The 57,805-nt window shown below is 39.1% G+C and overlaps 2 long non-coding RNA genes across 2 annotated transcripts; one reads left to right on the top strand and one right to left on the bottom strand.

The window, feature by feature from the left end:
* The first annotated feature begins 4,026 nt into the window (after positions 1-4,026).
* LOC115416378 (uncharacterized) lies at positions 4,027-11,334 on the top strand. Its single transcript, XR_003934965.1, has 3 exons — positions 4,027-4,108; positions 8,636-8,703; positions 11,260-11,334. It is a non-coding gene; the product is annotated as an uncharacterized LOC115416378 (long non-coding RNA).
* Positions 11,335-30,801: 19,467 nt separating this feature from the next.
* Positions 30,802-49,889, bottom strand: LOC115416379 (uncharacterized). Its single transcript, XR_003934966.1, has 3 exons — positions 49,786-49,889; positions 32,429-32,454; positions 30,802-30,901 (listed from the first exon to the last, which is right to left on the bottom strand). It is a non-coding gene; the product is annotated as an uncharacterized LOC115416379 (long non-coding RNA).
* Between the last annotated feature and the right edge of the window lie 7,916 nt (positions 49,890-57,805).

Raw genomic sequence — 57,805 nt, forward strand, 5'->3', positions numbered from 1 at the left:
TCCATTTCTATCACTTCATCCTTTATATTTGGACAGTACAGTCATATTTGATCAATATCACCCACTTGATAAATGTACTTTCCACAGTACTCAGGAAACTGACTGTGATTCTGACAAATTATTCGTCTTTTAACTGCAAATTGCTGAGGGTATTGGAATAGCTTCATCCTACTAGTCTTTCCATTCCTGTCTTTGTGTGAAGCCGTTTTTCCCCTCCAAGAACCCTGGTTAACCTCTGTACTGGCATTTCCTGCCACAGGCGCCGACGTCTGATGAACAAAACGGGACAAAAGTCAAAGCCAAAATGTAAAATGTAAATAATCTTATCAGCAGACCTTCCTGTCGTCCTTTTCATAGTAGAAATACTTGAAAAGTGAATGAATGAATGTTGATTTTCTGTAAACAGTCTATGTTCATTAATGAAGTGGAATCAGCTGATTATTACCAACTACGATGAAACAATCATTCATGTGAAATTGAACAAGGAATGTAACATGTGACACATGTATGAGTGCAGTCATTGTATTATTTACTCTGTGGTGTAGTCCAGGGTACACAGCAGTATACATCGTATACCTACTTCTTTTTCAGTCAGTACTGCGTATACCCTCTTCTAAATCCCCTTAATACGTACCATTCAGTCGTATATCTGAGACAAATTACACATTTTTTCCCTCGGATGGTGAAGCCATGACCCGCCCTACTCTGCCTCTGATTGGCTAGTACTCACTGCCTTCACTGATTGGTTAACTTTAGGCATGAGGACTGATGAGCCAATCAGAGGCAGAGTAGAGCAGTTATACCGAGGAAAATATTGCTAACTAGCGCTGTCCACCTCTGGAACCTGATTGGACACCTCAGCTGCCAGTGCCACCCCAGTTGATTGACAGGTCACTGCACGTCTCATTGAAAGATGCACGAGTATTGGAAATGTGAACAAGAAAGGCAGAATAAACGTATTTCAAATGAGTGATACATACTAAGAGAACCTACTTTGATGGAATCCATAATTCTGAGGTCAGTTTAAGGTGTTTCAGAATGAGTCACTGTTCAGAATGAGTCACTCTTAAAGTGGAAATATGAGTGGACGTTTAGAGGAGGAGAGATTCTGTCACCAATAGTTCAACTGTGTGAGTAGGCTAACGTTATGAAAGGCTAACATTATGAAAGGCTAACGTTATGAAAGGCTAACATTATGAAAGGCTAACGTTATGAAAGGCTAACATTATGAAAGGCTAACGTTATGAAAGGCTAACGTTATCCTCTGTTTGCCTCCTGTTGAGTCCATTTCCATTCCTGCAGCTGCTTGTGTTTCCAGTCAAACCTACAAACTGCTGCTGTTCAAGTCATGATCATTTTATAATAGTGAAAAATACTACAGATGGATTTTGGGTAAACTAAATACAGTAGTCTGACATGTCACTGTTTCTAAAACAGCATTTTTCTGGACTACTTGAAAAAAAAAAAAGGACAATAATTTCAAGTGTACCCACTTCTCCAGGACCACTACACCACTGTGTATACTGTCTGAATGTGGATTTCCTCTGGTGCTGATTTGATTTGGAGCTGCCAACTTCATCAACAAGATCCTCAACTTGTACTGAAGGAAATGAGCATAAGAGTAAACATAAGCATGAGGCCTCATCGACTGTCCCTGACCCATCTGGTGTCTTTTTCACCTTAACCCATGAAGACCCAAACATCCCTCAGGGACCACAGTCATTTACAGATATAAAATATTTATTCCCTGTTGATTCTTACTCTATTAATCCATGTCAATAATTGGTGTAAAATTCAGTTCTTCATCTGTTCATGGTCATCAGATATGACCCATTTGGATGTTCGAGGATCCGTAGTTACCGTGGAACACCGTCATCTTCTACAACATTGATTCACCAGTCAAACCCATGGAGTTGGATCAATGACAGTGGATGGACACACTGGGTTTATGTTCAGTTAATGAGAGATTTTGCAAAATGAAAATATTTTTCTTTAGTTTTCTCTGTTTTTGATATAATTAGTCTGAAACTTAATTTGAGCTTTAATGAATATCTACAAAATGCCTGATCTTCACATAGCAATGCAAAAGAGCATAATATGGAATAAATTGTGATAAATCACTTAAGAAACTTAAAAATAGATGAAAATTCATTTGGGAAATGCCACAGAACTCACCCTGGGTCTTTATGGTAAATATTCATCTACATAATGTTAACAGACTGTTTAATTCCTCATTATAACCACATCATTTTTCACAACTCTATTTTTGCACACTATGTATATTTCTTTGATTATCACATTGATAATATGTTGTCTGGTACATACTGTGGAATTTTTATTATACTTGCACGGAGCAACTGTGACACACAATAATTTCCCCTGAGATTAATAAAATATTCTGATATTCATTTTTTTTTTTTTAACTACCATATTTTTCATTTTATATTCATCTTCCTATACATTATTTTGGTTATGCTACATCTTCTACCTCTTTTTCCTCCTGTTGTGTTGTTAATATCATGTTCATCTTGCTGGACCAGTTTGTCTCATGTATTTTATGTCCTTTTCAACTTGTTTTCGTCCTATTACATCTTTCAAAGTTTTCTTCTTACTACATATTTTATGTCTTTTGTTGTTTTATTTACCTTTTAAATCTTTTCCAGCTGACTGCATCTTTTGACATGGTTTTCATCTTTCATTCCTGTCGTTACTTTTATATTTTTCTTTATTTTATTCAACATCTTTGCCTTGTTTCCTTGTTTTTCTTATGTTAATTTTCCGTCTTTGCCACTCTTGTCTTTTACATTATTTCCATATTGCTACTTCATTTATGTTTTTTGTCTCGGTTTGTTGTTTTTTGTCTTGTTACAGATTTTAGCATCATTTTTATCTTGTTATGCCAATTTTGTCATATTTTATTTCCGTCTCGTTGCATTTCCTCTTTCCTATTTTTTTACTTCTTGAATTTTATGTTGTTATGTCTTTTATGTCTATTTCATTTTGTTACATCTTTCACACCAAAAAAACACAGGAATTGAACATCTTTTCTATATGTTATTGTCTCATTCAATAGGTTGAAATTGATTTTGAAGTCAGGATGGTACACAATGATCTAAAAAAAAAAAAAAAGATCAATAAGGCATCAAAACTCAACCTCCTAAGCCCAGCTCTGGGTTTTCTGTCCACATTTGTGGACAAGAGTTTCACAACTTTAAACAAAAAGAAAGAAAACTGTCCACTATAAAGGACATTAAATAAAAAAATTTAAAAACTGCATCTGAAAAAACTGTTGCATCATGATGTTTCCAATATAGGCACTTATTTAATAAAAAACAAAACAGCTGGTATTTCACTGACATTTCCTGGGTTTGAGGAGATTAAAGAATGAACCTTTTTTTTGAAAAAGTAAAAACTGCTAAGTACAGATATGTATTAAATATAGAACGTCTCCAGGAGAACACGCCTGGATAATGGACGTAATGTCCTTCTTAAAACTGGAAAAGATCAATTGATCAGAGGATCAACCAATAAATTTTACATTCCATGGAAGCCTTTCCTCTCTTACTTTGATAAAATATCTGTAGAAACAGTGAAAATAGAATAGCTCATAATTAAGTGAATGTGGACCAGTGTGGGGTTAGAGGGTACTACTTCTCTCCTTTTTTTTTTTTTTACTTGAATTTTTTGTTTGTATTTATTCATTTTTTTATTTTTTTACTGGAAAATTGGACATATGCTTATACTTGTGCTGAGAGGATATTATACTGAAAATGTGTCCTAATAAAAAAAATTATTGAAAAGTATATATACTATATATATATATATGTAAAAGTAAAACATAGTCAAATGAGGTCCACATAGCTGTAAAGTTTATTGAGCTTTTCCTGGTACTTGGTTTCTTCTCCTCTGCATGTGTTGGCTGCAGGTAAAGGTGCTGGCTGAATGTGGGAGGGGCTGAATGTGGGAGGGCTGAAGTGAAGGGGAGCCGAACCTTTGCACCACTTCCCGGTGCCTCAGTTGATTGACCTGAAGGAAACACGTACAGGTGTGGTTGGACGGGAGAACAGGAACGCTGAATGCCATGCAGGAAAGACAAGACACGCCTCTGGTGAGTACGCACACAACAACAGCTTTGGCCATCAACACTGTCGGGACATCCCAGGGTTTATGAAATAATAGTGTCTGCTGTGTCCCAAATATACGGTGAACATGTGGGACTCTGTGACTCACTGCTGAAAGTCCAGGCTGTGATGGAGGGAAAAGGAAATTCAGGTTATGGATGGAAGTACGAAAAATAAGTAAATAAAATAAAAAGAATCTTATGCCTCATGTTCTATGGAATAAAAGTGTATGCATCTTCTGGAACGTCATGACTTGAATTGGAGTAATATTTCCTTCTTCGTAGATCCCTCATCATCTAACACCATCACTTACTTCTGTTTCATACTCTTACTCTTCAGGTCACAGTCAGCTTCAGTGTCATTTTTGCCGTATGTACATCGCATACGGAAATCTAAAATCACAAACTCTAAGGCCCCGCAGTGCAAAATCACAGTAGAAAAAAAATGCAACAAAACAAAAAAAAAAAAAAGAAGAAGAAAATAGACTAGAATAGAACTATAAACAGCAGGGGGTTGAGGAGACAAGAATAAACAGTAAAGGTGTTTTGTTTTTTTTTTGTTTTTTTACAGTTGTGTGTTTACTACTGTTTGTTTTTTTAAGTTGTGGATACTGAATTCAATTCAATTCAATTCAACTTTATTTGTATAGCCCAATATCACAACAAGGTTATCTCAAAGGGCTTTACAGAGTCAGTTAGAGTAAACAACAGTCGAATGAACAGCAAGAAAATGAGTAGTGTCCAGGGCATCCCCCGTCCTTAGACCCTCCTTCTCGGCAAGGAAAAACTCAAAACCCAGTGGGAAAAGGGAGAAACCTCGGGGAGAACCACAGTGAAGGGAGATCCACTCCCATGGACGGACAGGCTATAGATGCACCAGGACTGATGGACGTCCATTTGCAGATGTAGTTCTAGAATGAATGAATCTATCTATCTATCTATCTATCTATCTATCTATCTATCTATCTATCTATCTATGACAGTGAAGTTAAACAGATGAGTGATCAAGTTAAAAAAAAAAAAAATGCTCTTGTTTCTTATATATATATATATATATATATTTTTTTTTTTTTTTCTTTTTCTTCAACACGAACTAGTGTAGGAGCCATGTAAATAGATGAGTTGAATATTTAAAGCCCATTTCCTTGTTTAGTCCAGTTTTTTTTCCGGACCACAAGGTGTTTGTGTTCTCTAATCTTACTTTTCATGAACCCAGTCACTGGACTAAAATGTTGCAGCGGTTCTCACCATCGACCCACTCATACATATAAAACATTAGTCATTGAAGGATTTGAAGGATTACTTTTTTTTTCTCCAGTAGGCTGGAGGTGGTACATAAAAAAGTAGGACTCTGCTACAATAGACTGGAGTTAGCATTGAAACTTTTTCGGTTTAGGCAGTGAGAATGTGTTGTGGAGGATTATGGGCAGACTGTGGTTTTGCACACGTATCAGTAAATACAGGAGTGACTCATTCTTCTATCACATCACAGACTTGTTCTGTATTTATGAGCCCTGCCTCTGCTCTTAACCTGCTGCCAGCGCCCAAACAGAACCATTACAATCATTCAAACATATACGTTAACCCTTTAGAACAGGGCTGTCAAACATGCGGCCCGGGGCCCAAATGCGTCCCCCCAAAGGTTCCGGTCCGACCCCTGGGACAAATTTACAAAGTGCAAAAATTCCACAGTCCAGGCTGTGGAACTCATTTTAGTTGTGGTTCCACATCCAGACCAATAATAGCATAATAATCTACAAAAAATAAGAACTCCATATTTTCTTTTCAGTTTGATATGAAAATAAAATAATGTTACTTAATATTTTTATGCCTATAAATGACAACTTCAAAGTTTTGATTTTGTTTTAGTGCAAAAAAATTACATAAAATTGTGAAAATCTTTCCATTTCCAAACTCTCCTAACCCTAACCCAACCTGAAATGTCTGTATTAAATTCAGTCCAGTTTGAACTCTTTTCTTCCTGTTCCTCAGTGTTTAGTGTCTTTGGAGATCTGATCCAGATGCACATGGACTAATGAGAAGTGGAGGAAGACTGAGAACATTACACTGATTTTACTGAAGAAATGTCAGTTTTCAGGTTATTCAAATCTTTTTTGTTTGGATAGTTTATAAAAGTTAGTATTTTCATAACTTAATAACACAGACATAAATGTGCAGTTGTCATTCTTTCTGGGTTCTTCTGTTCTTATTCCACTGGTTGGGTTCACTGCAGATCAGATCAGACTGAATGTGGAACCTGAAAGAACAGGAGTTGGAGAACCCTGCTTTACAGGGCAGCCATAGAAGTACCTTAGTGTGTTATTGGAGGACCTACCAAGAATGGATTACTTTTGTGAAATTTTTCAAAATTTTTTAATTGTTTTGTATTGTTATGAAGTTACCATATTTGGTTCCTAACCCATAAGTGACAGAAAAAATCCCCCATTACTTACATTAGTACCAGTATGTCACACAGCAGTTCCACTCCCTGTTCATGCAGAGGTGGACCCTACAGACCCTGGTGTCTCATAATTAGGGCTGTAAGAAAATATCAGTTCTACATATATCGCGATATTTTTCACAAAACTGTATCGATATCAAAAGTACTGTATTGATATTTTTAGGCATTTATTCAAATGCAGATATTGTGGAGGTTCATTTTTGTTTTTTGTTTATATTTGATTTGTTATTATTTAACTCTCATTAATAATGTTGGTTCTTTCATTTGGATTGAACTCCAATCCTGTTCTGATGTTAGTTGTGAACTAATAGAATGTGAACATTTGAACAGGATCTGAAACTGGAATGTCTGGAAAACTGAATTTCAGTTTTGAACACAGTTGGAACATTTGCTGATAGAACATTAGATCCTGTTGGGATCAAATACAAATGTGTTTAGGATTTGGGCAGATTTCTGCTGGAATTCATTCTTCAAGGAAATAATCATTTAAAAATAGAAACAAACAAAAATACTTTTTAACAGTATCATGATATATCGTGATATATCGTATCGTCATCCTAGTATTGTGATTTGTATCGTATCGCTAGATTCTTGCCAATACACAGCCCTGCTTGTAATGTGTGCAGAAATGACCAAATATAGTCACTTACCCAGTAAAGTGTAAAGGTAATTTTGGAAGAAAATTGTTGATAAGTGAAAATGTTGATATGAAAGTATTCCTTCAGTGATGTTGAGATACAATCAAGTGTATAATGACATTTTATTCTGGCAACTGCTCAGCTTGTACAGATGTTTCTGGGCTTTGGAGTCGATGAGATAAGATGCAGATGCTTGACTGATGCAGTCTTTATTACAAACTCTATGTACTTATATTTTTATGTTTGTGTCTAATTAATTAAATGAGTAAATAAATGAATAAACTGTGCAGATATGGTTCACTTTAGGTGTACGCAGGTAGTCAGACATCTTAGTTTATCATATGTTTGGAGAAAAAAAAACAAAAGCATTGTAGCAGATATTAAATAAGAATGAAATATGTGTGTATCAAAAGGTGTGACTGGAACATCTGCCCACACATTCATACAAACACAGTCACATCACTGTTACAACTAAAGGGCTCTCTTCAAAGTGTAATTATTTCTGATATATTGGTATTATGTAAACTCACATTACATTTACCCGAATCCTAAACTGTCATGACATTATGGGAATCATGTTGGATGTATTTTTGTCCTGATGAAAGTGTTTGACCCCCCCCCCCCCCCCCCCACACACACACACACACACACACATCCTTTCCTCTGCTTTTGCATGTAAATGCTCCAGTTTACATACACAATGGTCCTTCCCCCCCTGATGCAGAGCTGTATTCAAATACTGAGGCTTCTACAATCGCCTGCTTTTAAACAGATGGTTAAACACAATGGACTGGATGTCTGTACGTTCACCATTATTCCATTCCATTCCATCTTCATTTAAACACTGTCATTTATGTAAGATACTGTGTGTTAAATGAAAAAAATGCTCATGACTTGCTTTTTTTCTTTTTTTTTTTTTTCTTGTTTCCTTTTCCTCCACTTGCAGAAGAAGCTCAAGTGTCTATGCAAATGAGCCTGGCTGATAAAAGTCTGTGTTTACTTGGTAAATGGATAATCTTATCAATAATAAATGAGGTTCCTGTCTGAAATCGGCATCATTTATTTTGATGAAACAAATCATTCTCAGATGAACAGACTGGTGTTTTCAGTGCACAGTAATAACTACATGCAAACTAAGTCAAATGAACATTTTTCTAAACAATCCACACTGAATAAACCTGCAAAACTGTCATTGTACATGGTATCAAAGGGTTCTGGTTCTGGAAACAGACTGTGGCCCAGTTTTGTTTTTTTTTGTTCTTGTTCAAACAGTGGGAACACTTTGCATGTGAGGCAAGGATGAAATGATGCCAACTTTGCATTGACCATAAGTGCTTGAAGAAGCTTCCTGTGTGTGAAAAGAGTGAGTCATTAGAGGAAACCAATGCATTCTCTGTTGTTTTCATTTGTTTACAGCGATCGCTTCAGCCGCAGACACGATGCCTGCGATGTGGGGACGTCCTGGAGTGGTCAGAGGAGCACAGGTGTGTGTTTATGTGGGAATCTACACACACTTTTATCCCCACACACTGCACACACATCAGGCCATGACAGCACACAGAGGCGCTGAACTGAAAGAACAGCTCTGTACAACCTACAGGAAAAAGGTGTTTACCACCACCACAAAACCACCTGTCAGAGAAGTGGGTAGAAAAACAGATGAATGGTTTTGTTCAGTTTTCCATCGTCAATCATGTCAAGTATGACTTTAAATTATCACTAAGAGCTGGTGATTATTTTTTCTTTTAGTGGAAAATACTGAAAAGCACAGGAACAAGACAGGAAGTGGTCTCCAAGAGTCCGAGACCTCACACTTTATCTTTTTTTTTTTTTTGCTTTTAGATTAGATTACATTAACACTGAAACTGTCAGCAAAAAGGAAAGAAAATAGTAATAACTAATAACTATAAAAAAAGAAGTAAAAAAATGGCAATCGCACATTAAAAAGTACTACAACAATAATGATTAAAATAGTAAAAATAATAAGAATAAGACTAAATTAACAACAACTACAAACAAACACTGAACACTAGGCACAGTTTTATCTATTATTATTATTATTATTATTATTATATTATATTATTATTATTATTATTATCATCATCAATTAATATTCAACAATCACCACACATTATTCATGCTTGGATTGTACTTATTTTATTTAAGTAATTTCACAATTGCTATTTGTATCATTACTATCTCTTGTTTTTTTAGTTATATTACCAAATGAGGCCAGTGTCATAAAGTTGTAATACCACTGATGGCCACTAGGGTTGGCTCCAAAAACCTCTTGGTCTCATACTTGGAATTAACTTCTCTATTAATTTGTATTTTTTTTTTTTTTTTTTTTTTCTTTCTCAGAACTCCTTCCACTATCACCCATTTGATTTAGATTCTATTATGAAATATCTGGTGAATCCACCTCTAATGTTTTCCTCTGTTAATAAAGGTCAAAGAGACGCTCCATCAGGCACCTAGGGATGGGAATCCAGAACCAGTTCTTTTTGAGACCGGATCCCAGTAGCTCGATTCCTTGGAATCGTTTGCCTGCTTAATGACTCTGCTTATCAATTCCACCTTCACTGCACATGTGCGATGACGTCACATGGACACTGCATTGTTTTGGTCAGAACGAAGACAACATGGAGTTGAGGCAGAAACGGACTAAACAGACCACACCAGTCCAAACAGACCACACCAGGTCTACACAGACCACACCAGGTCCAAACAGACCACACCAGTCTACACAGACCACACCAGGTCCAAACAGACCACACCAGGTCTACACAGACCACACCAGTCCAAACAGACCACACCAGGTCTACACAGACCACACCAGGTCACAGACCACACCAGGTCTAAACGACCACACCAGGTCTACACAGACCACACCAGGTCCAACACCACACCAGTCCAAACAGACCACACCAGTCTAACAGACCACACCAGGTCTAAACAGACCACACCAGTCCAAACAGACCACACCAGGTCCAAACAGACCACACCAGTCCATTGAACTCTGTCAGATCTTCCATTTCTTCTAAAGGTGGAATCCCTCCAGTCTGCTCAAACATTCGTCCACATGTGATTCATCTGATTCCTCTCAGCGGTGCTTGTGAATCTAACAGCAGAGTGAACACCAGACCGTCATCTTGGCCCAGTTCTGGTTCCGGTGCGGCACAACCGTCGTACCCCCTCAAATACAGGTTTCTGAAGGTAGGGGAAAGGAAATAGGAGCACAACACAGGAGCCGAGCAGAGTGGAACCGGTTCCACGTAGTGGAAATGCAGCAACAGTGGAATTAGTAAAGAGTCTGGAGTTTCACTGGCACTGTACGACCCCCACCCCCCACCCCCCCTGAACCAGCAGGCCTGGTGTCATCTGTTCTTATTATTAGTTCATACTGTATATGTTCTATTTTCTGTGCAGATGGAAATATAAAAGACAGTTAATGCAAACACCTGTTTGTACTCTATTATTCCCTCAGCCAAGAAACCAATAAAGAATCAATAAGGAATCGGATCGATAAGCAAAATCAATAATGAATCAGAGTTGTTAATTCTTATCGATTCCCATCCCTACACACACCTGTCAGGTCAACTTTTCGAGTTTTGGTTCATTTAATGAACACTTTTTGAAAGCTGGAACAGCTGACCTCTGACCCCTTGGGTTCTCTTAGGTCTGCCCCTTTTTGTCCAATATGATCACTTCACGCCAACAGCCAAATTGCAAACCACTGACTTTGACATTGTAGTTCAGAAACTGACGTCACAGTTCCATCCTATAATTCCGTACAGTTTATGATTTCCCCTCATTCTGTAAAATTAAAACTAAGTCCTGATAATAAGTGATCTGACTTTGAACAGCCCGCTCTGTAATCGACAAACTGACCCATATGAGAGTGTGAAAGTTCTGATCCATATTCATGAGGTGCACGCTGAAATAGAAGTTCCAGGTGATTCCAGTTATTAGGGTTCTTGATTTAGAGTTTGAATTATAGCATGAACTCTGTGTGAATTCTTCCCATCCACTGTCGTCAGCGTCCTGCTGGGCTGTTCCTGCTGCTCCACCGTGGATGAGACCCTGCAGAAGGTCAGCAGAGGCCTGGTCAGCAGAGGGACCAAGGACAAGCACTGGGCAGCCGGAGAGTGGGAGACATAGACTTCACCCGGCTCCACCAAAATGAGAGGAAAGGTATGAACATGTGACAGATCCAGTCTGAGCCAGCAGCAGGTTTCCATTCCCACACTGAAGTCCAAGGCAGCGCTCCTGAAAGGAGAGAGTTTAATGCATTTGGGATCAGAATTTCACATCGTGTTGAGCTGATCAAACGAGTTAACAGTCAAAGGCAGAAAAGAAATTCAATAACTGACAAGTTTTAAATATATGTGAAAATTTAAAGACAAAACAGAGTTTAATGCATTCGGCAAAATGATTCTAATGACAAACACACGCATTAATAATGAGCAGCTGGAATTTACACTCTGCTCCTCCACCTCCTCATTCTTCCTCCTCTACCTCCTCCTTCTTCTCTTCCTCCTCTTCCTCTTCCTCTCCTCCTCCTCTCTCCTCTACCTCCTCCTTCTTCTCTTCTGTCCTCTCTCTCTACCTCCTCCTCTCTCCTCTACCTCCTCCTCCTCCTCTCTCCTCCTCCTCCTCCTTCTCTCCTCCTTCTCCTCCTCTCTCCTCTACCTCCTCTTCCTCCTCTCTCCTCTACCTCCTCCTCTCCCTCTTCCTCTTCCTCTCTCTTCTACCTCCTCCTTCTTCTCCTTCTCCTCCTCTACCTCCTCCTCTCTCCTCCTCCTCCTTCTTCTCCTCCTTCTCCTTCTCCTCTCTCTCCTCCTCCTCCTCCTTCTTCTCCTCCTTCTTCTCCTCTCTCCTCTACCTCCTCCTCCTCCTCTCTCCTCCTTCTCCTCCTTCTCCTCCTCTCTCCTCTACCTCCTCTTCCTCCTCTCTCCTCTACCTCCTCCTCTCCCTCTTCCTCTTCCTCTCTCTTCTACCTCCTCCTTCTTCTCCTTCTCCTCCTCTACCTCCTCCTCTCCTCCTCCTCCTCCTTCTTCTCCTCCTTTCCTTCTCCTCCTCTCCCCTCTAACCTCCTCCTTCTTCTCCTCTCTCCTCTACCTCCTCCTCTCTCTCCTCCTCCTCCTCCTTCTTCTCCTCTCTCCTCTACCTCCTCCTCCTCTCTCCTCCTCCTCCTTCTCCTCCTTCTCCTCCTCTTTCCTCTACCTCTTCCTTCTTCTCCTCTCTCTCCTACCTCCTCTTCCTCCTCTCTCCTCTACCTCCTCCTCTCCTCTACCTCCTCCTCCTCTCTCCTCCTCCTCTCCTTCTCCTCCTCTACCTCCTCCTCTCTTCTTCTCCTCCTTCTCCTTCTCCTCCTCTCCCCTCTACCTCCTCCTTCTTCTCCTCTCTCCTCTACCTCCTCCTCTCTCCGCCCTCCTCCTCCTCCTCTTCTCCTCTCTCCTCTACCTCCTCCTCCTCTCTCCTCCTCCTCCTTCCTCCTCTCCTCCTTCTCCTCCTCTTTCCTCTACCCCTCCTTCTTCTCCTCTCTCCTCTACCTCCTCCTCCTCCTCTCTCCTCCTCCTCCTCCTTCTTCTCCTCCTTCTTCTCCTCTCTCCTCTACCTCCTCCTCCTCTCTCTCCCCCTCCTCCTTCTTCTCCTCCTTCTCCTCCTCTCCCTCTACCTCCTCCTTCTCTCCTCTCTCCTCTACCTCCTCCTCTCCCTCTTCCTCTTCCTCTCTCTCCTCTCTCTTCTCCTCCCCTTCTTCTCCTCCTCCTCCTCTACCTCCTCTCCCCTCCTCCTCCTCTCTCTCCTTCTCCTCCTCCTCCTCCTCCTCCTCTCTCTCCTTCTCCTCCTCCTTCTCCTCCTCTCTCCTCTACCCCTCCTTCTCTCCTCTCCCTCTACCTCCTCCTCTCCTCTCTCCTCCTCCTTCCTCTCCTCTCTCCTCTACCTCCTCCTCTCCTCCTCCTCCTCCTTCTTCTCCTCCTTCTCCTCCTCTCTCCTCTACCTCCTCCTTCTTCTCCTCTCTCCTCTACCTCCTCCTCCGCCTCTCTCTCTCCTCCTCCTCCTTCTTCTCCTCCTTCTTCTCCTCTCTCCTCTACCTCCTCCTCTTCTTCTCCTCTCTCCTCTACCTCCTCCTCCTCCTCCTTCTTCCCTCCTTCTCCTCCTCTCTCCTCCTCCTCTACCTCCTCCTTCTCTCCTCTCTCCTCTCTCCTCCTCCTCCTCCTCCTCTCTCCTCCCCTCCTTCTTCTCCCTCCTTCTCCTCTCCCTCTCCTCTACCTCCTCCTTCTTCTCCTCTCTCCTCTACCTCCTCCCTCTCCTCCTACCTCCTCCTTCTTCTCCTCTCTCCTCTACCTCCTCCTCCTCCTCTCCTCCTACCTCCTCCTTCTTCTCCTCTCTCCTCTACCTCCCCTCCTCCTCTCTCCTCCTCCTCCTTCTTCTCCTCCTTCTCCTCCTCTCTCCTCTACCTCCTCCTTCTTCTCCTCTCTCCTCTACCTCCTCCTCTTCCTCCTCCTCCTCTCTGTCTCCTCACATAAATCTGTTGTTTCATGTCATGTGATCAATTGTTTATACTCTGTCCACACAGTTCTATGTCTGAGTAAAAGTCTTTTACTTTCAATTATTTCATGTCATTTATTCCCAAACATATGGATCAAATCACATCTACAATCACATGTACAATCTGAGGTTTGATTGTATTTTCCCCACACATTGTCTTTATGTGTGTTTTTTTAACCAGCTCTTCCATAGAAATGCATTAAATCAGTAAACTAACTTTTAAAAGTGTTTGTTGGTTTTAAATGTTGTCTTTTCTTCAGTATCTGTGTTTTGAGCCTCTACAGTTCTAGACCCTGGAACTAACTGACACTGGGACTCCTACAGAAGAGTCTGATGACCAGTTTGATTTTCTTTGACATAGTTTACATCCTATTTACCAAGCACACACAACACACACACACACACACACCACACACATCCAAATATAAATGACTCCACTCATATTCTAATGCGTCTGATGTAACCCAGACAGAACAAATACAAACATGCTGAAAACGTACGTTAGCGCTCCAACTAACAGGGTCCTTTAACAAGTAGATGGATTGACAGCAGGGACGGCCAATCACATGTATGTTAGCAAAACCAAAGAGCCAATCAGACAACCGATATTTACGTTTGAGGCGGGACTTCTAGCATAGCCTGACAGTTAACCCTTAGTGTGGCAGAGTCATTGCCTAAACCCTACGGACAGCAGTTGGACTGACAGTGAGTACACAGGAGTGGATGGATGTTGGTGGGGCGGGTCCTAGTTCCCTACGCAGTTGTACACCGCCGTAGGTCGTATGAAAGTACAACAACTGAAACTGTACTTTTTATGACATGGAGTATCATCTGGTCTCCTTCTTACAGTTTGTCAGAGTGAAAAGCAGCACAGATCCGTCCTGATCTACCATGCTAACAGAGGAGTGGGGTCTGGCTCCTCCACACCTGTGGTGGCGCTGGTGGGCGGGGATGAAGTGGCTCAGATGAAGCCTTGGCTAAGGGACACTCTGAGAAAAGGACTGGTGAAGGCGGCACAGAGTACAGGTTAGCAACAGAAATGTCACCTGGGCTTTTCAAAGGGAAACGGTGGGCGGAGTCATGTGGGAACAGAAGCACTGGGATGACGTTCCACAAACAGGTCACTGAAGCTGACGTCTGCTTCTGATTGTCACAACGGGGGGGAAAGAGAGGACTCAAATGCACGGTACTGAAGAGAAAAAAAAAAAAAAAACTTTATTTAACAAAAAATAAAACCAAACAACGGAAAAACCTAACACAAAAGCTAAGACAGAGTCCATAAAAAAAAAACATACAAAACCTGGGCAGAGTCCGTAGATAAGATGAATAAATGTCTGGGTTATGGAGTGGAATGGAAAGAAATGAACCGGCGCTGCATGGCTGCAAACCTAACCCTTAAATAGGCCAGAGTAATTGGCTGCAGCCACACAGCGCCAGCAGGTGAGTCAGATTATGATAAGGAGAAGGAGGAGCTGAGAGTCACACAGGCACAGATCCTGACAGGACCCCCCCCCCCCTCAACGGCATCCTGACGTCCCCAGAGATGCGAAAAGCCCCGACGGAGACCAAGGCATCCCGGACTGTAGAGGGATCCTGGCAAAGGGGCATGAAGAACCTCAGGGCGAACAGGCTGAAGCACCTCCCGGTGGAACGGCGTGAAGCCTCAGGATAGACCTCCGGACCAGGACGTGGAAAAACCTGCAGACCGGGATGTGAGAAACCCTCCGAAACAGGACATAGAAAAAAAAAAATCCCCTGGTTCGTGACCTCCAGAGCTGTGGCAGACAGGCTCTAGCTGGATTAAGGACGTTGACTGGAACTGAATATGGCTGGACTAGTGACTCTAACTGAGACAAGCAGACCGGACAATGACTGGACTACAGACATCGACTGGAATTGGACTATGGCTGGACCCATGACTCGGGCTGACTGGACTGGACTGACAGGACTACGGAGAGGGAGACCGAGACGGGGAAACACAAAGAGCGAGGCCGAGACGGGGACACAGGAACGCTGTGTGGGACGGACGAACCGGACTTCAGGAACGCTGCCGGACGAACCGGACTTCAGGAACGCTGGCCGGAACTGGACTTCAGGAACGCTGCCGGACGGAACCGGACTTCAGGAATGCTGCGCGAACAGACAGAAACAGACTTTAAAAACGCTGCACGAACAGACGGAAACAGACTTCAGGAATGCTGCGCGGACAAACGGACTCAGACTTCAAAAACGCTGCGCGCCGGACCGGACTTCAAGGAGGGAGACTACCAGACGGCGTACTAGCCTCCAGGTAGAACTAAGGAAAGGGAACTGGGCCAAGCAGAGAGACAAGGACACAGACACACAGACACAGACAGAAAAAGACAGGAGCGAATAGAACAGCAGCAGACCAAACTAACATGAACAGCAGATCAGAACTAATAAACTCACTCAAACCATTAGACACATGAAGGAAAAGACACAAGAGAAGAACCCGGACCCCACGAAGGCCCAGGTCCCCACAAGGAATAGGACGCTGGAAACACGAGGCAGGAAACAGACGAGAGACAGAAACGCACCGGAAAAAAACACGGGGAGAGCCTGGCTCAGCATGGTCCGGGGCCCCACATGACATGGTGTCGGTAAAACAAGGCAGGAGAAAAACAGGGGACAGATACACCAGGAGAACAAACCGGGGTGTGCACCCGACGTTCCGGGACCTCCCGAACCAACCGGCACGGAGGAGACCGAGCCGCCGGAGCTAAGGACAAGGGAAAGTCTCGGAAAAGCCGGATATGGGCAGGGAAGCACGGAGCGACGGTACAGAGGAGAATTCAGAAAGATGAACGAAACCAGAATAAAACTAAAACACAGAAAAACGAAAAACGGGTCCCTTCAGTACCGGCTGAGTCCAGGTGTGGCTGGTCCATTCTGTCACAACGGGAAATGAGAGGACTCAAATGCACAGGACTGAAGGGAAAAAACCAGTTTATTTAACAAAAAATGAAAACCAAACAATGGAAACCTAACACAAAAGCTAAGACAGAGTCCATAAAAAAACCACACAAACCTGGGTCAGAGTCCGTAGATAAGATGAATAAATGTCTGGGTTATGGAGTGGAATGGAAAGAAATGAACCGGCGCTGCATGGCTGCAAACCTAACCCTTAAATAGGCCAGAGGTAATTGGCTGCAGCCACGCAGCGCCAGCAGGTGAGTCAGATGATGATGATAAGGAGAGGAGCTGAGGGTCCAGGCACAGATCCTGACAGTGATATAAATGTATAAGCTGCTCATATGCCAGAGGGTTTTTCTGGGGTTTTCAGTGTCACAGAAAAACCCTCTGTTGTCAGTAACAAAATGACGACACTTTGACAGAGCTCAGACATGCTTCTGCCATTTGGACTGTTTAGGTCAGAGAGTCAGTCCACGTTCAGTCCAATGTGTGGTTCAAGTGGCCGGACCAGTAAAATAACATAATAACCTATGAAGGATAAACCAAATATTTCTGTTTTAACCTGAACAACTATGTACACCCTGAAATATCTTTTCAAATAAATACAGTTTCACTAATACTATGTCACAGTTTATTATTAACACAATTTACAGACCACAGTCCATATACAAATGCAAAAAACATTTGTAATAAGCAGAATATTGTTAAGATTGCACTTATTTTTGTTAAGAAATCGCAGGTTTCTTGCATTTGTTCAGGTTAATTACATTTTATTGTGACAGAATTTGTAAAAGTAAATATTTAGATAATGTTATTTTCCTTTTTTCACTTTAGACTAAAGAGAAAATGTGGAGTTGTCATTATTTATAGGTTATTAGCTATTGTTTTACTCATATCACATTGAGCTGTAAGTGAGCCCTGAACTAAAACACCCTTAACTGTTAATATTTTCAGTGTAATTTTTGCACCTCACACCTTATGGTTGACCCCTCTGATTTGGGTGGGCATACAGTTTGGTCTGACTCTGTCTGGAGACTCTTTTTTTCATTGCTGATCTTCAAACAAAACCAATGTCAAACCTGATGTTATTATTACTGATATCTATATTATAAAAGCTAAGTGGGCTCTGTTTGCATGTGTGTATGTGTGTCTGAGGATTCACACTAAATCCGTACACAGCTGACTGCTGCTGTTTGTCATACTTTTGTATTTTTGGTCCAGGAACAGAATAGTGAAACAGCAATTTGATAGGACCAATATTTTGGGAGATCTTAGTAATTTGGAATACAGTAGCCTTACAATCATGTTGCTATGGCCAGAGCTCTTTGGCGGTGACTGCTGGACAAATGCGGTACAGCACGCACGAATACACAACAGCATAAAAACGACCACATCTAGAACCTGTGGATCCCCACGGGTCAGTGCACTAGTTAGTTTAAATCGTTGGATCATGCAATAAGTCACATGAACGTGTTGAACATCTAGTAGGTCTGTCGTCTTCAACATGATGGCAGCTGTTTCACAGATCCTCCTGAGACCCAGGAAAGTGACAGGTTTAGCTGTTTTGTTTTGTTTTGTTTTGTTTTTTTTACATTAAACAGTTGTCTTGATGGAAACTGCAATGCAACAGTTTTTTCAGATATATTTTTAAAATTATTTTTATTCATTTATTTATTCATTAATGGAATGTCCTTTGCAATTGACAGCATTTTTTTTTTTTTTATTTTTTTTTTTTTACTCTTTCCCCTCCAGAGCATTTTCCAGTGAGTTGCTAACCAGCGCCAGCCTTTTGGTCATTTTCACTAATCTTTGAAGGCTGACTGAAAATGTTGTGTTAGGAGTATGTGAACACTGACTACATCAAAGAAAGAAGAGAACTTCAACTTTTAAACACAAAAACTATTTTATTCTATCTTCATTCATTCATGAGTATAAACATTTGAATATCGGTCATTTTCAGGAAAAAATGAATTTTGAGCAAAAAACTGAGAAAATTGCGTTTTTTTCAAAGATATAGATTTTCAAGGTAAAACTGATTTCCTATTGACATTTTTGACTCTTTCTTATTCACAAACAGTAACACTGTATTCCAAATCACAAATAAAATAATAATAACAACAATAATAATAACAAACAGCTCTAAGATATCCCATCATTCCACAAAATGTTAGTGGAATCCACACCAAACTTTAGACCAAACATCTTCTAGAGCACCAGGTTCCTTCTAAACATTACACATTTACAGACATCAGTTCTGAGTTTTTCACATACACGTTCAGCCTTTTTCATATAAACACTTCCATATTCCTCAGTCCCCTGTCCGTCCATCTCCCTCACCTTCTGTTTCTCCGTTACTGTCTCTAAAAGGCCCTGTGATGAACTGGTGACTTGTCCAGGGTGAACCCCACCTTCGCTCCTATGTAGCTGGGATAGGCTCCAAGCGACCCCCGTGACCCTAGTGAGGATAAAGCGGGTTCAGAAAATGAATGATGAATGAATGAATGAATGTCTCTAAAGGTTCTTCATGTATTGAACTGTCGGACTCTGTCTCCATAATCATCTTTAAGGCTTCTGAAACTGTGTGCGGTTCCTGTGGAGTCGGCATTTCCTTATTCAGAGTGAATGGTTCTGTATACGTTGCTATCAATCAATCAATCACCCTTTATTTATAAAGCGCTTTTCATGCACAGATGCAACACAAAGTGCTTTACAGAATTAAAACAATTACACAATAAAAACAGAAAAACAATTACATAGAAAACCCCTCCCTCCCACCCTCCATACTAGACACACACACACACACACGCCCACACACGCACACACACGCACACAACAGGGAGACATGGCATGGCACTGAGGATCGAGGAAACGCCCCCTTTGGGGCCATCCACACTGGGAGGAGCCGCAGGCCGTGCCATCGGGGGGACCGGCACCCGGGCCCCCCGACTCCGACAGACAGGTGGACCCCCACATCGAAGGGAGGACCCCCAGCCGGCCGGGCCAAAGGGACCCAAGGACAGTACCCCCACTAGCAGAGCAGACACAGCTCCCAGTGTGGAGGACCCCCCTGAGGAAACACTGGTGTTAAAAGCTAAAGACTAAAAGCAGAACATAGGACTAAGAATAAATAAAATAAATACAGTACCAAGAGTAAAATACGTACGATTATAAATAAAATAGAATAGATAAAGTATCAGTGATAAATAAAACAAAATAAGAACAAGAAGAGTTTAAAAAATTAGTTAAAAGCCTGATTAAAAAGGTGTGTCTTTAATCTCTTTTTAAAATACCAACAGTCTGTGCAGTCCTGAGGCGCTCCGGCAGGCTGTTCCACAGGTGGGGGCCATAGTGGCTAAATGCTGCCTCACCCTGGGTTTTTGTTCTGGGTTTTGGTATGGTTAAAAGGCCAGTGCCGGAGGACCTCAGGGTCCGCGAGGGTTGATATGGTAAAAGCAGATCAGATAAACAGGAGGGCGCAAGGCCGTTAAGACATTTAAAAACCAGCAAGAGAACCTTAAAATCGATCCTGAAGCGTACGGGGAGCCAATGCAGCGACTCTAAAACCGGTGTCATGTGCTCCCGCCCTCTGGTCCTTGTCAGCACACGTGCGGCTGAGTTTTGTAATAATTGGAGATTTAAAGTACTCTTTTTGGGAAGACCAGAGAGCAGGGCATTACAATAATCTAAGCGACAGGAAATAAAAGCATGCATTAGCACCTCCGTACTGGCCTGAAAGAGAAACGGGCGGACTCTGGCTATGTTCTTAAGGTGATAAAAACCTGTTTTTGTTATATTTTTGATATGTGGGATAAAATTCAGCTCAGAGTCAAGAATCACGCCCAGATTTTTTACTGATTGTGTTGGTTTAAGATCTTTTAGTTTTGGTAAAAGTTTCTCTCTCTGGCCTTCAGGACCTATAACTAAAACCTCAGTTTTGTCCTGGTTGAGCTGTAGGAAATTCTCTGCCATCCATGACTTGATGTCTACAATGCAGTTAAAAAGGGCATCAACTGGCCCTGTGTCATCAGGAGACACGGCGATGTATAGCTGTGTATCATCAGCATAACTATGGAAGCTGATGCCGTGTCTCCTGATGACGTCCCCAAGGGGAAGCATGTACAGATTAAAAAGAAGTGGACCTAAAATTGAACCTTGGGGAACCCCACATCCAATTTCATGTGTTCTTGAGGAACATGTATCCATACTTACATAAAAGCATCGGTCTGTGAGATAAGAACAAAACCAGTTAAAAACAGTACCGGAGAAGCCGACTAGGTGTCTGAGTCTATTTAATAAAACGTGATGGTCTACCGTATCAAAAGCGGCGCTTAGATCCAGTAGAACCAACACTGTGAGCTTTTTATTATCAAAATTCCACCTGATGTCGTTTAAAATCTTTAAAAGTGCTGTCTCGGTACTGTGGTTCCTCCTAAAACCAGACTGATGTTTCTCTAAAATGTTATTTCTGATTAAAAAGTCGTTAACTTGGTTAAAAACCAGTTTTTCTAAAATTTTGCTCAAAAACGGTAAGTTGGATACAGGTCGGTAATTATTAAGAATGTTGGGGTCTGAGTTGCTCTTCTTCAGAAGGGGCTTCACCACCGCCGTTTTAAAGGCGGTGGGGAAGACACCCGTCTGAAGAGAGCAATTCATGATGTTTAAAATGTGTTCCTCAAAGAAGCCATAAAATGTCTTTAAAAGTGATGTAGGAATTGGATCTAAAAGGCAGGTTGTTGGGTTTACTTGGGAGAAAACTCGACCAAGTGTCCTCGCATCAACCAGGGCAAAACTCTCCAGTGTTTCCTCAGACAAGGACAACAGTCCAGGTGTGTTAACAGACAAAACTTTCTGGGATAAAAGGCTGGATCTGATGTCCTTGATTTTAGTTCTGAAGTGGTCTGCAAAGTTTTCACAAATATCATCTGTTGGTGTCTTAATATCTTTATTAAAATCAGTGCCTGTTAAAATATTAAAAGTGGAGAAGAGGAACCGGGGGTTGTCTCTATGGTTGGTGATGAGTTGTGAGAAATGGGAAATTCGTGCCTTTTTCACTGCGTTATTGTAGGTTTGGAGTTGTTGACGTAAAATCTCATAATGCACGGTCAGTTTGCTCTTTCTCCATCTTCTCTCAGCACTCCTGCATTCTCTTTTCAGTTTATTGATTTCATCGTTCTTTCTCCATGGGGGTGTAGGTTTTCTATTTATTGTTTTAGTTATTAGTGGAGCCACTGAGTCCAGAGTTGACTTCAGTGTACTGTTAAAATGATCAACGATAAAATCACAGGACGCAGGTCAAATTTTAGCAGGAGTTCTTTGTAAAATCTCAATAAAATTTGCAGCCACTTCAGAAGTTAGATAGCGCCTCCTCACTGTTCTCACCGGGGCCTCCTCCTGGTTAAAACTGGTGGTGTTAAAAAATACACAGTAGTGGTCGGACACAGCCAGGTCGACAACAGAGGACACACTGATGGACAGGCCATGGGTTATGACCAGGTCCAGAGTGTGTCCTCTGGTGTGAGGTGGCTGTGTGACGTGCTGCTTAAAATCAAGACAATTTAGAAGGTTTAAAAACTCTCTGGATATTGGATCCGAGGAATCATCAACGTGTAAATTACAATCACCAGTTATTAAAATCCTGCTATAAGAAGTGTGAATGATTGATAAAAGGTCAGAGAATTCGCTGATAAAAGAACTAGAGTGATGGGGTGGTCTGTATGTAGTGATGCAGAGAATCGGAGGGCTGCTAAAAGTAAAGGCATGGTGCTCAAATGACTTATAACTGTTCAAAGACACTCCATTTGAGGTCAGTGTGTCATTTGTAATTGAGGCAGTCCCGCCTCCTCTTCTACCCTCTCTAGTAGAAAATAAAAAATTAAAATTTGGTGGGCAGGCCTCGGTGAGTACAACAGATGCGTCAATGCCAAGCCATGTCTCAGTTAAAAGAAGACAGTCTAACTTATTATCTAAAATCACATCATTCATTAAAAAGTTCTATTTTAAAGAGAACGCACATTAAAAAGTGCCACATTGATGGTGACAGGTGGCTTGTTGGAGGTGGGTTGTGGGTGTTTTGTGAGTGGTCTGAGGTTATGAAGGTTCACAGACTGAGTATGGCGGTGTCTGATGTGTTGATGTAGTGTAACGATTACCGGAATGGATGAGGTGTTGGTGTGAACATGAGGTCCAAGTCCGGTATTGTGTGTATGGTGGTCAGAGGTGGAACTGAGTGAATAGGAGCGTGGACCTGGGGGACATCAATCGGTGTGGGACAGGGCAGCTGGTGCGGGTGTGGGGATAATTGCATGTTTAACGCCGTATGCCAGGTTGGCAGAGAGCATGCGGGCACCTGCCCTGTTTAGGTGACGCCCGTCCGGCCCAAAGAGGTGTCGTCTCTCCCAGAAAACATCAAAGTTGTTGATGAAGCCGACGTGGTGGGAGTTGCAGGCAGAGGAGAGCCAGGTGTTGAGGCTGAGCAGACGGCTGAAGCTGCCTATCCCTCTGCCGCAGGTGGGGGTGGGGCCGGAGATAAAAACAGTCACCTGGGACTGTGAGATGGAGTTAAAAAGGTCTCTAAAATCCTGTTTTAAAAGTTCGGACTGTTGCCTGGCGATGTCGTTTGTGCCTGTGTGGATAATAATCCTTTTCGTCTGCGGATGGGAGCTCAGGATGTCAGGCATTTTCCCGGCCACGTCGGTAACGGTGGCTCCGGGGAACGACATAGTTAACGCCCCCCTCATGCGGACGTGCCTCACGATGGAGTCCCCGATGACCAGGGTTGTGGGAGCGTCTGCTCGGTCCACAGGGGAGCAAGCCAGCTCAGCCAGCCTGCCATCCACACCAGGACTCCGGGTATGATCCCTCGCCGGGCGGGGAAAACGGGAGTGCCAGCGCACCACGTCCCTCACGAGCTGCTTGCGTTGGGATGAGGACCGGGTCGGCGCCGGCAGGAGGCTCCCTGTTGGACACCCACCTGCTGGAGGGCAGTTAGCAGCGAGTGGAGGGAAGGCTGTGGTGTCCGTCAGCGGGGGCATGGTGTCTGTGGCCGCAGGAACAGGTGCTGGCTCCTGGTGTGGGTCCCGGGTCGCCGGCTTCTCGCTCACGGACAGAGCCGCGTACTTGTTGGTGAGCGGTATCGGAGGAGAAGGAGCCCCGCCGTGAGCCCCGCTCGGAGCCCTCCTCCGCCCGCGGACAACCACTTCGGTCCACGGGGTCCCCCTGTTTGGAGTGGAGCAGGCGGGCCGCTGACAGGAGGAGGACGGGTCCCAGAGAACTGTTTGCCCGAGCGCGGAGGTGGCGGACTCACCGGTCCGTGATGTCTCCAGCCAGTCGGTCAGCTTCGGGAGACGGGACCTGAGGGTGGTCAGCACGGAATCCTTCCTCTGGAGCTCACCCGACATCCGCTCAACGTCCTCGAGAAGGTTGGCGATCTTTTTGTATGCTTTGTTCAGCATTTGTTTCAGCTCTCCAGGTGAGTCGGCAGCGTCCAGTGTCGCCATTGCTGCTTTCTTTAAAACTTAAAATCTAAAAGTCCGATGACTAACAAACTTTCACCCAGTACAAAATAAAACGTTAAAAACAAACACCAGCCAGAGGCATAATGTTTAGAGTGGTTTAAAACGTTTTAAAACTGGATAAAAAGCAGGCTTACGGAGCTCTGTTGTGTAGCAGCCCCCTCGGACAGGAAGTTTAGTTTCAGTTCAGTTGTAGTTTAGTTGTAGTTCAGTTGTAGTTTAGTTGTAGTTCAGTTGTAGTTCAGTTGTAGTTTAGTTGTAGTTCAGTTGTAGTTCAGTTGTAGTTCAGTTGCAGTTCAGTTGTAGTTTAGTTGTAGTTCAGTTGTAGTTCAGTTGTAGTTCAGTTGTAGTTCAGTTGTAGTTCAGTTGTAGTTCAGTGGTCTCTTTTCTCTTCTTCTCTGTGCTCCTATTCAAATCAATCCCAGACAGGACTCTGCTGCTTTAGTCTCCATGTTTCCAGGTAGAGTGGGGACCAGAAGACGACTGGAAACCACAAGTGAACACAAGTGACGGAGCAAAAAGTGTCGTATGGAGACAGCACAGAAAACTGAGAGAGACAAAGAAATCCATTGAACATCAATCTGACATTGACAAAGACCAAAACCAAGGGAATTTGATCCAGAATTTTTATCTGTTTTAGTTAGTTTAGTAAACACACAATACAGTTTCAGTTAGTTATGTTTTTTTCTTTTAATTCTAGATTTTATTTATTTCAGTTAATGAAAATGTTTTTACAATTGTAGTTTTCATCATTGCGTTAGTTTTTAACGATAATAACCTTGTTATGGAGGCACCGATAGTTCCAAACATTGGCCCAATCCAAATTCACCCTTGGCTCCACCCCCTTAGCCCCACTAGAGCTGCACAATATATCATTTAAGCATCGACATCACAATGTACGTGTGCGTAATAGTCCCATCGCAGGTCCTGTAATGTAGGAGCCAAATGAACTTAACGTGTTCTCATCTAAGTTCATCCTGGGGACCTGACACACACCGCACACAGCCATCCACCAATCACAACAGTTCTGAATCAGTTTGACGAAGCAGACCACGCCCCCTGCGCATGGAGTGAGTCACTGGTGACAAAGTTGAAAAAAAGACCAACGAAGAAGAGAAAATCACCGAAAACAAAAACTAGTGCCGAAAAGAAAAGCAGCGTCAGTTATGTGGAATTATTCCTGACAGTTAACAGTAACAGAAGTATTAGTTCTGTCAGTTGAACCAGACTTGTTTGTTCATTGACAAATATCTTGTGTAATTACAGGAGGTTTCACAACAAAACTGTTGAATAAATGTATTTTTGTGAATGTATAACATGTATAAGCACTGATAAACTGTCTGAATACAGTTTTTATCAGTGGATTGGACAACTGAGTCTGACTGAAAATTATTTCTATATATATTTATAGGGAATTGGATTGTTTTAATACATGTAAATATTCTGTATTAAACATTAAAAAGTCAAAAAAATATTAAAAATGTCATGCAAAGTTAGGGCAAAAAACTTTATTTGAATTATGGAAAATTACTGTATTTTTATGAGATGGTTATTTTCTGTTATTTAACAGTATTTTTTTGGCGCCCCAGCTGCTGGAATAATACTGGTTTTTTTTACGCTTTTTTTCTTTTCTTTTTTTTTTTTTTTACAGTGCATCCACTCACACTGCTACACAAATACACACAAAAGCAGAACTCTAGTACCAACAGGGTAGTGGCGCTGCGACTGTGGACCAGCTGCTAAATATAGCACATGGGGATAAAACTAGGATAACACATAACTGGTGTCCAGCTGACTGAAACACACACACACACACACACACACACACACACACACACACACACCATCTGAACTAGTGGGCTGGGAAGCAGTATGTGCAGCACGCAGACACTTGACATGTCCGTATTTGGTCTGAACACAGATGCACAAATGCGGACAAACCCTGGGCCAGTTCAGTACCAGAGCAGGACACACACTCAGGAAGGTTCCTGTTTGAATCTGTGAACGTAAAAACAAAAACAAAAGCAGATCAGACGGATTCTGGCTTCGTTTAGTTTCACTTTGGGTAAATCGATCCGCTGGTATCGAATTCACTGCAGATCCGTTCAACAGGCGGCACAGAAAATGGAGATGAGATCAGTGAGTATTTGTCCTGGAGTCACACCAAAGCAGGGAGGGTTTTTAAAGCCACGTCTAACCCTCCAGGAAAAAGGCTGTGTACCTTTGTTCCATCTAATCTACTAACGCTGTGGGTGGAGCCTTAATTATTGAAATGTTTCTAATTTTATAAATGCTGGTACTTTACATCTTACTCAGGGACAACAGCTGAAAAATAGCTTTTTTGCTAAAAATGACACATTTACAGAAATGTTCATTATCCTCCTCAGACCCAGGACATGTCAGCAGTACCAGCTTTTTGGTTTTTTTATTCAATCAGTGCTTATATTGGAAACATCCTGATGCAACAGTTTTATCAGATGCAGTTTTTAACATTTGTATGGCATGTCCTTTGTGGTGGACAGTTTTCTTTTCTTTTTTTTTGTATAAAGTTGTGAAACTCGTGTCCACAAATGTGGACAGAAAACCCAGAGCTGGGTCTGAGGAGGATAATGTGGACTGTCCCTGGCAAACAAACAAACAAACAAACAAACAAACAAACAAACAAACAAATCCATTCACCCATGCAGGGTGTGATTTGTTGGGTGGGATGGGGGAGATCAACCCCCCCTCTGATTTTTCCATCCCTACTTCTGCTCAATGAATTTCATCCCTGGGGTGTGTGTGTGTGTGTGTGTGTGTGTGTGTGTGTGTGTGTGTGTGTGTGTGCGTGTGTGCGTGTGTGTGTGTGTGTGTGTGTGCGTGTGTGTGTGGGGGGTTGACCAACCTGCGTCAGTCCCATCAGGTTGTGTCAGTGTTCTTCCTCCTCTCTCCTCCATCACTGACACTAACGTTCACCTGAACCCAACTGTCACAGTCTGACAGTTCACTAACGTCTTCATGCACTGGGGTGCCATAAAGGGGGGGTAAACAGGATAAATTCATGGGGCCCAGCATTTGTGGGGGGGCCACAGAGCAGAGGGGGGGGGGGGGGGGTCCAGTGGATACAGGTTAGAAGGTGTAAAAATGTTGTGTAAGATCTGCTGAATAATAGAGGAATAGAAGCAGAGAGTTGGATGGTGAAAGGATGGAAAGCTTCACACCAGCATTAGTTACGCCCCCCCCCCCCCCCCCCCCCCCACGCTCTGACCAAAAAAACCCCAACCCCCCCCCCCCCCCCCCCCCCCCCACAAATCACCCTCCATCCATGTACGTCCAGGTTGCAGATCCATTAAAAATCTCATTAATAAATATAAATATGCTTTGGTTTTGTGTATTTTCTTTATTTTCTACTTTCACTCACCACACTGGTCCACAGACTTCAACATGTCATTCTTTATTCTGGGGTCGGTGATTGGCTGTGACCCCCCCCATCTCTCCAGGACCCCCATTTGCCTCCAGGGCCTTCAGGCGTGCAGAAAAGATTGGCTGACCCCTCCATGCCTGGTCACAAACTCTGTGAACCCCTCCCCTTGGGAACTCTGAGGTCCACTGTCAGTAAAACCTCAGAATAAAAACAGCTTCTCTCCGTCTACATCTGGATCCATCAACGACACCACAACCCCCCAGTGACACCCACTACCGTCACCACACAACTGGCACCAAACAGAAAAGCACTGGAATTCACCTGTTTTACACCCACTACTGACAACACTGTCCTTTATTTCACAGTATCATTTAAGTCACTTTCATTGTATTATATTTGTATTCATTCATTCATTCATTTTCTGAACCTGTTTTATCCTCACTAGGGTCACAGGGGTCGCTTGTGCTGCGTTTCCACTACGTGGAACCAGCTCGACTCGGCTCAGCTCGGTATTCCCTCAGACCGTTTCCATTACAAGATACTACAGACTTTACAGTACCTGGTCGTCATAGCGATGCGGTGCGTTACTTCCGTGTTGTCTGTTCAGAGTTGCTGCTAAACTCGCTCGTTGCGTGTTGTCTCGTCTGAATTTTTACGTCGGCCACCACAGACTGAACCTCCTGGACCGACCCTGGTTTTGTAAAACGGCGGGTCACAGAGAAAACTGTCTGACCAATCAGTGGTCTGCAGTGTTTACACGTCATGGTTTAGTATCTGGTCCCCAGTCCTGGAACCTCAGCGGAGGTGAGACCAAAAAACTAGTACCAGGTACCAGATTCCAGGTCCTTTTTCGTAATGGAAATGCAAAAAGGCCGAGTCGAGTCGAGCTGATACCACGCAGTGGAAACGGGGCATTGGAGCCTATCCCAGCTACTTATGGGTGAAGGCGGGGTCCACCCTGGACATTCCACCAGTTCATCGCAGGGCTGAACAAATAAACAATCACTGTCACATTCATATCTATTGCAGGACTGCAGTGTTTGTGATGGTGCAGAAGTGTCCGCTGTGTTGGCTGATCTGGAACTAAAACAACCAAACTCATGAACATACAAGAGAACAGCTGGAGAAGAACTGTCCACTGGAGTGACCACTGGAGTGACCACTATGCATGAAAGGGTTAAACATGAGTTACCACTGCTGAAAGATCTGGATCTGAAAATTCAGCGAGCGCACCGTACTCGAGCACAGAAGCCCCGACCCGAAAATCCACCAAGACCGATCATTATCAACTCCCAGGAGTTAACAAAACCTCCAGGACAGTAGCTCTGGAGGACCACGATCAGCTAGATCACCTTAGATGAGTCCTACATGAGGAGAACACTGCATACAGTACAACAGGCTGGGATTTTTGGGGCTGGCTGCTGTCTGGGGGGTGGAGGGCAATGTTGATGAAAATTGCTGCTGTGATTCTTGGTGTGTTTGTATTACTCCTTGTATTATCCTGTTGCATTATTCCTATACTACGTTCTATGATTAACAATGTGATTGGTACTTTTAGTATGGTACAGCATGATGTGTTTGATGATTATGATTTTGATGACTTAGATGATCTTGATGATGATGATTTGATGTTGTACGAAGATAGCGATGTGTAATCCTTATGGTTTAATGTTTTAATAATACTCTAACGTAAATTTTATGTTTTTGCATGATTGATTCGGTTGAATAATCAAAAGGGAGGAAATGTGGTGAAAAATTTACTTCTATACTGCCTGGTACATCTTCTTTATTGCTGAGTCATTATTCATGTCATATGTCTCTATGTGTGATATTTACAACTGTGTAACATCCTGACCCAAGAAGGGAGTTCTTGCCTTGATTGGAAACCCAAACACCTAAATGTCTGAATGTGTAGATACAGGATGGCGCCTGCACTCTAGATAGGATCCAAGCAAGGTTAGGGTGCAGAGGAGCAGGTTAGGGTGCACGGAGCAGAGAAGGAGTAGTATGGAGTGGTACGATGTACGTAAGGGATGACATCATGGTTTGAGGGAGTTGGATTTGGTTCTATATAATCTTTAGTTTTTCTCCTGTTTAATCAGACTTCACTTACAGAGCTTCTCTGTGAATGACTTCTCAAATAAATGATCATTTATTTTAACTCTAACTTTCTCTCCTTTTCTTTGAGTGAGTGGTCAGTTGAACATCTCCACAACAAGGACCAGGACTGGACAGCCCTGCTCCACAGAGACTCTCCATCACAGGTGTCAAACACGCGTCCCAGCGCCAAAACCGACCCACGGGATGAATTTACAAAGTGCAAGTTAGGGCATCAAACTCAAAAATAATATCATAATTACCTATAAATAATGACAACACCAATTTTTTCTCTTTGATTCAGTGCAAAAAACATTAAATTATGAAAATATTTCCATTAAGAAACTCTCCTCTAACAATAAAATGTGAATAACCTGAACAAATATGAACAACCTGAAACATCTAAAGAAAATTCAGTGGCATTTTAACAATATTTTGCCTGTTCCTACATGTTTTGTGGGCATAATATTAATAAAATTGTACTTACATTTCTTAACAAGTTTCAGGTTTTTTCAGGTTATTCACATCCTTTTTGTTTGGATAGTTTGTAAATATTGGCATAATTGAATGTTATTTTTTGCACAAAATCCATTTGGAGTTGTCATTATTTATTGGCTGTCATGTTCTTACTGGACTGCTCCGGCCCACTGCACATTAAATTGAGCTGAATGTGGAACCTGAAAGAAAAGGAGTTTGACAGCCCTGCCCTACGTCAACAATGATATCGGACCGTTATCGGGTATCGACCGATATGCCAGACCCCAGCATCGGTATCGGAACTGAAAAAGTGGGGTCGGCGCATCCCGAACCCAGACGAAGACAGGACAGGCTGCAGACGAGCCTCTGGGTGGCGTTGAATCCTTCCTACTGCAGCTGAACGGCCCGGTCTAAACACGTTCAAACCTTTTACGGAACAAGTGTCACAACTTCTACAAACTCACATCAGAGCTGGTGTGGAGAGTTCTGATGCAAAGCACCGACCGCTAGGAAAGTATTTTACACTTTCACGTCATTTCTTTCTTTGATTTCCAGTGTGTAACGTTCAGACAGGTTCAAACAGGATGTGGTGTTCAGGACGCCTTACCTTCTTGGTGAAATCCATGGCTTTGAGGATTGAGAGGTTGAGCGTTTCCAACGAGGCCAGGACTCCCTCGTAGTCCCCCATGTGCTTGGCAAAGTAGTCTACACACACACACACACACACACACACACACACACACACACACACACACACAGTTGCATCTGTTAGATGTCTACAGTTTTTGAAAGCCAAGCAGTAATTTTGCTGCATTTACTTCCAGAAGATGAGCAGATATAATACATATTTTAAAGAAAAATAATTGCATTTTAACTGAGAGCTTCTTAAAAATAGATCAGAATGAGAATGAGGGCAGGAGCAGCAGACAGTGTTTGTGTACTTGGAAGTGTGTCTTCTGAGAACCTAAGTGAGGACCTGACCTACTAAAGGAGGACGTTTCAGAAGGTCCTCCATCACAGCACATACGTGAACGCAGTCAGAACATAATGTGATCGTCCACAAAACACCAAAAATGAACACCTGTGTATGCCTGGATACCAGTGTACAGTCGCAGGAAAAAATCCTTCCCCCACCCTTTGTTTTAATAATAATAATAATAATAATAATAATAATAATAATAATAATAATAATAATAATAATAATAATACATCACACTTCTATTGCACTTTTTTGGACACTCAAAGACACTTCACAAACAAACAAAACAAAAAGAACAGACAGAAAACAGAGGCTCCAGAAAATGCCAGTCTGAACAGGTGAGTGTTCAGCAGTGATTTGGATTTTTGGCTTGAGTCTGAGTTCCAGATGTTTTTGTGGGAGTGGGTTCCAGAGGGTTTTCTTCAGTTTCTTGTTCATTTGAATTCCTGCTCCAACTAAAGGTCCATTAGTTTGGACAACTATAATGAGACCAACAAAAACATCTCATAGTAGTTTAATTTCTGTCTGTTTGTCTGACTGCACTACTATGATCATACTGTTGTGTATAATTCAGTGACTGTATTATGTATTAGCTGGGGTTAAATGTTAAAATTAGGACAAATGTACTGTTTAATTCTTGTATTAAGTTAGTGATAAAGGTGTAAAAACACTGGAGGGGTGGATTAAATCAGTTTATTCTTCTTCCTGCTCCTTTTAAAACATGAAAAATTCAGACTTACACTTAAAGTTAGATTCTGTTCATTTAAATGTTATTTTGTTTTTGTCTTTTTTTTTTTTTTTGCTTTGTTTTGTTCGAAATAAATAAATAAAATAAATAAATACATTTCAGAGCTGATCTCTATCCACCTACTGTGGTTTTTTGTTTTTGATAAAAACCCAAATCCCTTCAGGTCTTCCATCAGTATCTGTGGCATTGTCCATGTCTTTGGTCTGTGCTGTTTTTAATCTGTCTCCTGTGTTTGTCCTGTGGTTTGAATGTGTTTCTGTTTCAGATGCTCCAGACTGCAGAACAAATCTACTGACAGCTTTGAATAAAATCACCCTGAACCTTTAGAAGAACTGGAGAAATGAATTCTATTCTATTCTATTCTATTCTATTCTATTCTATTCTATTCTTTAGTGCTTTGAATGTCATGGCATCATATTCTTTTGTAAAGTATTGTATCCCATTCTCTGTGTGTGTGTGTGTGTGTGTGTGTGTGTGTGTGTGTGTGTGTGTGTAGTCTACTTACCGCACAGTTCCTTAGTGTCAACATTACTACCACAGCAAAGCACAGGGGCAGCAGAGAAAGGAAGGAAAGGAAGGAAAGAAGGAAAAAAGGACGGAGAAAGGCAGGGTCAGAAACACAGGAAAGGCTTTTCACATGCACACACAAGTCGCTTTTCCATCGAACATCTGTGTGAAAATGTATGATATTTACCTCCGCCAAAGAACGGCAGAGGTTCTGATTTCATTTGGGTTTGTCTGTTAGTAAGATAACTCCAAAAGTTATGGACAGATTTGGATGAAATTTTCAGGAAATGTTGATACTGACACAAGGAACGAATGATTAAATTTTGGTGGTGACCGGGGGGAGGACTGATCTGCCTTGGAGAAGGTCTGCGCTGTCCGAGTGCTTTTGTAGTTACTAAATGTGGTAAATACAGAAGTGTGTGATAGATAGATAGATAGATAGATAGATAGATAGATAGATAGATAGATAGATAGATAGATAGATAGATAGATAGATAGATAGATAGATAGATAGATAGATAGATAGATAGATAGATAGATAGATCCAACCATAGAACGACAGACAGACCGTCCTTCATTTAATTTCAGATTTCCCATGGTCCTTTGCTCTGGCTGGGTTTCCTGCTATACTCCGTCATGTTGAACAGGTTGGTTTAAGACACTCAGTCTGACTGAGAGGGGCGTGGCCTGGGGGGGAAGTGACGTATGTGCATAGCCTCGATTGGCGTGTGTATCAGCAAGAATCTGGTGATACGATACAAATCACAATACTAGGATCATGATACGATATATCACGATATATCTTGATACTGTTAAAAAAACATTTTTTTGTTTGTTTCTTTTTTTTTAAAGATTCTTTCCTGGAAGAATTGAATTACACCAGAAACATGTACAATTACCAAACACATTTTATTTGATCAGAACAGGATCTAATGCTATATCACAAATGTTTGTAATTCTTCTAGTTTCCAAAGGAACTCCCATCTGCCTCTCAAACAGTAAAAAGTACTTTTAGGAGGATTCAAAGAACCATTATTTAATAAAATAGTGTTAAATAAGAATACATAAGATATAAACAATAAAAAAAACAAAAAACAAAAATGAACCTCCACAATATGTGCATTTGAATAAATATCGAATAATACCCATACAGTACTTTTTAATATCGATACAGTATTGTGAAATGAAATATCGCGATATATTGCAGAACCCATATTTTCGTACACCTCTGCTGCTGTATGTGTGTTACTGTCAGTTGTGCTTTTGACTCGTAGGTTTGACCAGTGAAAGGACTGACTTTAACAAACATTAGGCTACATGCTATTGAAAATCAAACCTCCTTTGTTTGTGAGTAGCCTGAATAATCATGAGCCGAATCACCAGCTTCACTGCTTCATGACACAGACTGATCCATGTGACGTCATAACTACAGCAGTAGGTTCAGGAAACGAGCGCAGCACAAATCAAACTACTAGAGCTGCACAACATTAGAAAAACAGACACTGCGATTTTCAGCAGGTTGGGTTAAGTCACTCAGTCTGACTCAGAGGGGCGTGGCCTGGGGGGAAGTGACGTATGTGCACACCCTCTGTGAAATGACAGTCATGTTTGGAGAAAGGCGACTGTCCTGCGCTTTGGACAGACAGAGCCAATCAAATGCAGGACGTCGTCTCAATTTGCGGGACGTGGATAAAATGGTCCTAATGCCGTGCACCTGGTCCCTTTAGTCTGAGGGTGGATGGAAAAGCCCCTGCGGTCACACAAACACGGTCAGATTCTGTCAGAAAACTGAAGCCATTCTCTGAGTTGGACTGTGAAAGCGTCCTGGTCATCAGTCATGCTCACTTCTCCGTGCAGGGACTCAATTTGGCAGCAAATTCTTCACCAGTGTTAAGACGACTGTCCCCGGTTCACTGACCAGAGGAAAAAAAAAAAAAGGAGAACAAGGGAAGGAGACGCAGAGTGGAAGAGAGAGAGAGAGAGAGAGAGAGAGAGAAGGATGAAGACGGGGATAAAGTGGAACCTGCCACCAGGGAACGGAAGAGGGATGAGATGGAAGGAAGTGAAGATGGAAGAACAGGGACGAGGAGACGGAGAAAAACAGCCCATCTGTTCAGCGCTTTAATTACAAATCAGTGAATGTTGAAGAAAAATGGGCCTGAAGAGAAGTCAGAAGTGTAACGTGTACGAAGCAGAAGGAAAAGAGTTGGATTCTGTTTTAAACGACAGAATTATCGGTTTATTTCAGCTGCAGATTTATTTTACACACTTTTATACTGCACAACTATTATTGAAACAGATGGTTTCAGATTTTATGGATATCTGGGGAAAAGTCACATTTTTCTCATTATTATAACATATTTTTATGTTTAATGGTGAAGACTAACATGAATGTGCGGGTCTTTTTTTTTCTCTTTTACCTTTTTTGTTCTTCGAGTACTTTGCCGTTTTCTATTACTGTCATCAACTGTCATGTAGGACCAGGGGTGGGGGGGTGGAAAGAATGGGACATGCTTAATGCTTCTGAAATGGAATATTCAAATGTTCAATTTAATTTAAATCTGCACCAAAAAATGATAAATAAACATGTTAAAAATAATAATAATTGAACTCACCTATTGTAATATTCTATAATAGTATGCTAGCACAGGTTAGCATGACTCGTGGCTAACACAGCGAACCAAACTCCCCTTTAAAATATCTAAAAAAAAACAACTGAAAATGACAAAATATATAAATATGTGCATATTTTATGGGGTTGTGAATTTTTAGACTATTTTTTATTCGATTTGCACAACATTTTTATTTTTATTCTTATTTTTTATTGCAACTTCCAAAGAGGATTCAAGTCAGTTTTTTTCTCACTGTGTTATAACGTAAATATCCTTGATACATTCAGCAATTTTGCGTGTCTTGCAGAGTCAAAATTTCCTCTGATCGGCCTTGGTGGAGGTCTGCGCTCTCTGAGTGCTTTTCTCGTTATGGTCTGTTTCAATCATATGTTGCTTGACGAATATTGCAACTTTGGCTTTTATTTAAATCCAGGTTAGAGACCCACCTGTTCTCAGCTGCATTTGAATAGAGTTTGTATTCTTTTAAGCTTAAAGTTTTTATCTGTTTCATCTATTTATGATTTTTTGTTTGTTTTTGTCATGCCTATACTTTTATTGCTTCTGCTGTAATGCTTTTAATGTTTTATGTAAAGCACTTTGAATTGTCTTGTACATGAAATGTTCTATAGAAATAAAGCTGCCTTGCCTTAGCGCTTTAACCCTTTCATGCACAGTGGTCACTCCAGTGGTCACTCCAGTGGTCAGTTCTTCTCCAGCTGTTCTCTTGTATATTCATGGGTTTTGTTGTTTTAGTTCCAGATCAGCCAACACAGTGGACACTAATGCACCATCCCATAATAATACACTGACATTCAGAGCAGTACTGGAACTGTACTGTTCCAGATAAACCTGATCTGCACTGACAGGTTTGGGTGTAGATCAATTGCTAATTGTTATTAGACTGTAATTAACAGTTCTTGGTTTGTTTGTTTTTTAAACAAAAAGGGTTTTTTTCATATTATTTGAGTGAATAACAATTAGCATAAAATGTGAGAAAACATCAGATCGGCGGCATTAAAAATGTTTTTATTTCATAGTTTTCACACAGTGTATCAGTAAATACATGTTTCTTTGCTTCAGAAATGTAATTTAATGGTGTCCAACTGAGTGGACATTTTTGTAACTCCATGAAAAACAGGTTCATAAAAAATTTCAATTACATTGTTTTTTTCATGCCTAAAGCGGAATAAAAACACTCAGGGAAAAAAATCTTGATTAATGTTCTCATAATTCATACATGACAGGGTTTAGGGTTAACTGATGAACAGGATTTTTGTGTGTGTACAAAAGTTGGATGGACTTGGTCCGTCCTGGTACTTTGGACTTTGACATGCGTCCTGCTGACATTAGAGGGACGTTCAAGTGAAGCAGGTGCAGAGGATTCAGGTCAGAGCGACATGATGGACAGACTGACAGAAGACGGACGGCCTGATGTGACGGGAACATGACAGAGCGCCCGCCAAGACGAGTCTGAAAGCGGTGTAACGGGGAAATGGAGCCGGAGACGAAGAGACGGCGAACACCGACAGAGACAAATGAACGCCAGCGGGACGGCGCTCCGTCTCTGCCGGCTCCGCCTCTATTCCCCCATCAATCAACTTCCTGCTGTAACAGGAAATGCTTACGCCATCATTTCGGCTTTTAGTGGAGACCATTCAATAATCTCATCTGCTGTCATATGAGAACGCTGAGGCCGGCGTGCAGGTGCCAGGTCGACTTAACTCTAACGAGCAGAACCTTCCAGGCTGCGTCCGCTACACTGAACCACATTTACGAAGCGCCACCGTCTATGACAGCCGCAACAGCAGACGACGGAGCGATGGCGGCGCTTGAACAGTCCACTTACCGCTCTGATCTAAAAAAAACTCAACCCCTAATGGACCAGTCTAGCAAGGATTTATACACGGAACCTGATTGAATTTCTGCTCGGACCATAAAAGGTCAGCTTTTGTTCTGCTCAGTTTCATTTTATTCGCGGCCCTGCAGGACGCCGCTCGGCTGCATAAACGAACAGAGCTGGGCTTTTGATTACCCACATCCCACTGCGTCAGCACACTCCTCCTGATTGCATTCTGGATGAGCTGATTGGCTGATTATAAAGGGCCGATAAATTGATTTAATGAGAGTTAATCAAAAGAGCAGTGTCCCAAAGAGCAGCAGCAGCAGCAGCAGCAGCAGCAGCAGCAGCAGCAGCGTGAGGACCAGGATGACTAAAGCAAAAGAGAAAAAAACCAACAAAAAAACAACAACTGGAGGAATAGGAGCTGTTTTGGTTTGATCGACACTCTTAAACTTTTGTGTCTAGGTCAGTGGTTCTTCATCTTTTTCTGTCGGCCCCCCCTTTGGAGGACCATTAACCTCCAGACCCCCCACCCCCACCAGCGTTATAACAGTGGCGCAGTTAGAAGTTTTAATGACAGAAACAACAATACTGTGGTGAGACGTACACTGTAAAAATGACTGTAGAATTCACACCAAAAAGTTGTAAAATTGCAACATAAAAAAACTGTGACAATGCAATGCAAAGTTGTTTATTTGAAAAGATTTTTGTGTTAACGACTGAATCATATATAGCTGTAGTTTTTACAGGAAGAGTATGTGAACAAAAGCAGATTAGTATGAAGAAATGATGGATTTCTATTGTTTTTAGAAAATAAAACTGTACATTGAAAAACAATGTGGTGCCGTTTAAACTGCCAGAAGACCAGACAAGACAAGACCATAATGTTGAAATAACAGCATATTTGCTTATATATATATATATATATATATATATATATATATATATATATATATATATATAAAATAAAAATCTACAGGTTTAAACTGTTCAATCTACACGTTTAAACTGTTCAATCTACATTTTTAAATGTTCAATCTACATGTTTAAACTGTTAAATCTACATGTTTAAACTGTTCAATCTACATTTTTAAATGTTCAATCTACATGTTTAAACTTAAATCTACAGGTTTAAACTGTTCAGTCTACATGTTTAAACTCTTAAATCTACATGTTTAAACTGTTCAATCTACATTTTTAAATGTTCAATCTACATGTTTAAACTGTTCAATCTACATGTTTAAACTGTTAAATCTACACGTTTAAACTGTTAAATCTACATGTTTAAACTGTTAAATCTACATGTTTAAACGGTTAAATCTACAGGTTTAAACTGTTCAATCTACACGTTTAAACTGTTCAATCTACACGTTTAAACTGTTCAATCTACATTTTTAAATGTTCAATCTACATGTTTAAACTTAAATCTACAGGTTTAAACTGTTCAGTCTACATGTTTAAACTGTTAAATCTACACGTTTAAACTGTTAAATCTACATGTTTAAACTGTTCAATCTACATTTTTAAATGTTCAATCTACACGTTTAAACTGTTAAATCTACAGGTTTAAACTTAAATCTACAGGTTTAAACTGTTCAATCTACATTTTTAAATGTTCAATCTACATGTTTAAACTGTTAAATCTACATGTTTAAACTGTTAAATCTACATGTTTAAACTGTTAAATCTACACATTTAAACTGTTCAATCTACATTTTTAAATGTTAAATCTACATGTTTAAACTGTTCAATCTACATGTTTAAACTGTTCAATCTACACGTTTAAACTGTTCAATCTACATTTTTAAATGTTCAATCTACACGTTTAAACTGTTCAATCTACATGTTTAAACTTAAATCTACAGGTTTAAACTGTTAAATCTACACGTTTAAACTGTTAAATCTACATGTTTAAACTGTTCAATCTACATTTTTAAATGTTCAATCTACATGTTTAAACTGTTAAATCTACATGTTTAAACTGTTCAATCTACGTGTTTAAAATGTTAAATCTACACGTTTAAACTGTTAAATCTACAGGTTTAAACTGTTCAATCTACATTTTTAAATGTTCAATCTACAGGTTTAAACTGTTAAATCTACATGTTTAAACTTAAATCTACACATTTAAACTGTTAAATGTACATGTTTAAATGTTCAATCTACATTTTTAAATGTTAAATCTACAGGTTTAAACTGTTAAATCTACACGTTTAAACTGTTAAATCTACAGGTTTAAACTGTTCAATCTACATTTTTAAATGTTCAATCTACACGTTTAAACTGTTCAATCTACATTTTTAAATGTTCAATCTACATGTTTAAACTGTTAAATCTACATGTTTAAACTGTTAAATCTACATGTTTAAACGGTTAAATCTACACATTTAAACTGTTCAATCTACATTTTTAAATGTTCAATCTACATGTTTAAACTGTTAAATCTACATGTTTAAACTTAAATCTACAGGTTTAAACTGTTCAATCTACATTTTTAAATGTTCAATCTACATGTTTAAACTGTTAAATCTACATGTTTAAACTGTTAAATCTACACGTTTAAACTGTTCAATCTACATGTTTAAACGGTTAAATCTACACATTTAAACTGTTCAATCTACATTTTTAAATGTTCAATCTACATGTTTAAACTGTTAAATCTACATGTTTAAACTGTTAAATCTACATGTTTAAACTGTTCAATCTACACGTTTAAACTGTTCAATCTACATTTTTAAATGTTCAATCTACACGTTTAAACTGTTCAATCTACATGTTTAAACTTAAATCTACAGGTTTAAACTGTTAAATCTACACGTTTAAACTGTTAAATCTACATGTTTAAACTGTTCAATCTACGTGTTTAAAATGTTAAATCTACACGTTTAAACTGTTAAATCTACAGGTTTAAACTGTTCAATCTACATTTTTAAATGTTCAATCTACAGGTTTAAACTGTTAAATCTACATGTTTAAACTTAAATCTACAGGTTTAAACTGTTAAATCTACATGTTTAAACTGTTAAATCTACATGTTTAAACTGTTAAATCTACATGTTTAAACTGTTCAATCTACACGTTTAAACTGTTCAATCTACATTTTTAAATGTTCAATCTACACGTTTAAACTGTTCAATCTACATGTTTAAACTTAAATCTACAGGTTTAAACTGTTAAATCTACACGTTTAAACTGTTAAATCTACATGTTTAAACTGTTCAATCTACGTGTTTAAAATGTTAAATCTACACGTTTAAACTGTTAAATCTACAGGTTTAAACTGTTCAATCTACATTTTTAAATGTTCAATCTACAGGTTTAAACTGTTAAATCTACATGTTTAAACTTAAATCTACAGGTTTAAACTGTTAAATCTACATGTTTAAACTTAAATCTACACATTTAAACTGTTAAATGTACATGTTTAAATGTTCAATCTACATTTTTAAATGTTAAATCTACAGGTTTAAACTGTTAAATCTACATGTTTAAACTGTTAAATCTACATGTTTAAACTGTTAAATCTACAGGTTTAAACTGTTCAATCTACATTTTTAAATGTTCAATCTACAGGTTTAAACTGTTAAATCTACATGTTTAAACTGTTAAATCTACACGTTTAAACTGTTCAATCTACATTTTTAAATGTTCAATCTACATGTTTAAACTGTTAAATCTACATGTTTAAACTGTTCAATCTACAGGTTTAAACTGTTCAATCTACATTTTTAAATGTTCAATCTACATGTTTAAACTGTTCAATCTACATGTTTAAACTGTTAAATCTACATGTTTAAACTGTTAAATCTACAGGTTTAAACTGTTAAATCTACATGTTTAAACTGTTCAATCTACATGTTTAAACTGTTAAATCTACACGTTTAAACTTAAATCTACATGTTTAAACTGTTAAATCTACATTTTTAAATGTTCAATCTACATTTTTAAATGTTCAATCTACATGTTTAAACTGTTAAATCTACATGTTTAAACTGTTAAATGTACATGTTTAAATGTTCAATCTACATTTTTAAATGTTCAATCTACATGTTTAAACTGTTAAATCTACAGGTTTAAACTGTTAAATCTACATGTTTAAACTGTTAAATCTACAGGTTTAAAATGTTAAATCTACATGTTTAAACTGTTAAATCTACCTGTTTAAACTGTTAAATCTACACGTTTAAACTGTTAAATCTACATGTTTAAACTGTTAAATCTACAGGTTTAAAATGTTAAATCTACATGTTTAAACTGTTCAATCTACACGTTTAAACTGTTAAATCTACACGTTTAAACTGTTAAATCTACACTTTTAAACTGTTCAATCTACATTTTTAAATGTTCAATGTACACGTTTAAACTGTTAAATCTACCTGTTTAAACTGTTAAATCTACAGGTTTAAAATGTTAAATCTACATGTTTAAACTGTTAAATCTACCTGTTTAAACTGTTAAATCTACACGTTTAAACTGTTAAATCTACATGTTTAAACTGTTAAATCTACATGTTTAAACTGTTCAATCTACAGGTTTAAACTGTTAAATCTACATGTTTAAACTGTTAAATCTACAGGTTTAAAATGTTAAATCTACATGTTTAAACTGTTAAATCTACTTGTTTAAACTGTTAAATCTACAGGTTTAAACTGTTAAATCTACACGTTTAAACTGTTAAATCTACAGGTTTAAACTGTTAAATCTACACTTTTAAACTGTTCAATCTACATTTTTAAATGTTCAATGTACACGTTTAAACTGTTAAATCTACATGTTTAAACTGTTCAATCTACATGTTTAAACTGTTAAATCTACAGGTTTAAACTGTTAAATCTACATGTTTAAACTGTTAAATCTACAGGTTTAAAATGTTAAATCTACATGTTTAAACTGTTAAATCTACACGTTTAAACTGTTAAATCTACTTGTTTAAACTGTTAAATCTACACATTTAAACTGTTAAATCTACATGTTTAAACTGTTAAATCTACAGGTTTAAACTGTTCAATCTACACGTTTAAACTGTTAAATCTACAGGTTTAAACTGTTCAATCTACACGTTTAAACTGTTAAATCTACACGTTTAAACTGTTAAATCTACACTTTTAAACTGTTCAATCTACATTTTTAAATGTTCAATGTACACGTTTAAACTGTTAAATCTACATGTTTAAACTGTTAAATCTACACTTTTAAACTGTTCAATCTACATTTTTAAATGTTCAATGTACACGTTTAAACTGTTAAATCTACATGTTTAAACTGTTAAATCTACAGGTTTAAACTGTTCAATCTACACGTTTAAACTGTTCAATCTACATGTTTAAACTGTTACATCTACACGTTTAAACTGTTCAATCTACATGTTTAAACTGTTACATCTACACGTTTAAACTGTTCAATCTACATGTTTAAACTGTTAAATCTACAGGTTTAAACTGTTCAATCTACACGTTTAAACTGTTCAATCTACATGTTTAAACTGTTACATCTACATGTTTAAACTGTTCAATCTACATGTTTAAACTGTTACATCTACACGTTTAAACTGTTCAATCTACATGTTTAAACTGTTCAATCTACATGTTTAAACTGTTAAATCTACATGTTTAAACTGTTCAATCTACACGTTTAAACTGTTCAATCTACATGTTTAAACTGTTCAATCTACAGGTTTAAAATGTTAAATCTACATGTTTAAACTGTTCAATCTACACGTTTAAACTGTTAAATCTACACGTTTAAACTGTTCAATCTACATTTTTAAATGTTAAATCTACATGTTTAAACTGTTAAATCTACACGTTTAAACTGTTCAATCTACACGTTTAAACTGTTAAATCTACAGGTTTAAAATGTTCAATCTACATGTTTAAACTGTTCAATCTACACGTTTAAACTGTTAAATCTACATGTTTAAACTGTTCAATCTACACGTTTAAACTGTTAAATCTACACGTTTAAACTGTTAAATCTACAGGTTTAAAATGTTAAATCTACACGTTTAAACTGTTCAATCTACATTTTTAAATGATAAATCTACATGTTTAAACTGTTCAATCTACACGTTTAAACTGTTCAATCTACACGTTTAAACTGTTCAATCTACACGTTTAAACTGTTCAATCTACAGGTTTAAAATGTTAAATCTACATGTTTAAACTGTTCAATCTACATGTTTAAACTGTTCAATCTACATTTTTAAATGTTCAATCTACACGTTTAAACTGTTCAATCTACATTTTTAAATGATAAATCTACATGTTTAAACTGTTCAATCTACACGTTTAAACTGTTCAATCTACACGTTTAAACTGTTAAATCTACACGTTTAAACTGTTAAACCTACATGTTTAAACTGTTAAATCTACAGGTTTAAAATGTTAAATCTACACGTTTAAACTGTTCAATCTACATTTTTAAATGTTCGATCTACATTTTTAAATGTTCAATGTACACGTTTAAACTGTTAAATCTACAGGTTTAAAATGTTAAATCTACACGTTTAAACTGTTCAATCTACATTTTTAAATGTTAAATCTACATGTTTAAACTGTTCAATCTACACGTTTAAACTGTTCAATCTACATTTTTAAATGTTAAATCTACATTTTTAAATGTTCAATCTACATTTTTAAATGTTAAATCTACATGTTTAAAATGTTAAATCTACATGTTTAAACTGTTCAATCTACATGTTTAAACTGTTCAATCTACATGTTTAAACTGTTCAATCTACACGTTTAAACTGTTAAATCTACACGTTTAAACTGTTAAATCTACATTTTTAAATGTTCAGTCTACATGTTTAAACTGTTAAATCTACATGTTTAAACTGTTAAATCTACACGTTTAAACTGTTCAATCTACATGTTTAAACTGTTAAATCTACATGTTTAAACTGTTCAATCTACATGTTTAAACTGTTAAATCTACAGGTTTAAAATGTTAAATCTACATGTTTAAAATGTTAAATCTACATGTTTAAACTGTTAAATCTACACGTTTAAACTGTTAAATCTACACGTTTAAACTGTTCAATCTACATTTTTAAATGTTCAGTCTACATGTTTAAACTGTTAAATCTACAGGTTTAAACTGTTCAATCTACACGTTTAAACTGTTCAATCTACACGTTTAAACTGTTAAATCTACACGTTTAAACTGTTCAATCTACATTTTTAAATGTTAAATCTACATTTTTAAATGTTCAATCTACATTTTTAAATGTTAAATCTACATGTTTAAACTGTTCAATCTACATGTTTAAACTGTTCAATCTACATGTTTAAACTGTTCAATCTACACGTTTAAACTGTTAAATCTACACGTTTAAACTGTTAAATCTACACGTTTAAACTGTTCAATCTACATGTTTAAACTGTTAAATCTACAGGTTTAAACTGTTCAATCTACACGTTTAAACTGTTCAATCTACATGTTTAAACTGTTCAATCTACATGTTTAAACTGTTCAATCTACAGGTTTAAAATGTTAAATCTACATGTTTAAACTGTTAAATCTACACGTTTAAACTGTTCAATCTACATTTTTAAATGTTCAGTCTACATGTTTAAACTGTTAAATCTACAGGTTTAAACTGTTAAATCTACATGTTTAAACTGTTCAATCTACACGTTTAAACTGTTAAATCTACACGTTTAAACTGTTCAATCTACATTTTTAAATGTTAAATCTACATTTTTAAATGTTCAATCTACATTTTTAAATGTTAAATCTACATGTTTAAAATGTTAAATCTACATGTTTAAACTGTTAAATCTACAGGTTTAAACTGTTCAATCTACACGTTTAAACTGTTCAATCTACATGTTTAAACTGTTCAATCTACAGGTTTAAAATGTTAAATCTACATGTTTAAACTGTTAAATCTACATGTTTAAACTGTTAAATCTACAGGTTTAAACTTTTCAATCTACCCGTTTAAACTGTTCAATCTACATTTTTAAATGTTAAATCTACATGTTTAAACTGTTAAATCTACATGTTTAAACTGTTCAATCTACACGTTTAAACTGTTAAATCTACACGTTTAAACTGTTAAATCTACATGTTTAAACTGTTAAATTTACATGTTTAAACTGTTCAATCTACACGTTTAAACTGTTAAATCTACACGTTTAAACTGTTAAATCTACATGTTTAAACTGTTAAATCTACATGTTTAAACTGTTCAATCTACACGTTTAAACTGTTAAATCTACACGTTTAAACTGTTAAATCTACAGGTTTAAAATGTTAAATCTACATGTTTAAACTGTTAAATCTACAGGTTTAAACTGTTCAATCTACACGTTTAAACTGTTCAATCTACATTTTTAAATGTTAAATCTACATGTTTAAACTGTTAAATCTACATGTTTAAACTGTTCAATCTACACGTTTAAACTGTTAAATCTACACGTTTAAACTGTTAAATCTACAGGTTTAAAATGTTAAATCTACATGTTTAAACTGTTCAATCTACATGTTTAAACTGTTCAATCTACATTTTTAAATGTTCAATGTACACGTTTAAACTGTTCAATCTACATGTTTAAACTGTTAAATCTACAGGTTTAAAATGTTAAATCTACACGTTTAAACTGTTCAATCTACATTTTTAAATGTTCGATCTACATTTTTAAATGTTCAATGTACACGTTTAATCTGTTAAATCTACAGGTTTAAAATGTTAAATCTACACGTTTAAACTGTTCAATCTACATGTTTAAACTGTTCAATCTACATTTTTAAATGTTCAATCTACATGTTTAAACTGTTAAATCTACAGGTTTAAAATGTTAAATCTACATGTTTAAACTGTTAAATCTACAGGTTTAAACTGTTCAATCTACATGTTTAAACTGTTCAATCTACATTTTTAAATGTTCAATGTACACGTTTAAACTGTTCAATCTACATGTTTAAACTGTTAAATCTACAGGTTTAAAATGTTAAATCTACACGTTTAAACTGTTCAATCTACATGTTTAAACTGTTCAATCTACATGTTTAAACTGTTCAATCTACATGTTACTTCGTAAATATGTTTACAGTTGGATGTGTTTTTTACAGTATTGTTCTGGAAACCACAGCCGCCAGTTTTATTTCCATAAAAACAACAGGATTTTTTTTTTTTTTTTTTTTTTTTTTTTTACAGTGTAGCTTACACTAAATGGAAGATGAATGTGTGACTTTGAATCTTGCTCTTAAATGTCAGATGGACCATCATAAATATGAGCCAACATGGAAAAGTTGTTATATTCTGATTTATATTTCATCTGTATTGTATTCCTATTGTGTGTTGTGTGTGGTTCAGTTGAAACTAAAACCTGTGTATGCTGAACTTGGAGAAAAGGTCAGATTCTGCGTAAAAGTGTCTGTTTTGCAGATTTGGTAAGATTGTGGTTAGAGCGAGTTGAGTTAATCTGGATTATGAATTTAAAAGAGACTTTCTGTGGTCAGGAAAAGCCTAATTGCACAAGAGCGTAGGTACTGAAACTCTTTGAGCTTAAACTATGCTGGGTAAACTGACTTATTAGAGCAAATGTCAAACCAAGGTGTGGTTAACTCAGGTGAACTTTCAGATGGGGTTTTTCTTAGAGTTAACTCAAGTGGAGTGATTGACATATGTCTGCGACGTGTTTTACCCAGCAACAACTGTCGACCAGTCATTGCGATCATGTACCAAATATGGAAGTCTTCCAAGTGACTGAAGACTATAAAATGTAACGAAAAAGACTTTCATGTGGAAGAGACGGGTAGTGTGTTTGAAGAGATATTAGTTGATAACAGACTTCTTTCTTTTTTGTAATTTTTTCTATTTTTGCCTGAAGCAATAAATCAAGCTTTGTTTGAACTTTTTTTAAACCTCGATCCTTCTTTTTGGTGAATTCTTCATTTGTCCTGTTTTGATTTCTTCCATCCAAAACATAACTGGTGAGTTAATAATTTAAATAAAGCGACCCCCCTTTGGGGCAGTCCGGATTTAACCGGACTCTGTTTTTACGGAGTACTGGAGTAAGGTAGAGAAACGCTGAGTCATGTAGTTCGCAAGAGCAGGCAGTTTAAGTCAGGGCAAAGCAAAAATAGTTACTCAGTGTATAAATTATAAAGATTTCTGACATGGTAATCCATTAACCGAAATTAATAGTGGTTTTTGAGATTTACTGTTACTGGCAAGTTCAATATTGTAACAAAACTTCTTGCTAGCTTTAGTGCTACTTGCCTCAACACGACTGGACTTATAGTAACGCAGTAAGCCCCTCCTCCTGCCCACTTTTCTTTCTTTATTTTATGGGTTCTATATTTTTTACTAACTTTTTTACTAACTTATTTATTTACTTCAGTGCAGTTTTTAATATTTTATCATATATATGGGTTGTTTTTAGTTGGTGTTTTTTTTTATTTTGTGCTGTGCATTTTGTAATTACATTCTGTAACAGCATCTGGGATGTTTTTATTGAATGACAATTAATAAATCTGAATCTGAATCTAAACACAAGTTAATGTGTAACTTAACACAACTTAATGTGTTCTATCTAGTTGTCATAGTAACGCAGTAAGCCCCTCCTCCCACCCACTTTCTTTCTTTCTTTCTTTTATTTGTTCTTTATTCGACTAAACATCTTGGATTAGCATCTTCTTTCAAATCTGATGTGTGGATGTTGAATCGTACCCAAAAGGGAAGTTTTGTATAACACGCTTTTCCAAATAAACAAAGAATGAAAAAAAAAAGCAGAGGATCGTTAATTGGAAAATCCGCGGTTGCACCAAACAGCCTAATTGGATTTACAGTTTCGGAACCACGTGGGTGTAATGTCTGTGAGACAGGATTGCTCTTTAGCTTTTCTCTGCTCATGTTTTTAATGGAGGGTGTCATTGAACACGTGGGGTTTGAGTAGAAAAGGTTCATCCACAGCTTTCAGAGCCTCAGTGTAAATGACATGCATTTGATCTGAGCGTGCACACGCAGGCCGACGCAGGCAGAGCGGCAGAAAACAGCTGCGCCGCTCACTCATCTGTTTCATAATTGATACTGAGATACGAAGGAAAAAACAAAAGTGACAGTGGAGTGGGTTCACAAACACACGTGCAGAAAAACAGTCACATGCTGCAGTCAAACATGCACTATGTGGACAAAAGTATGTGGACGCAGGTGTTTCTGTTCTAACAAAACAATAACGACTAATGTCAGAATAGAGATTAAAAATAAATAAATAAATGCATTAATTAATTAAAAAATCAAAATAAATAAAAAAAAATTAAAAATAAATTTAAAAAAATTAAATAATAATAAAAATAAGTTTTTTTTAAAAGAATATAGTTTTATATTATGGATAAATATCAGTGCATTGGTTCATTTGGGTTCAATTTAGGGATGCAAATTAGCGATTAATTCATTAATCAGTTGGTTGACCTTATCGATTGATTAACGATTAATTGATAAGCGGAGATTTTCCTGAGAACCTGAATTTCTTTGTCAATACGGTCTAGAAGAATAAAAGCTAAGTATAGTTTTTATACTTCATGAAAAAACCATGTCATATTCATTAATGATTGATTTATTGAACCACTGGATACAGGCAGTGTTTCCGTGGAATTCAGCTGTTGGTGTGGCGCTCTGTAATGGGGGGGGTGCACGCGCGTGTATTTCATTGGTTGGTGGCGACACTTATGTTGCATTTCCACAACATGGAACCGGCTCGGCTCGACTCCACTCTGGTACCAGGTCCTATTCCAGACCGTTTCCATTCGGATCCTCCCCACTTTCCAGTCCCTGGTCGTCATAGCGATGCGGTGCGTTCCTTCTGTGTGCTCTGCTCACAGTTGCTGATAAACTCACTGGTTGCCTGTTGTCTGGTCAAACTCCTGCTGAATGTTTGCATCTGAACCTCCTGGACAAACCATGGTGTAGTTTTACAGACTGTCATGTGGATTCACCTACTGACAGATTTACTGGAAACTTCTGCATCTGTTTTTGTAAAAGGGCGGGGCATAGAGACGACTCTGACCAATCAGTGGTCTGCAGTGTTTACACAGTGTCACCTTTTAGTATCTGGTCCCCAGTCCTGGAACCTCAGCAGAAGTGATCCCAAGAAACTAGTACCAGGTACCAGATTCCAGGTCTTTTTTTGTAATGGAAACGCAAAAAGGCCGAGTTGAGTCGAGTCAACACCACGTAGTGGAAACACGGCATTACTGTTTAATTTCTAATACTATGGGGGTACGGGGCGGTGCAGTCTGTGCTGCCGCAGAGGTGAAAGTGAAACTTTTCACTCATTTATCTTTTCTCTACCTCCTGAAGCTTCGTAAACTTTAATTTAGCCACATTTAGATTTTTTCCAGTGTAGAAAAGAAACAGCTGAATTCAATGTGTCCACATACTTTTGGACAGATAGTATATTGTGGTGGAAAAATTTACTTTTTATATTTTATACTCTTTATATTTTATACTTTTAATATTTTATACTGTTAGTACATCTTCTTTTAATGCTGAGTCATTCTTCATGCATATGCTTATGTGTGATGGTTACCACTCTGTTACACCCCCGACTCGGGGGCCAATATGGCCTCTTCCCCCCCGGAGCTGGAAGGACTGGTATGGAGTGGTATGATTAACATATGGGGTTGTCATTTGGGTGTCACCATTGGGGGGTTGGATTTTTGGTCTATATAATCTTTACTATTTTCATGGTTAATCAGACTTCACTTACAGAGTTTCTCTGTGATTGACTTCTCAATAAATGCATGTATTTATTTTAACTCTAACTTTCTCTCCTCCTGTTTGTGTGTGGGTTATCAGTTGAACATTTCCACAACAATATACATATATACAGTGTCCAGGCCTTTCCACACACACACACACACACACACACACACAGGTGTCGTGGTGCTGACCTGGTGTTATCAGAGTCGATGGTGTGAAACAGCTTCTCCAGCTCTTCTTCGTTCAGCGTTCCGTCAGAGAAGAACGCCTGGAACTCATCCAGAGACAGCTTCCCATCATCTGCAGGACACACACACACACACACACACACACACACACATTAATATACTATTGTATGCAGATGAGTGTGTGTGTGCGTGGGCGAATCCTCAGCTCCATGAAACATCTGAGGGCCAAGGTTATTATCGTTAACGAAAACTAACGAAATGACCAAAACTAGCATTGTAAAAACATTTTCATTAACTGATATAAATAAAAATTAGAATTCAAAGAAAAAAACCATAACTAACTGAAACTGTATTGTGTGTTTACAAAACTAACTCAAACGGATAAAAATTATGGATCAAATTCCCTTCGTTTTCGTCTTTGTCGGACTGATATGAAATCGATTTATTTCGCACTAGTAATTTTCTGTGCTGTCTCCATACGACACTTTTTGCTCCGTCACTTGTGTTCACTTGTGGTTTCCAGTCGTCTTCTGGTCCCCACTCTACCTGGAAACATGGAGACTAAAGCAGCAGAGTCCTGTCTGGGATTGATTTGAATAGGAGCACAGAGAAGAAGAGAAAAGAGACCACTGAACTACAACTGAACTACAACTGAACTACAACTGAACTACAACTAAAGTAAAACTAAGCATTTAGAAAAAAAAAGAAAACTAATAAAAACTATCAAACCTGCTCTAAAGGAATTAAAAAGAACTTAGAGAAAAAAAAGTCCATATTAAATAAACTAAACTAGAATGAAAATCCAGAACTATTCGAACCTTGCTGAGGACCTTGTGTTATGAACTCATAAGGCTTGGACCCAAATGCACCAGATGGAGACGGGTGGAACTTAGATTCCTCCACCAAGGAGGTTCTGTTTTTGCTGGCGTTGGTTTGTCTGTTTGTTTGTCTATTAGCAAGATAACTCAAAAAGTTATGGACGGATTTGGATAAAAATTTCAGGAAATTTTGATACTGGTACAAGGAACAAATGATTAAACTTTGGTGGTGATCGGGGGGGCAGATTTGTCTTGGCGGAGGTCTGCGCTCTCCGAGTGCTTTTCTAGTTTGAGTATTTATTACTCGAGATTAAAAGGAACAAAAATATCTTCACAAACATGGTGTCAAAAAACTTACAATAAGAGTGTAACAAGGCAACACAGGTTCAGGAGAAGGTCAAGGGAGATCTTGGCTTGGTGAGGCGTGAAAGACACACTGACAACAGACACAAGGAGAGGAGGGAATATGAGAGCAGTGAGGTCATGAGCCCCAGGTGAAGACCATCCAGGGAATGAGGGAGGGACGCAGACAGGACAGACACAGCCACGACGCCGAACACAAACCCCTCACCAAAATAAAACAGGAAATGAACAAAACCAAACAACAGAAACTGCTAACACTGCTGACAGCGCTGCGTCCCCCCCCCGTCCTGTCACAGTCCCAGCGTTCTACATACGTCACTGCAGGAGAACATTTTACTGCTTTAAAACAGTTCATTTCGTTTCATTTATTTCATTCATGGTTGTGCTTTTCATCAGTAGACATTCAATAATCATCAGGTGAACAAACATGTACACAGCCATGATCGAAAAGGAGCAGGATGAAGAAAGTCTGGTATTTCCTGTCCCCTTCTAAATAATAACAGCCTTAATGGTTAACCTACACAACTAGATATAAAGTCAGACAACCAAACTAAATACATCCAAAGATAAAACAAATGAAAACAAAACCAAGTGAAAACTACATGTCCAGGAAGTACAAAACAAACAGAACCCAGGGAAATATATACCTGATGAAACGACATTTGAAAGATATTCCACAAAAACAGAGAAAATTTGAAGAAAAAGTGACTTTTCCAGCAAAATATGTCATTAACTGAATGTAAAAAACAAGAATTTCCAACAACTGTCATATACTGAAGTGCAAACATGACAGAACTATCGAAGACAGGATTACACGTTATCGCACAAGACGTGGTTTTTAACAGAGTCTGGGAACAGTTATTTTCCATCAAACTGCACAGCACATCACATCTGTTTCATCTGTTCTGACCCACAGACACATTTACATTCATCTACATGTAGGGCTGAATGTGACAATACCATACAAACCACGATACTAGGGTCACAATATGATACATCACGATATATCATGATACTGTTAAAAAGGCATTTTTTGGTTCTTTTTTTTAAATGATTATTTCCTTGAAGAATTGAATTCCAGCAGAAATCTGCCCAACTCCTAAACACATTTTGTATTTGATCCCAACAGGATCTAATGTTCTATCACCAAATGTTCCAACTGTGTTCAAACTGAAATTCTGTTTTCCAGACATTCCAGTTTCAGATCCTGTTCAAATGTTCAGATTCTATTAGTTCACAACTAACATCAGAACAGGATTGGAGTTCAATCCAATGTAAACCAGATTAAAAATATCAATGTGTATTTTCTTGTCACCAAATCCTGATGGGGTATTCAGAAACATTAATTCAGTATTATAAAAGAGGTTCTATAATGAGTTTTGTAATGACATATACCTGTACTGTTCATACCTATACTGTCACTTTAAATCTGAACTGCCGACGCAAGTAATGATGTCATCGCGCGGTCTTTTTCCTCAGTTTGCGCTAGATGCGCTGAGGAAAGGTAGGCTCTTTTACTCTCTGCTGCAATTTCAGTAATTGTTTTTGTTTTATTGAATATTGTGTAGCAGTGTGCATTTATATGTGACGGTTTTATGTTGCAGAGGTGTTGTGTGTCTAAATGTAAAGTGTTAAGTCTGTTTTTAAAACTTAAGATAGACACATGGTCCAATGCTGCAGGAGTCTGTGTGTGGCTATACCAGAAGGAAAAGCTGCGGACAATGTTTAATAATTCACCTCTACTGTACAGATGTGATGTACCGGCTGAAAGTAAACTGCTGAGTGTACATCTACTGTGGTCTAAGCGTCCTTCATCTCTATGAACTACAACGCAGAGTACTCACAGGTTAACAGATGTGCCGCTGATTCAAAGCAAGCTGAAGCTAAGAGACTAACACACCAGTTACACAACAAAGGACACGAACATTATTGAATAAAAGAGTGTGAAATAAGAAAAAAATAAATAGAAACAAAAAAGAAAAACCAAAATCTAAAATGAACCTCCCACAATATCTGCATTTCAATAAAATACTGAAAAATTCTTACTTTTCGAGCATGTATAATTTCATTTCATTTGTTTTATTTGTATTATTATTATACCTCAGCCAAGGAGGTTCTGTTTTTGCCAGGGTTTGTTTGTTTGTCTGTTTGTTTGTCTGTTTGTTTGTCTGTCCGTTAGTGTGCAACATAACTCAAAAGTTATGGACAGATTTGGATGAAATTTTCAGGGTTTGTTGGAAATGGGATAAGGAAGAAATGATTAAATTTTGGTGGTGATCGGGGCGTGGGGGGGCCCACGGGGGGGGGGGGGGGGGGGGCACTGATCCGCCTTGGCGGAGGTCTGCGCTCTCCGAGTGCTTCTAGTTTTCATTATTTATTTATTTGTTGTTTGCTTGCTTATATGTAGTAATACTTATATTTTGTTGGTGTTTTTTGGTTGATTTCACTGTCTACATGTTTGAAATAAAGATTTCATTCACTCAATACCTAAAACTATCCATACAGTACTTTTTAATATGATACAGTATTGTGAAATGAAATAAATATATTGCAGAACTGACCTTTTCTTACAGCCTATTCTGACTGTGTTTTCATTCACAGTCTTTAATCTCAGTTAAACTTCATGACCCCAAATGACCCTAAACCCTTCACAGGTCTCATTTAGAGGTGATTTCCAGATTTTTTTTTTTGCACTGGTCTGGTCCAGTTCAGCTCATACTGGACTGACTGTGGACCCTGGTTCATTACTGGTCAATCTTCCGTCCCTGTGCTTGTTCCCAACAGACATAAATCCACCAGACACCATCAGAACCACCAGAACCATCAGAACCATCAGAACCATCAGAACCATCAGAACCATCAGAACCATTAGAACCATTAGAACCATCAGAACCATCAGAACCATTAGAACCATCAGAACCACCAGAACCACCAGAACCATCAGAACCACTAGAATCATCAGACCATCAGAACACCAGAACCACCAGAACCTCCAGTGCTTTTTCTGCGGCTGCTGTTAAATCCATCCAACACACCTCTTCAGTCGGTCCAAACCCTGGACTCGCTCCCTGTCGCTCCGTCTCTGTGTCTCTAATGCGCTTGAACACTCACACAATGCAGATATGTTAGAAAACCTCAAAGCTGTTCCACACAGTCTGCATCCTTTAGGGAACCACTGGAAAAAAAACACAAACAAACACCGGCCCCCACTTCTGACATTTCCATCCATAAAAGGAGGTTTGTTCCGGAAGATGCCGACAGCTGATGCATATTTGTTGTTTCACTACGACGCTGACGAGTCTGTGACTAAAATTAATACTGCACAACAGAGCTGGGAGCTACGACGACGACGGTGAATTATAAGAAAAACAAACACATACAAACATGAGAATGAAGTCGGAAAATAGGAGAGGAAACCTGGAATTTTATGAGAATAAAGTCCAATACAAAAAGAGTAATACATTTACAAGAATCAAAGTCCTAATATTATGAGAATAAAGTCGTAATTTAAAAATAGGTGGAAAAATATAACTTACCAGACTAAAGCCGTAATATTAAGTAACTAAAGCCATAATATTATGAGATGAAGCCGTAATATTATGAGAACAATGCGTCATTTAAAAAGAGGCGGGAAAATATAATTTATGAGAATCAAGTCATAAAACATGGAGATAAAACCTGGAATATATGAGAATAAAGTCCAATACAAAAGAGTAATCCATTTACCAGAATAAAGTCATCATATTATGAGAATAACGTCATAATTTAAAAACAGGTGTAAACTATTTAATTAACCAGAATCCAGTGGTCCCACGGGTCTGCTAGTAGAACTGTGAACATCTGGGAGGTTCCACTTTCATTTGAGGTTTACGCACAAAGGACCAAATACTGAGGACTATTAGCCCACCCACCAATACTGAGGACTATTAGCCCCACCCCACCAAATACTGAGACTATTAGCCCCACCCCACCAAATACTGAGATATAGCCCCGCCCACCAAATACTGAGACTATTAGTCCCGCCCACCAAATACTGAGACTATTCGTCCCGCCCACCAAATACTGAGACTATTAGCCCACGCCCACCAAATACTGAGACTATTAGTCCCGCCCACCAAATACTGAGACTATTAGCCCCGCCCCACCAAATACTGAGACTATTAGCCCGCCCCACCATCAACACATTAGCATTAGTTGAAGGACTTGGACGACAGTTCGCCCATGTCTGGGTTTGTTTTGTCGTAAGAACTGAACAGATTTAGAAACTGTCTCATTTGTGGAGGAGGAACGGACTGGAACTGGAAACTCTGTCCTCAGCAAGGTTTAAATTATGACTTTTTATTGCACAATTGAGAATTTATTTTCAAATGATTACACCTTTAATCTCACAAAAGTACGACATTAATTTTGTTAAATTAGGAATACGGATACAAGCGATCGAAATGAGTTTCCTCCGCAGGGTGTCTGGGTCCACCCTTAGGGATAGGGGGAGGAGCTCAGAGTAGAGCCGCTGCTCCTCCACAGTGAGAGGGGCCAGCTGAGGTGGCTCAGGCATCTGTTTCAGATGCCTCCTGGACTCCACCCTGGGGAGGTGTTCCGAGCATGTCCCACCGGGAGGAGACCTGAGGGAAGACCTAGGACACGGTGGAGAGACTATGTCTGTGAGCTGGCATGGGAACGCCTCGGGGTCCCCCGGAAGAGCTGGAGGAGGAGTCTGAGGAGAGGGAAGTCTGGGCGTCCCTGCTTAGACTGTTACCCCCGTGACCCAGCCCCAGATAAGCGGAGGATAATGGATGGATGGATGGAATTTTAAAAAAAACAAAGTACGACTTCTTCTGTATTCTGACAGATGTTCTTATTTATCTTATGTGGCACTAATACACGGTCATATAATACAATTATATTTATAACAATATAATTTAATTTTAATGCTGATTGGCTGGGACGTAATCTGTCTGATACTGATGCTCCGCCCCCTTCTGCTCGTCCCATGTCCAATGACAGAAGCCTGGTGATGGCTGCGTTTGTTTGTTCGAGGTTGAAGGTTCCTTTATTTCTACCCGTGGGTAGATTTGTTTTGCAGACATAGTGATTGCTTTGGCATTACAGCAGGACATACACTGAAGCTGCTCTGCAGGTACTGGATCAAGCATCAAGACAAAAAGTGTTCAGTGTTCCACCGTTCATCAGAACAGCAGCATGGATAAGGAAAGAATTAAAGAAAGAAAGAAGATCAAATAAATAAAAACAAGATACAATAAAACACAATAAAACCCAGAGAAGATAAAAACAGTCTGGGATAAAAACCAGGATAAGAACATGAAATTTAAGAATTAGAAGTCACAATAATAATAAATAGAGCAAAGAAATAGAATAAATAACTGAAATAAGAACATACAGTGTAATGTCACTGTTTCTTCTTGAGCTCAGTGACGGCGACCGGAACAAAGCTGTTTCTATAAACGCTGTGTCCTGCACCCGGGACGAAAGTTTCTGTGAAATTAGTGACTTTTGTAAATCATTTGGATTAAGTCGAGTAAAAGGAGCAGAAGGAGGAAGGACCCCCCCACCCCCCCACTCCATATAATTCCGTACTGTCTGCCTCAGCCCATGATGCAGTGCTACAGATCAAATATTCATTTCCTGCCCTCACAGTGCGTTCGTCCTGGATGCAGTGGTTCAGCACTGGAACCTCTGCAGAACCTTCAGGAGTCACTGCAGCTTCACCAAAGCCTGAACCTTCAGGAAAATATGGAGAAAAAAACCTGGAATATTATGAGAATAAAGTCCTGAACCTTCATGTGCTGCTCTGTCGTCTACACTTCTGCTCCCTTCTGTTCCTTCAGTTTCAGTTTCAGTTTCAGCAGATACGTATGAACGTGTTCTTTTACCACAGACTTATTTTTCGACCATCCCATTCCTTCTTCTGTTGCGGTTTCTCGGCCTTTTCGTCTTTTCCTTCGGCCTCCTAAACATCAAACACACAGACGCTGCTGTGCTCTTTGGAAACTCAGGAGAACAGACTTCACATGAAAACAAACTGTGAAGAAACAAACTCCAAAACCAGTTCCAGCCTCATTCTGGTTTTTTTTGTTTGTTTTTTCCTCTGCTCTTCCCTCCTTCCACTCCACTTCACTTCGTTCTTCTTATTAATCCTGTTGTGTTTTTTAGCTGGAGATGCACAATCCCTATCAGCACTGATAATTATCAGTCCGATATTGAAAAAAATTATGTCATTCAGATAATTCTGATAATTAAAGTTTTCACCGATAAATACAGCCCATAATAACATCTAAATTGCTTAGATTTGGTGCATTTCACCAGTACACAGGGCACGCTGTTGCCTTGGCAACTGCCATAAAACCAAGAAGAAAAAGAAGAAGCAGAAGAAGAAGAAGGAGAAGAAGGAGAAGAAGGAGAAGAAGAAGAAGCAGAAGAAGAGAAGAAGAAGCAGAAGAAGAAAACAACTGGAACTAAGGGAACTATTGGGGTTTGGATCAGTTATGAAAAGCAGAAGTTAGCGGTTCTAAAACACCATCTATCTATCTATCTATCTATCTATCTATCTATCTATCTATCTATCTATCTATCTATCTATCTATCTATCTATCTATCGTTCTATCGTTCTATCGTTCTATCGTTCTATCCATCCCTTCTTTCATCCCTCTTTTCTTCTACCTCCTTCTCCGCACACAGTGCAGGTTCTTCCAGGTTCGTTTCAGCTGCAGATGAACCAACGCTTCCAGAAACTGTCGTCTTTTAGCGACACTCGTCTGAACCTTTCCATGACAGAAGGCGTTGGGAATTTTCGGTTTATTCTGTGTTTTGTTTGGAGGTGAACT

Source organism: Sphaeramia orbicularis, unplaced genomic scaffold, assembly GCF_902148855.1.
Source record: "Sphaeramia orbicularis unplaced genomic scaffold, fSphaOr1.1, whole genome shotgun sequence".
Taxonomy (NCBI): Eukaryota; Metazoa; Chordata; class Actinopteri; order Kurtiformes; family Apogonidae; genus Sphaeramia; species Sphaeramia orbicularis.